We start from the raw sequence: 72,089 nt of genomic DNA, 5'->3' as shown, positions 1-72,089 counted from the left end.
AGAGAACATTATATATGGCAAACAATATATATTTTGTTATTTGAAGAATGTCCAGAGAAAGTACTGATAAATAGAAATAAGCAGGACATAGTTTTATGTATACATGTCTTTTTGTCAAATGATGCCTTCTTTAATAGAGGGAGGAGAGGGAAAGATGTATGTGCATATTTTAATGTAACAAACAAGTAAATACATTTTAAATTAAATAAGTAAATAAACTGTTGTATCCAAGAGAGTATACAATTCCTTAGGTGTGGTCTGGCCAGAACAGAGTAGAGCAAGACACTTCTTTCCTAATTCTCCATCATTATTCCTCTTCTTCATCAGCCCAAGATAACATTAATTGGTTTTTTTTAAGCTACCATATCACCCAGATGACTCATATTGAGCTTTCAGTCTTTCCCCCCAAACCACAGATGTTTTTCAGATTTTTAGTACTGTGATACACAGTATCTGTTTTTGGCTATACTTATATGATTATATGTTTTCTCTTCTGATAAAACAGGAGTTTCCTGAGGCAAGGATTATGTCCTTTTTGTCTTTGTATCCCTAATCTAACAATTACCAGCAATTTAAACACCTAGAATATAGTCAACATTTAATAAATGCTTGTTGGTTGATTACCTAAAAGGGTAGAAAGAGCTGCATTTTATATAATAACCATAAGGTGGATAAAAATCATCAGCCATTTTATTAATATGATACCTATGGGTTGAATAGGAGCAATATTTTTTTATTTTTTAATATTTATTAATATTCATTTTTTAGAAAAGTTAACATGGTTACATGATTCATGCTCCTACTTTCCCCTTCACCCCTTGCCCTCCCTCCACCCCTGGCCGATACGCATTTCCACTGGTTTTAACATGAATCATTGATCAAGACCTATTTCCAAATTATTGATAGTTGCATTGGTGTGGCAGTTTCGAGTCTACGTCCCCAATCATCTCTGCCTCAACTCATTTGTTCAAGCAGCTGCTTTTCTTCTGTGTTTCCCTCCTGCAGTTCTTCCTCTGAATGTGGGTAGCGTTCTTTTCCATAAATCCCTCAGAATTGTGTCCTCAGTCATTGCATTGCTGCTAGTACAGAAGTCCATTACATTCTATTTTACCACAGTGTATTGGTCTCTGTGTACAATGTTCTTCTGGCTCTGCTCCTTTCACTCTGCATCAGTTCCTGGAGGTCTCTCCAGTTCACATGGAATTCCTCCAGTTTATTATTCCTTTGAGCACAATAGTATTCCATCACCAGCATATACCACAATTTGTTCAGCTATTCCCCAATTGAAGGACATACACTCCTTTTCCAGTTTTTTGCCACCACAAAAAGCGCAGCTATAAATATTTTTGTACAAGTCTGTTTATCTATGATCTCTTTGGGGGTACAAACCCAACAATGGTATGGCTGGATCAAAGGGCAGGTAGTCTTTTATAGCCCTTTGAGCATAGTTCCAAATTGCCAGCCAGAATGGTTGGATCAGTTCACAACTCCACCAGCAATGCATTAATGTCTCAGTTTTGCCACATCCCCTCCAGCATTCATTACTCTCCCCTTATTTCATTTTAGCCAATCTGCTAGGTGTGAGGTGATACCTCAGAGTTGTTTTGATTTGCATTTCTCTAATTATTAGAGATTTAGAACACTTTCTCATGTGCTTATTGATAGTTTTGATTTCTTTATCTGAAAATTGCCTATTCATGTCTCTTGCCCATTTATCAATTGGGGAATGGCTTGATTTTCTATACAATTGATTTAACTCCTTGTATATTTGAGGAGCAATATTTTTGATGTAGATGTAGGACTGCCAGAGGCCAGGTTCTACCCAGAGTCTCTGAGCTCTTCAGGAATGATTTCCTATCAAGTATCTGTCTGTCTGTCTGTCTATCTATCTATCTATCTATCTATCTATCTATCTATCTATCTATCTATCTGTATGGCTATGTGCCTCAGAACCAGAGAAGGGACATGAACTTCCCCATATTCCTAACTGAAACCATGGGTGTTTATGCAACCATATATACTGAAAGGGAGGATGGGCCCTTCTCGTGTACACTGGTGGTCATGTCACATATGATGCCTCCTGGATAATTAAGGATATAAACTGCTAATGAATGCCTTGTGGCACACCGCTAACCTATCAAGGTGAGTTTATGAGTGTCCATATCATTTACTTAAGTCATTCTTCTACCAGGTATTACGCAGGATCCCTGCCCGATGAGTATATAAAGTTATCTGTCTAGAGATTACTCAGGGCTGTGTTACCCTGTCATGTTTGCGTGTAGATGAGTCTGTCATTTTCTTTGTCTGGTTTTTAGTGGCTAGGGAGCAGACAGGCTGGGTGAGGAGAGCTGACTTTCAAATGTGGCCTATTCTAGGGAGGACATATAGCCACATACTGCCTGGTATTTAAAACCCTTTAGTAGTTCTTTCTCTGGTTAATGACATGCTCAATTGGCTCTGCTGCTTGAAATATCAGTAAGGTCTCGAGTTCCCTGGCTCCTCTGGTCTAAAGTCTTCCATATATCTGATAATGGCCTTAGGATTCTGAGCTAATAGTATAATATTGAGCATTTATATAGCTCTTAGAGGTCTTGCAATGCATTTTACATAGGTTATCCCATTTGATCCTCCATTTGAACTAGATACCTACATTTTTGCCTCTGCATAGTATCTCGGACCTTGCCTGAGTTTCTGAGCTTGAATTATATAAGTAACCCCATTACAGCTATCTGAAGGAAAGTTACAAAGCTTCTCTCTGACAGTGTCTCCTGTCCTCAAATTACCTTGTATTTTCTTACCTGATTCCCTATGAGACCTTAATCTTAGACCTCATATTTTTGTCTTTGCTCCCCTGTATTCAGCACAGTGCCTCCTTGTATGTAATAGGTGGTTAAAATACATCTGATGAATTGGATTAAATATTATGTGGTGGATACCAGCTGTACCAAATAGTGTCTGGAATTACATATATTTTTCACACATGATGTCCCTTGGATAGTTAAGTATGTAAACAGCTAAATCCTATCCAGCCAGCCTATCCAGGTGTGTTTATGAGTGTTCATATCATTCACTTAAGTCATTCTTCTAACAGGTATTAATTGAATACCTAAAATGTGCAAAGCCTTGTACTGGGTTATATGGGGGCCATATGGGTGAATAATAGACATCACCCTTAAGGACTCTTCAGTCTTATGAAGGAGCTGAAGAGCCTCATCAAAGACACAGGTACACAGATCCACAATGACAAGGTAAATAATAATAAATGCTACAAGAAAGAGATGACTAACATACTCCAGGGATTCACAGGAATGACAAATTACTTGTGTCTGGGAAATTTTTAAGGAAAAGGGTATTTGAGCTGTCTTGAATGGTGGATAGAATTTTGACAGGCATTTGGGGGTAAAAATTCTAACTGGGTGAAATGGATATTGTGAACAGTGATACTGGGGCAAAAGATTTTAAAGACTGCCTAGACAGCATAACCAATTTAAGTGAAGCATTAGAGTGACATGAAAGGGAGTAGTGGGCTGGAAAGATGAATTGAGATCAGATCATTAAAGACCTTACGTATAGGATAATCAGTTTAGATATTAGGCAATGAGAGATCATTGAAGATTCTTAAGTAATAACATAATTGGAGAGGTGCTTTGGATAAATACTGTTGCACCAGTGTCTAGAATGGATTAGAGAAAGAGAGATTGGAGAAAGGAAGACCACTTAGGACATTATTATAATAATCTAAACAAGAAGTAAGAGGAATCTGAACTAGAGGAATAAGGGAAAAGAGAGGGAACAGGATCTGTCATGGAAAATGGGTAGGAGGTAATTAATATAATAGTTGTAAATACATATATTGTGGGTTGGATGATGAAGACATACATTGCTGGATACTTTTAGTCTTGAAAAGTGACCATTCAAGGAACATAGAACAAATGTCTCCTTTCTTTCTTCATTATGGTCCCAATGAAAGGCAGTATTTCATAGACTTGTTTCAGGATAAGGATAATTTGGATTCAAGTGCCACCTCTGATACCCACTGACTCTGTTAGCAACTGCCTAAGCAAGTCAATTAACATCCCATTGCCATAGGTGATTCTCTTTAAGATTGTAAATTACAGAAGAGTAGCCTATCTTCAATGATAGAGGGAGTTTCCTCTTCTGAATTTCTCTATACAAGTGTAATAACCCCAGATCCAAACCAAAATTCAGATATTTAAAAGCAGCATAGACCTCCTCAGCTTTGCCTCTTTTTTCTTTTGGGAAATATTGACCTTTTTTTCTTCTTAGGAATCAGCCCTGATGGAGGCTGAAGAGCCTCCTCATAGAGCATCCACTCCAACTACTACTCTGGAGAATCTCCATGTCTTTCCAACATCCCTTATGAAGAATAGCTGTAAGCCTGGTTTGAATCCTGAAGCAAAAGAAAAAGATAATCCTGCCTGGGAGTGGACTGAGGATGATGATGATGTCTTTGGGGCTCAACAGAGAGATCTGAGTAGTCTGAACACAACTGAAGAGGCACCACCCATTCTTTCCCAGGAAGATTCTCTAGCTTTGGATCCTGACAGTGGAGATGTGACTGCAGAGTCAAGAGTTTGGAGACCTTCAGAGCTAGCATCCCAGGGCCTAAAAGAAGTACACACACCTTTCCTTCCCACAGAGAGCTCTGTCTGCCCCACCCTGGTTGATAGCCTGGGCATTGGCTACATTCCTGATGAAATAAGTAGCAATTTTGGAGTGGAATATTGGTCAGAATTCCTGAACTCTCTGATGGAAACAGAGAGGTCAGAAGCCAGTAACACACTGGAGAAAGGAATCTTCCTTCCCTCCTCTACTCAGGCTAGGTCTTATTCTCCCCCTGAAGAACCCAGTAGCCTGCTCTGTCATGATGGAAGTAGAACTGCCCAGCAAGAAGGGAATGCCCAGGATCAAGAAAGGAAGGGAAATGGAGGGCATCAGAGACAAGAGAAGGCCACAGATACAGGGAAATGGTGGAAGCATAAAGAGTGGGAAATAGTACCAAAAAAATGGAATGATGCACTCTCAGAAAAGCAAGAACTGGATGTGGTAACATATATTCATGGACAAGTGGGAGAACAAGGACAAAAAGATAAAGGACAGTTTGATTTGGTTTTGGGAAAGCAAAGAGAAGGAGAGGCATTTAATAGGGATGGGAAAGATCAGAATCACAGGGAAGGGTACCAAGGAGAAAATAATGTAGAAAAGCAGGGTCGTGGGAAAGTAGAAGAGGAGCAAAATCAAGAAAATGAGTTTTTAGAGGAGCAGGGAAAAGTGGATCATTATGATAAGGATCAATTATTAGATGAGAAACAGAAGATAGTGAATGTGAGCAAGGAAAACCAGGGAGCTATCGAGGAACAGTCAAAGCTAGAGGAGGAAGCTAAGAAAGAACAGGGGAATGTGACCGAAGAAACATTAGAGACAGAAGAAATAATGACTAGTGAGAATGACAAGGTTCAGAAACATTATGGTTCCTTCCCATTGATCCCAGTTGTGCCAGGTGCCGATGTTTCATGGAATTCTTCCCCAGAAGACCCTGTTTCCACTGTCACAAGATCTAACACACAGGAAGGGATAAAAACTGAGTCATCTAGAGTTGAACTCTCCTGCCCAGACTCTGCTTCAAGACCTAGACAGGGGGCATCAAGATCTTACCAGCCCATCCCTCCTCACAGTCTGTCTGGGAAATATTCGGAAAAAGAAGGAGAGGAAAATGGCTGGGAGGAAGAGTGTGGCCTGGGAGATGGAGCAATGCTTAACTTGGGGAAGAAACCAATCCCTCCTAAGCCAATTGCTATAATTCCTAGGAAAGATACCTCAGCTCCTTTCAGTTCTACCAAGGAGGATCCCAACACAACCACTTCTTCATCTTCCTGCCCCCCAACCTTTCCTATAGGAGATTCTTCACTCCCGTCTTATCTATCAGAGTTCCCTAGATGCTTTTCCTTTGATAAAGAATTCCCTTTTGACCACTGGGGCCCTGATGCTCCCTCGAACATTCTCCCTGTACCCTCTTCTGGAGAGACTCCCTTAGCACCACATGGCAGCTCTGACTGGACCAGTGCCCTAAACATCCAAGACTTCTCTGAGGAAACTGTCCAGTACTATGGGAATAACTCTGCTCCAAGTTCTTATGGGGAAGGGCAATCTTACTATCTGGCCCAGAATCCAGCCTCCTTTCAACACTCAGAATTGGCTCAGAGGGTCCCTGAGCCTGCCATTCACAGTGTTGATATACCAGGAAGAGAGGGGCAGGCTAGACTAGAGCCATCTTCTGACCCTTCCTCCTTGAACCAACCTCAGGAATTCAGCTCAAATTTAGAGAGGCCTGGTGCCACCCATAGCAAAACTTGGTGTCCACCAAAAAAGGAGGCCTCCATCTCAGAAGAACTTATCCATGGTTCTCCTCCCTCCTCATCCATGGTAGAAATGGGACTACATGAACAACTCCCCCCTCTGCCACTAAGGGAGCGTCACAGTCATCCTTCTCTAGTGGTACGACCTAGCATTCATCTTGCCAAGCCTCCTACCCCTAAACGGTATAGCCACCCTCCCATCTTGGCCCGAGTTTCACCAATGCCTGGCTCCCCTGAAGGACCTTCTATCCCTGTTAAGGCAAGACATAACCGACCTCTGCCTTCTACTCCAGTCACAGACATTCCCCACCATATTCAGACTCCTAGGCTGAGGTACAATAAGCCCCTACCTCCCACCCCAATCATGGTCCAGCCCTACTATCCTCCCACATCTACCACCCTAAGTAAAAAAAACAAACCACTTCCCCCTGTTCCCATTTTGGAACCTGACCCCAAGCCACCTCCACTGCCCCCAAAGGCTAAATGGAGAAACAACAGTATTAAAGGGACAACTGGGAGTATAGGAGATCAATTGAGGTCAAAACCTGGAGGAAACCGGGAAGTCCCTTCTCCTCTCTCTGCTGGACGTACCTCCTGGCCTCCAGCTGTGGACAGACCAACGGATTCCTTGACTTCTCCTGGCAGGAATACAAGAGAGACATCTTCTCTAGCTTTCAGCAATATGACCAACTTCCTTCTGCTGAGTCCTTCTTCCCCTGCCTCTTCCATGGCCCAGGACCCACAGCATCCCATCCTAGGAGGAGTCCAGGATGAACACGGACAATCAGAAGAGAGTAAAACTCTCCCTAAGAAGACTTTGAGCAAAGGAATTCTACAAGGGGAAGGCAGTGGCTCCCGGAGGTCAGATCGAGGCCTGGCACGGCAGTCAGAGAAACCCAGCCATCCACCTTTGGAAAAAGCATCCAGCTGGCCACACAGGAAAGATCCAGGGAAATTCTTGGAAGGGAGTGGTGGGCACTCAGAGAGTCCTGCTGAGGGGCAGAACAAGACCAAAGGATGGAACCGACAAGGTCTACGCAGACCATCTATCTTTCCTGGGGAAGTCCTAGGTGAGTGGTGTAAAGGCTATCATTCTACATATTAGACGAGTCATAGAAAGCTAGATTGAAAGAAGAATGGGAGACTATTTAAAGAAAATACTTCAGGTCCTATTGAGACTACCTCCACCATAACAACTCGCTATCCTCAGTTGTTCCTCTTACACCTATTCGCTCATATCCCATGTATTCCCTGACATGGTTTCTTGTTCCCATCCTACACAGCTTTATGTCTCCTCTCCTCTTTCAATAGCCTTCACTGTCTCTTTTCCTTACTCTCACATGATCATCTGCTTCTTCCTTTACCAACTTCCTACCCACAAATTCATGCCATTAATGTGAAGCCTGGTGATAATATTAATAGCTAACATTTGTATAGCACTTATTATGTGTCGGGCACTATGCTAAATACTTCACATTATCTCATTTGATCCTCACAACAATCCTGGGAGGTAGATGCTATTACTATCTCATTTTTTAGATGAAGAAGCTGAGGGAAATGAGGTTAAGTGACTTACCCCCAGTTATATAACTAGGAAGAATCCAAGGCTGGATTTTTAATTCCATACTTCCTGATCATAGGACAAGGACTTTTATCCCCTGTGCCACTTAGCTTGTCCTCTGTCATACTCCCAGTCCTCTCCCAGAGAAATCCCCAGGCTCTAGTCCTAGTCTTGAATCACTCCAATTTTTAGACCTTCAATCTTCCTAGAATATTCTACCAGTTGTCACCCTCTTTGATTTAACTGAACCAGAATTCCCTTTTCATTCTTCTCTTCCCCAATTCTTCTACTCTTCTAGTTAATCAAGCTCCCATATTACCAGAACCTCAACCCTCCCCTCAACTCCCAGCATTTTTTCTATAATTCCCAGAAAATAAAGAAACTAACTCATCTCCTTAACTACCCCAGAGGTGCTTTGGTGACTAGTTTAACCTCAGGGACCTCATGTGGACCAGCTCTACACCACATTCCATTTTTAGGATTTAGTCTTATCAGCAAAAACTTCACGAAAGTGCCATTCCCTCTATAACAACAATGGTACTCATATTACATGCCCAATGTACAAAATGCTTCAGTATTTCCTTAATGCAACTGTAATGGTTTTCTTCTTCATTCCTTCAGACATAAATATGTGGCTGCTGTCTACCTCCCAAGATAATCCTCAGGATCCTATGTTGTCCCTTGAAAAGGAAATTTTTTAAAAGTGGATTTCCCATCACTATCTTCAAACAGATCTAGATGACTGTTTGTTGGGAATCAAAGTATCTCAGAATTGGAAAAGATCTTAGAAGTCATCTAATTCAACCTCTAACTAAATAGGAATCCTAAAGGATATTTAGGATTCTGTTCATCTGAGGTGTCCCTATTTTTGACAAGTCAGTCATCTTATACTCACACACAGAGAGACATATACACATTGGCATCCACACAGAGAGAAAATCTACCCATAGATTTATATATGATACATAAAGAGAATGTGTGTATATATATATATATATATATATATATATAGAGAGAGAGAGAGAGAGAGAGAGAGAGAGAGAAAGAGAGAGAGAGAGAGAGAGAGAGAGAGAGAGAGAGAGAGAGAGAGAGAGAATTAGTTAGGGAGAACCCAGTCGTTTTCTAACTCAGTTCAGGCCTGAGCAAGAACACCTTTTCAAATATCCCCAACTAGTGGTCATTCAGCCATTACTTCAAGACTTCCAAGAACAGTAGAACAGTGAGCTCACTACTTTAAAATGCTATAGTTCCATTTTTATATCATTCTAATTGTTAGATTGTTCTAGAGTTAAAGTGAAATCTGCCTCTCTGGAACTTCTAACCACTGGTCCCACTACTGCTCACTGAGGCCAAAAGAAACAAGTTTAATGCCATTTCATGTGAAAACTCTTTGAACACAGCTGTGACATCCCTTTCTTCTCCCTTTCTCTCAGCTTGATAGTCCAAGTTCCTTCCACTAATCCTTTATAGCAGAGTTCTTATTCTTCTCATCTTCCTGGTCACCTTCATCTGGATATGTGCCATCTTGTCAATTTTCTTCCTAATACAGTTTGCCCAGAAATAAATGCAATACTTCGGATGAGGTCTGCTCAGGACAAAGCTGTGGGACTATCTGAGCTTCCTCCATTTTGTGAATGCTGTGGCCTTAATAATGCAGCCTTTGATTTCTTGAGCTTTTTTGGTGGCTAGAAAGTCAGGGTCCTACCATTCTTCTGCAACACCAGTGTTTCCCTGACTGAGACCTTAAGTTCCATACCGCACTATTGTGAAATTGCCCCCTGGAATCTCTGTAACCTAAATAATTTTCTCCATTTTTATTTCCAGATGGCGAAGCCTCCCCCATGGACAGACCTCCCTGTCCTTCGGACACAATTGTTCTTCAGTAAGTTTTTTGCAAGTAACCCTTCCCTCTCCTAAATATAAACATCCTCTTCCCTCAGGGTACTGAAGCTTCTTTCAAATTCTCAGTTTATGGATGATTAATGTCCAGATCCTGAAAAAAATTCTTCCTTCTGAGCCCTCAAAATTTCCATTGTCCCTATCTACCCATTGTTGTGGGAAAGGTGTAAATTATTAACAGCAGGATTCTAGAGGAATCATTTAAGCAGAAGAAAGTCCTTGGACTTATAAGTTGATCTACCTGACTCTTTCCTCCAAGTGTAGTTCCTTTACACTATCTCCCAAAAAACAATCCATTGTATTCATAGGGGTTCCAGAAATATCCTAAAGAGCCCCACATCCCCTTCCAACATTTCTTTAGAGCATATGTATGGTACCTAAAGAGTGGATAAAATATCCCATCTACCCAGTGAATGTCACTTCCCAATAATCTCAACCACCCATTGACCATCTCTACTCCACAGAGAGAAGAAGTCAAGGGAAGGGATGGGTAGTGTTGCCAGGCGCTGCTCCAAGTTCATCAATTCCTGTAAGTACTTTGGTGCAAAGCCATAAACCCAAGCAGAGATGAGTATCAATGGCAATCACAATTGAGAGTTCATTTAGGACCAGTTTAATGGATTCATTCTGAATTTGTTTATTTTTTTCCTTTTTTAACCGTATCCCATTTTCTCCTCTTGTTCCTTGCTTTCCTCCCTTTATCCAGCCCACCTACTTTACCAGGAATATAGTGATGTGGCCCTAAATAAGGAGATCCAAAGCCAGCAGAGGCTGGATAGCCTAATCGAAGTGTCCAGTCCTGCTTCCCCCCAACAGCCTCGAAAGTCTCCAGTCATCACAGACTCTTATCTGCAGCGCCTCTCTATTGCCTCAAGTGCCTCTTTATGGCAGGATATCCCTCGAGTACGCAATAGCACCATGCTACTCTCTATGACTCATGAGAACCAAAAACTGCAAGAGGTAATGGAAGGATGGGATAGGGGACAGGTGGCTTTGGAGATAAAGATCAGTATCAACCCCAACCCCTGCTCTCTTCCCACTTAAATAGGATCCCCATCCACCAGCTCGCCGAGACATCCTTTCTGAAGAGTTTTAGATCATATCCAAGCGATTACCATCATACCTTTTCTTCTCCTCTTTTGTATGGTGATTCATGATTAATCAATCAGTCACAAAAGAAATATTTATTAAGCACTTATGTGCCAGGGATTGTGATAAGTAATGAGGATACCAAGAAACACAAGGAGACCCTGCCCTCTAGAAGCTCACATTTGAGTGAGGGAGATGCCATGTAAATAAATGTATATATAAAAGATAAAGACAGAATTGTTTCAAAGTAACTATATAGGGGAAGGCTCTAAGTAGCTGACAGGATTTGGGAAAGATCTGCAGAAGGTGGCATTTATGCTGCAGAAGACAGAGATTTTAAGAGGCTGTCTGATCTTGGTTTCTGAATTTGGATTAAAGTGGTCTAGGAACTGAATCCTTTTGCCTGTCTCATCCCACACTGCTACTTCTACCTGGACTAAAGACCCTGTGAATTCAATTTACTAAGTGTTTATTAAGTGTACTTAATAGTGCCCTGGGCTTAGCACTGGCCAATTAAGTGACATTATGATCAGTGTACCATTGCGTGAGGCAGAAAAGTGTTTAGAACGCTGGACTTGGAGTTAGGAAGACCTGAGTTTCGAGTCTAATCTCAGACATTTAATAGCTGTGTGTTCCTGAGCAAGTTATTTGCCCTCTCTCTTCCTCAGTTTCCTCAACTTCAACCCGGAGGTGACAAGAGCAACTGCAATGAGAGCAATAATAATATCTCAGGGTAGTTATGAAGATTAAATGATATAATCTGTGTAAAGCACATAGGAATGCCATAAGTATTTAATAAATCATTGTTTCCTTTCTTCCTTCCTTGTGTCAATTAGAGTGGCCTCTACCTCTTGATTTTGTAAATGTAATATAATAAAGGTCTTTAGAAAAGACTGGCCTTTCTGTGGAGAAGATTTTGCTTTGGGTTCTCACCTTGACTATGTGGAGGCCTTTTAACTGTTTTCAAATTATCTTTGCATCTCTGGTAGTAGGCTTATATGGAAGGCTGTTGAGGTTCTGTAGATTGTATGTGTTTGAAACCATACTTAGAGGAAGAAAATAGACTGAGTAAGATCAGGAGCAAAAGAACTTTCATAGAATTTGAATGGTAGAGGCCACTTTCTTATCCAGCCCCCATTTCTTCCCCCTTTCAGTTGATGGTTTTCTTCAGCTTTCTTCCTTTCTACTTAGTCCTCTCCCATGTTTCCTCAGGCCAAATTTGAACTTATCATGTCAGAAGCTTCCTACCTGAGAAGTCTTCATGTGGCTGTAGACCATTTCCAGCTTTCACCACAGCTCCGGGCTACACTGTCCAACCAGGAACACCAGTGGCTATTCTCTCGTTTACAAGATGTGCGGGATGTCAGCACCACGTGAGACTTCTCTCTTCCAGAATCACTTTCCTTTGTTTCCTTTACACAAATGATTAGCAAAATTAACATCCTTTCCTGTTAGCAGTTTTTTTCCCCCTATCCTGGCCTTAGTAAGAATTTGAGGCTTCAATAAGAGATCACATTTATATAACACTTTAAGGTTTACAAAGACAGGGACAGTTAGGTAGCACAGTAGAAGAATGTCAGGCCTGGAGCTGGGAGGACCTAGGTTCAAATAGGACCTCAGATACTTCTGAGCTGTGTGACCCTAGGCAAGTCACTTACCCCTAGTTGCCTAGCCCTTACTGTTCTTTTGCCTTAGAATCTATACTTAATACAAAATAAGGGTTGTTTTTTTAAAAGATTTACAAATAAATATAATAATACAGTATCTATAATTCCTACAGATGAGGGAAACTGAATTAAGTGATTTGCTCAGGCTTATACTGCTGGTGTCAGAGGCGTCATTTGAACACAGATGTCTTTTCCTAGTATACCATGTTGCCTCTCAAAAGATCATGTTTCCTCCAGAGATAGGGAGAGAGAAGAGAAGAGGCAGTTTAAATACTGGAGTGATCCCCCAGATATCTGAGAGACTCTAAGAGATGGAATTAAGTACTTGGTAGAGGAGAAGTCAGTAGCTTATGGACAGCAGGGTTGGGGGAAATACTCTGATTATTTTGTTCAGACTCAAATTTCTCACAACATCTGATGGGGGAATCATAGGTTTCTCTCGGACCTAGAAGAGAACTTCGAGCACGACATCTTTACCTTCCATGTTTGTGATGTGGTCCTGACCCATGCACCTGCCTTCCGACGTGTCTACCTACCTTACGTTACCAACCAGACTTACCAGGAGCGCACTTTCCAAAGTCTGCTGTGAGACCACTTTCTCTGCCTCATTTTAGCATAGGTCCTTCTTACAACCTTATTGAACCTCCCAATCCCCTAATTAATTATACCTCCTTTTGAGTAGTGCATCTTATGCTTACTTTGAGACCTTGAACTTCCACAAGTTTTTAGGACCTCCAAAATATGCATGTTTGTGCCCCTGCTTCCCCACCTTCTAGTTCTCCATGCCCCCCCCGCCATTTTTTCCACATCATACCTCAGTTGCTTTAAACAGAGTCCATACCTTCCCCATGGCTCTCATTTCTCTGACTATACCCTTTCTCTTTCTTCTACCTAAATTTCTGTGTTAATCATAGGAACAGCAACAACAATTTCCGGGAGGTCCTGGAAAAGCTTGAGAGTGACCCTATCTGCCAGCGCCTTTCCTTAAAGTCCTTTCTGATACTGCCCTTCCAGCGTATCACCCGTCTCAAACTGTTGCTCCAGGTAATTTGGGTTCCCTCTTCCCTCCCAACCCCATCTCAGTATCCTCCAGTTCTGAAGATCCAACTTCATGTACTTTGTCTCCATAATGAGACTCTCTCAGTATACCCATCACTTACCTCAAACCACTCCTCCAGACTCTTGAGTGATGTAAATCATCTCACTTTTGCCTGTATCTTAACCCATGCCCTGCCTTTTGTCCTCTCCCTACTATAATCTCCCTTCCTATTTCCCTTGCCTTTTTCATTGTTCTTCCTCCACATTTCTGAATTCCTTTGCCACAGAATATTCTTAAGAGGACACAACCTGACTCCCCAGAAGAAGCAGAGGCCACAGAAGCACATCATGTCTTAGAAGAGGTAAGTAGTTCCTAAATTTATATTCTACCCTTTCCCACTAACCTTATAGTCTTGATGACTGAAGAGTGGAAAGCTAATAGCCCTTAAATCTAGTCTGTCCCAACTTACAGAGGAAACTGGCTACTCAACATGTCTACTTGAATCTCTTCCTTGCCCATAGAGAACTCTTCTCTAGTACAATCCTATGAATCCAAAGCAATAAGGATGAATGCCCTCTTAAAGGACAGCCTAGTTCTCTCTGCCCTACATTCACTGTACTCTTATTCCATGAAGCCTCCTCTCCTCACATAACTGAGTAATACTATTTCTCTTTCTGTCTCTGTCTCATTCTATGTCTTTGTCTCTCTGTTGTTGTCTCTGTCTGTGTCTCTGTCATACAAACACATACGCGCGCACATGCACATTTTACCCTCCCCCAATTCTCCCTAGTCAACAGATCTTTCCTCTATCACAGATATCCTGTACCAAGGGAATGTGCTCTCATCTCTTTCTTCCAGGCATCTTTTCCTTCTGTCTTAAAGAATATAGGAGCCTGGAGGCTCAATTTCAACTCTTTAATGAAGAGTAAGGATGTTGTATTTCTCCAGATTCTGAAACAAAGGATTTTCTTAGCCATGTGATCAAAGGTCCAAACCTCTAATATCTGTATTCTTCCTGTTTCCCTGTCTTCCCTATATTTCAGCTTATCCGAGACTGCAATAATAATGTCCAACGAATGCGACGGACAGAAGAACTGATCTACCTAAGTCAGAAGATTGAGTTTGAATGCAGAGTGAGTCCCCTCCCATCTTCCACTGCCACCTCTAATTTCCAACCTCTTATCCCCAACCCTGAATCTTTCTGGCCCTGTAGTTCCCAAATGAACTTCTAACTACCATTATACTGTCCTTTGACCTTAGGTTTTAGTGTTTTGTTAAGTTGGCCTAACCCTTTAACCCTGAGAATCTATTAACATTTTGTCCTTCCACAATTCTGTATTTAGTGTTCTCATTCTTAGAATCCTATCTAATCACCAGTGCATGCTGGAATCATAAAGTAACGTCTATTTATAAAACCTGACCCAAGGCACATATCTCACATTCAAACTCAATTCAGGGCATGCCTTACTCCCTTCATCTCCCATTTTTCTTATTTCAGTATCATATATTCAATATCAAGTGGAGACTTATAGTCAGGAATACCTGAGTTTTTTACTAGCTGTGTGACTCTGGACAAGTCATTTAATTTCTATTAATGTTAGTTTGCTCATCTGTAAAACAGAATAATAATAGGACCTATCATGCAAGATTAGGAAAACCAAATGAAAATATAATATATAGAAGTCTTTGCAAATCTTAAAATGCCATGTAAATGTTAGCTATTATTATTATCATTATCAGTATTATTATCAGGAATCCCCTAACCCAAACATCATTATGTTTCAGATGTCCTCTCCATCTAGACCAGGGATCGGCAACCTTTTTGGCCGTGAGAGCCATAAATGCCACATTTTTTAAAATGTAATTTCGTGAGAGCCATACAGTGCTCACAGTGCACGCTCCTGTAATAGCGCCTGAAAAAAAAATTGACTTTATGGCTCCTGCAGAAAGAGCCATATCTGGCCCTCAAAAAAGCCAGATATGGCTCAAGAGCCATACATTGCCGACCCCTGATCTAGACCCTCCCCAGAACAGATATTTTTTTTTGTTCCCAAATCCTAATTCTTGGATGCAACCTTCACCTCTGTATTTCTTACCTCCAGTTTCTAAATATGATTTGTGTTCTTCTCCAGAACTTTCTCCTTCAACCCTTAGTTATAACACAAGATAAGCTGGTTCCTAGAATAGTTTCCAATGAATATCGTTTTGGTAATGAAATTCCTTAATTTCTAATCCTTCAATTCCTAGTAATACACAAGTTCCCATTTTTGCTAATCAGATCCCTAACTTCTTAGACAAGAGTTACCAGACTGGAACATTTAGTTAAATCCTTTCAATCTTTCCCCAATTCCAAACATGGAAGAATCTGTCTTCAACACCCAAAAAGTGCTATCTCTAGTTAGAGAAGATAAAAAGAAGGTATAGAGAAAGAACCTAGTTGTGTGTGAGTGAAGAATGAAGGATGGAAATAGCTTAGTAAAAAAGGATGAGTGGAGAAAAGAAAAGAGAATGGAAGAATAGAGCTGTGGTCCTTTCTGTGACATTTCTCTCCCTCTTTTCTCCTTCTCCATAGTTTTTTCCACTGATCTCACAGTCACGATGGTTGGTGAAGAGTGGAGAGCTAACAGCCCTTGAGTCCAGTGTGTTACCTGGACTTCGAAGGAAACTGGCTACTCGACCTGTCCACTTGCATCTCTTCAATGACTTCCTGCTGTTGTCCCGGCCTCGAGAGTCAGTGACTGGGTTCGGGAGGCAGGGAGGAAAACTAGGTGGGGGAGCAGAATTGACAGTTTTAGTTGGGCTAGTGGGAGGAGGGGAGAGGTGGAAGGATGGGATATATTCCAGGAGGGTTCCTTTTCATAGACCTCTTGACAACTCATAGTGTCATGTCAGGAAAGAGGGAGGAGATCCAGGGATTGATTAAACTTCTCGGATGGAGTCAGAATTTAGAGCTTGAAATTCAGTAATTGACCTGGAGCTCAGAATGGTGATTCAATTAATTGCATCCCCTGGTGGCTCTAAGTATAGCTCAGTGATTTAATGCCCAAGATTGGAGTGGGTGTTCACTCCAATTAGCGGCATTTTGGGTCAATCTTGGTCCCAAAGGTTTTTAAACTGCATTACTTTTAGCCCCTTGAGGCTCTAGGATTCTATTTGTTGGAGTGAGTGTAACCCAAAGGACTGACTCAGCACATTAAAAGTTAATGTTACTTTATCTAGCTAAGTGGCACAATGAATAGAGTGGTAGACCTAGAATCAGGAAGACTTATCTTCTTAAGTTCAAATCTGGTCTCACATACTTACTTGCTGTGTGACCCTGGGAAAATCACTTAACCCTGTTTGCCTCAGTTTCCTTATATATAAAATGAGGTGGAGAAAAAAATGGCAAACCAATATTTGCCAAGACAACCCTAAATGAGGTAACCAAGAATTAGACATGAAGGAAACTATTGAACAGCAACAACCTCAACTTAGCCCCCACTGTGGCCAGTCAATCCTACAATTGCCTGATCATTTCACTCTCCCACTCAACAGAAAGGCTTTTCAAAACCTTTTCATCACTCTTCAACTTTCCATAACTCCTGCTTCCCACATCCTATGCTCTCAGCTTAGAATGTTGCCTTATATTTCACAAAAAAAAAAATAATAGGCCATTCATTTGGTTCCCTCTTCTCCATTTCCTCATCTTACAATTTAGATACCTTATTCCAATAATCCTCCTTCACTTCTATTTCACATGAAGTGGGCTCTTCTTGCAAACTCCCTCCGCATTCACAAGTGACACCATTCTATCCTATCCTCTCTAGGAGATGGGCTCCTTTCATTATCACTGCTCACTCACTAATCTTCAATTGCTCCATGTCTATTGCTGTCAAACATGACCATGGCTTCTCTGGCTTCAGAAAAGCCTCACTTGATCTGCCCATCCTCTTTAATTATCATCCTCTTTCTCTCCTCCCTTTTATGCTAATCTCCTTAAGAAAGACATATACAGTAGATGTCTTCTGCATCCTTTATTCTCAGTCTCTTCTTATTTCTTTGCAACTTTCACTATTTGATACAAGTACAACTTAACTCTGCTCTGATTAAAATTCCTACAATGTGTACCCATCCTAACTGTCCAACTGCTATTTCTCAGTCTTCTTTGCTGGATCCTCATCCAATTCATGCCCTCTTTCCACAGGTGTCCCTTAGCGTTCTGTCCCAGGCCCTCTTCTCACTGTATAATATTTCACTTGGCAATCTCATCACCTCCTATGCATTTAATTATCATCTTTCTGAAGATGACTCTTACATCTTTTTATCTAAGTTTAATCTCTCTCCAAGCCCCCAGTCTCATATCTCAAGCGGCCTGTTTAACTTCTAGAACTGTGTCCCAGAGACATCTTAAGCTCAGTCCCAAAAGTGAACTCATTACCTTTCTCCTTAAACCCTCACCTCTTCCTAACTTGTTTATTACTATCAAGAGTACCACCAACTTCAGTCACCCTGGCTCAAAACCTAGGTATCATCTTCAACTTCCTCTTTTCTCTCCCCTTCCATATCCAATCAGTGGTCAAGTGCCATTATTTCTACCTTCAAAACACCTCATTTTTACCCTTCCCATTTTCTCTGATACTGCCATTACCTTGGTGTAGGTCCTTTATCACCTCACATTTGGTCTATTAAAATGGCTTCCTCTAACCCCAATCCTTTCTACTAGGCATCCCCCATACATGGAATGCTGTCCTTCCTCATCTTCACCTTCTATTTTCCTGGCTTCCTTCAAGTCTCAGCTAAAGAAGATCTTCTGCAAAAATACTTACATGATCTCCCTTAATGCTAGTGTCTTCCCTCTGAGACTACCTTGATGTATCCTGTTTATAATGTGTGCATGATTGTCTGCATATTGTCTACTTCATTTGACTATGAACAACTTGAAAGTAGAGATTCCTTCCAGTTTTTTATTTTTTGTTTGTTTTGCCTTTCTTTATATTCCCAGTTCTTAGCTGAGGATATAAAGCAGTTGGCACATATTAGATGCCTAGTAAATAGTAAATGGTAACTGACTGACTGACTTACTGACTTGGGTTTTTCATACTTTGGCCTAAATCTTGGTTAAAATCTGAACCATCTTCTTGGGATCAAGATTGATTCAGAGCTAATACAGATACCACAGATTTAACTTCTCAGGTCATTTGGCCTATAGAATACGATTCCCTACGAAAACCCCAAGCCAATCTAATCCTGACTCACATTCCTAGGCAGTAATTTGTTAAGTCAAATGACTGCCTTTCTGTGACTCATCTAAGAATCTTTGGGTTGGGGAAACTTTGTAGGAGAGGGATTGAGAATTGTAAGTGAGAAAAAATGAAGTCTGTGGAATAGAGATGACATCCTTTATTTCTCTCTAGGGGCAACCGCTTCTTGGTATTTGACCATTCCCCTTTTTCATCTATACGGGGTGAGAAGTGTGAAATGAAGCTGCATGGGCCACACAAGAACCTCTTCCGCCTCTTTTTCCTGAACAAGGCAACTGACATCAGGGCTGAATACCTCTTTCGCACAGAGACTCAGTAAGATGAGCATCAGTTACTGGAGGGAATAAAAGAGGGCATTAGTAGGAAGTGAGATGAAGCAGGAGGTGACCTAAGGAACACTCACATAGCTGCTTAGCTCATTCTGGGTTCTATGACTAGAGTCTATAGAGAGACCCGACCTCAATCTTTAAGAGTTAATGATAGGGGGCAGCTGGGTAGCCCAGTGGATTGAGAACCAGGCCTAGAGACGGGACGTCCTATGTTCAAATCTGGCCTCAGACACTTCCCAGCTGTGTGACCCTGGGCAAGTCACTTGACCCCCATTGCCTACCCTTACCACTCTTCTGCCTTGGAACCAATACACAGTATTGACTCCAAGACGGAAGGTAAGGGTAAATTTAAAAAAAAAAAAGTTAATGACCAGAAAGGGACAAGAAAATCATATGTGTGTTGATTAATTGTAATTCCTAAGAAGGATTAGATCATTCCTTGCTCTTTGAGCATTCGTGGAAGGGAGGTCTAGGAAGCAGTAGCTGAAAGATGGAGTTGACTATAGGGAATAAAAATGTAATCATAATAACTTAGAGACATATGCTTTGAGGTCTACACAGTGCTGCTCATACTTTATTTGATCTCATTTAGGAAAAAAATAGAAGTTAATTTTCCCGAGATTGGAGACTGGAAAAAGAAGCCAAGAAAATGCTCATTGCTTTTTGGGCCAGTAAATCTGTGTGTATATGCTTTCCTAGAGCAGTGATGGGCAAAGTTTTTAAAGAGGAGGCCAAAGAAAAGGAAATGCTCATCTGTCAGTCTGTTTCTAAGGCAGCTCTTTGGAAGTTTCATTGTATTTGTCAGATTAGGAATAATGTCCTGCAGCAGGATAGCCTGCAGGCCGTAGTTTGCCCCATCACTATCCTAGAGTATAAAATACAAAATCTACCAACTTTACCTCCTCTCTCCCCTTCCCTGCTCCCAGATCTCTAATTTGGAAGGAGTTATTTATAATTTGGAGAAAAACAGAACATTTCACTTTTTTTTTTAATTTGTATGACTGTCTTTTGTTTTTATGTCACTTTCATTTCTCACTGTAACCCTTCCCATAAAGCCTTTCCTTATGACAAAGAACAAAAAAATGGGAAAGAAACTCAGTTAAACATACCAACATATTAAAAAATTATAACGGCATCTGCAATATTCCACAATGACAGTCCCCCTCATCTGCAAAGAAGAAAAGGGAGTGCCTTCTTATCTCTTGGGGAGGGACAGGGAACTTGGTCCTTATAATTTTCCTTAATTGCTTTTCTATTGTTTTGTCCATTTAAGGTATTAGGTTGTGTACATTGCTTTTTGAATTCTGCTTATGCTTTATTTTGTATCAGTTCATATAAATGTTTCCATACTCCTCTGTTTTTATCATAGTCATTGTCTTTTTATAGCACAGTTACAGTCATGTATCACAACTTGTTTCAGTATTCTTCAGTGAGAGAACATGTTCACTGTTTCCATTTTTTCTGTGCTACAAGAAGTGCTATGAATATTTCAGTGTAGATGAGACCTTACTTTTCAGCACAACAAAATCTCTGGATCAAAGGTTATAACATTTCTCGTACTTTCTTTCTATAATTTCAACAAAGTTGATTTCCATCATGGCTGAATGAATTCAGCCTCCACCAATAGTGTGGTAATGTGCCTTGTTTTTTCTGCAACCCCTCCAACTTTGACTACTACTTTTTTTGTCAATTTTCAGAATCTGAAGTGAAAGATGAAGGCCATTTTGATTTGTATTTTATTAGTAATTGGGAGCATTCTTTTAATGGTTGCTCAAAATTTGCAATTTTTCTTGCAAAATTTCTGTTTAGATAATAATAACATTAGTTTTCATCCCCAAGTATTTACTAATTCATCTATAGAAAGAGACTTCCCATAAGTATGTAGAGGAGTATGACAAACATTTTATTCATTCAACAGTCATTGAATAGTTGTTATGTGTTGAGCATTTCAAGATCTACAACAATAAATAAGGCATCATCATCTAAGACAAGATGGGCATAAAAATAATTCTAATATGTACTCTACGGGAATAAGGGAGAGTCCATCAAAGGAGATTTTTAAAATGAAAATGTATCTAAAGAAGGTCTTGATAGGTTGCATTTTGGCAGCAGATGTGGAAGGAGTCAGACATTCCAAGTGGGCAAAAGAGTTTGAATAAAATCAAAGAAATATAAAAGTAGAAATGTATCCAAAGATCAGAAAATATTTGAAGTAAGCAGGAGGGCCAGATATATTTATGGGATTAGCTAGAAAAATATGTAATCAACAAAGTTCATAGCCCATGTGTATAATTGAAAGTTGACTGAATTCCCACATTTTGAAATAGATTTACTCCAACTGAAGGGAGCAATAATAAAGAAAGATTGGCAGGAAAGTAGATGGAGCAATCAGGAGCTGACATATTGCATTATAAACCAAGTACTTCACTGACTTCTAACTCCTCAGGGCATTTTTTATAGAAGTTATTCTAAACCTTGTATCTAGATAGTCTTTACTTCCTCTCAGTGCCCCTTTACCCATTCTTTTCCCCTACTATTCTCCTTCCTCATCTTAATCCTGTCATGTTCCAAATGGAGTTGTGACCCAGCTTTCTTTTTCCAGGAGTGAAAAGCTTCGATGGATCTCAGCTTTGACTCTACCAAGAGAGGAATTAGACCTCTTAGAGTGTCAGGGTAAGGTGAAAGGGGCAAGTAAAACCTCAGGAAAACTAGAGGGAGGAAGGGAGAAAGAAGTAGGGACAGAGCCAAAACTGTGTCTCATCTCTAAGATGAACTGTGGTTGTGGAGTGAGGGAAGAGGGAGATTAAAAAACACATCTAGGTCAAGAGGATTTGGACAGTAGAGAGATTCAAGATTCTTGGAGACCAGGCAAGGCCTGGTGACAGCAGGTAAGAGAGAAAAAGGTCTACCATTACAACTGCTCCCAGATACAGCTCATTCAAGAGATTAAAGAGAAACCACAGTCAGAATTGAGTCTGAGACATGACTGAGTACTGTTCTTCCTGTTTGGCATCCTTTCTTTATTGGGAGGAAGGAAGGGGGCATGCTACTGGTGGTTGGTCAGTGACTCAGAGAAGGAGCCTCAGGGGAAAGGCTAACCCATCTTTGGTCATCTCTGTCACAATCACCTTTATTTTTTTTACCTCATATACACTTTCCCTGTTCTCTAGACTCCCCACAAGTTCAGTGTCTCCGTTCCTATAAACCTCGAGAGAATGATGAGTTGGCACTGGAGAAAGCAGATGTGGTGATGGTGACTCAGCAAAGCAGTGATGGTAAGAAGAATGGGTATGAAGGAGGCAGATAAGGGACAGAGGGAGAGGGTTGTTCATAGAGAAGGCTCACTAAAAGCTAAAGGGATTATAATAAACATCATGCCAATAGAGAGAAGTTTTTTTTTTCTTATGCTTGAGAACTCAGTATCATTAAACAATATTGTACTCAGGCTGGGAGAGTGGGTAGGGAAGGGCAGGAATGATTTGCCTTGCTGGGTGGCCTCCATTTCAGAAAACCCTGTGTTTGAGAAAAAATTCTATGTCTGAGACTAAGGGAGAGGCCATCAAGGTTTTGGTCCAGGTGATTCCTCTCCCTAGTTACCCACATGATCATCCTCCCTTTCTCCCTTTCTCCCACCAGGTTGGCTGGAAGGTGTAAGGTTGTCAGATGGGGAGAGGGGCTGGTTCCCTTTGTCACACGTGGAGTTTATCAACAACTCTGATGTTCGAAAGCGGAACCTATCAGAAGCACTTAGAGTCAAGACTGCCAAATTACAGCTGGCTGGACGCCAAAGATAACTGCTACTCAGGGGCATTCCTTTGGGCACATGGACGTGATACTTCTGCAGAAGGGAGCTGTCATCTGGAGCTCTGTAACAGAACCTCTCTCATAGTCTGAAAACAAAAAACATCAAGAATGGATATAAGCTTCAGATCTTCCACTCATTGCCCACTGGTGTGTGTGGCACACGCGCACACACACACACACACACACACACACGTGTGCAGTATGCAGAAGATAAGGGTATTGGGTAAAGGAATTTGGGGTGGGGCCTGGACTCTGGGAGCCATTTCTCTAAATGAAATCTAACCTATTTGAGAGAACTACACTGGAAGCCTGAGTCAAGCAGCAAATCTTCTCTGAAACTTACTATTTTGCTTACTCCCAGGTTCATAATTTGGAGCTGGAAATTCAAATACCTTGTTCCAAACTCCATCACTTCTTCAACAGCTTTTTCTTTGAGAACAAGAATTATTGAGAAGGAGATTAAGGTGCCTCTAGGGAAGGTGCATGTGGCTATGAAAATGTGAGGGGGATCACTCTCACTCTAATAAACTTGGCACTTCTTTGAAATGTTTCTTTCCAGATTCCTTAGCATTTAGCATTCTTCATAACATGGCTGAGTTTTAGGAAAGAATCCAGGCTCAGCTGAGTTGGGTGCCATGAAGGGCTGTAAGTAAGCAGTGGGCGTAGATTGTTGTGGCAGCTGTTGGTTCTTGCCTTGCTGCCACTCCTCCAGGGATTTGGGGAGATTCTCTTTTAGCTACGGCCTCAGGAATGTAGCTGTTTCTTGATTTCTGCCTCTTCCTGTAATGAGTTATGCCAGCAACATACTCATGCAGGCCCATCTTCTTGAGTGCCCCAGTAACTATATTATGGACAGTGAGGGTTATGTCATTGTATAACAGAATTTCTGAGTGGGATGGGAATTCAATGGTCCTATGGTTCACTCTTCCCTGAAAGATGAATTACCTTTATAGCATGAATAGATCAAAAGTACTTATTCAATGCTTACATGCCAAGCACTGTGCTGAGAACTAAGGATACAAATACCAAAATGGGAGTCCCTGCTCTTATACAGCTCACATTCTGAGGGAGGTGGGGGTGGGGGAGGCAGAATAACATATATAAAGGAAGAGTGACCAAGAAAGGAAGTAATAGTAAATGGAACAATAGGGCAATCCAGTGACACTTCTAGAAGCAATGGTAGTGTAGATTTGATTATGGTTCTGGAGCAAGAAGTGGTGAAGAGGGAGTGGGTAATGGAGATGGTACCATACAGCCGCTAAGTGGAAGATGGCCCCGGTGAAGATGGAGACATGATCCTAAGGTGCTGAGCTGAGTTACTTAGATCCTCTCAGATTTCTAGAGTTCAGGTTTGGAGGATACGGCAGTTATGGTAGCAGGAAATAAAATGTCCTGACAAGTACCCATTCTGGCTCTTCTTGAAGACTGAATGACAATAAATTTAATTGTTTTGATTATCATTTAGTCATTTTTCAGTTGTGTCTAACTCTTTGTGACCCTTTTTAGGATTTTCTGGGCAAAGATACTGGAGTGGTTTGCCATTTCCTTCCCCAGCTCATTTTATAGATGAGGAAACTTAGGCAAACAGTTAAGTGGCTTGTCCAGGGTCACACAGTTGATAAGTGTCAGAGGCCAGACTTGAACTCAGGAAGATGAGTCATCCTGAGACCAAGACTGGCTCTATTCACTGTTCCACCCTGCTTAATATTATTTTGTTAATCCCTTACCCTTCTGTCTTAGAATCAATTCTTTTGTATCGGTTCCAAGGCAGAAGGGCTCGGCAATGAGAGTTAAGTGATTTGCCCAAAGTCACACAGGCAGGAAATGTCTAGAGGTCAGATTTGAATCCAGGACCTCTCATCTTCTGGGTTTGGTTCTCAATCCATTGAGCCAACTAAATACTGTCCCCTAAATACTATCCATCAAAATAGGTCATTTTATAGCATATGGATTTATGTTTGAGGTTTTAGCAAATATATTCCGTATTCACCTACTCTATAATACTCATTGCTTTATATACATTCTAAATATATTTCTCTAATATTTCCACCAGGACACAGCATAGTATAAAGAGAACAGTGGATCAAAAGGAAATCTGGGTTCTAGTCTTAGCTCTAGTTCTATGAGCACAGAGTATTTTTTAAATTATCTTTGTGCCTCAATTTGCTCAAATGTAAATGAAAAGTGTCCAGTAGGAAGAATGATGGAGACAGAAAAGGTAGTAGGGAGCAAACATCACATGCCATGTGAGGAGATTCACTGGAAACACTTATATTAGAAACTGGAGGACTAAATGAGGAGTAAAGAGGTTGATTGTACTGGCATTTCTACAGGGCAAAGAAGTGGGAAGGGTGGGAGCTACAGCTTACTCTGGTATTTAGAAGTCAATGGGGACAGAGCTGATGTGTCATTATTCTTTCAACCCTTGCCTTTTGTCTTAAAATCAATACTAAGTATGGGTGCCAAGACAGGAGAGGGGTAGGGTCTAGACAACTGGATTTAAGTGACTTGCCCAGGCTCACACAGCTGGGAAGGGTCTAAGGCCAAATCTGAACACTAGACATCCCATCTCTCAACCTGGTACTCTATCCATTGAGACAGCTAGCTGCCTCTCTGATGTATTCTTCATCATGGTTTAAGAGAATTGAAAAGAAACTCGGAGGTCATCTGTAGTCCAAATTCCTAATTTTTCCAATAACAAAATAGAGGCCAAAGAAATTAAATTGCTTGCCCACACAGATCACACAAGCAATAAGCAAAAAAGTCAGGAGATATGCCCAGCTCCTCTGACTCCAGAGTCTGTGCTCTATTTCCACTGTACCAGGTTGCCTCTTTCTCAGACCAGCCATTCCTAGTAATAGTTAAGTGTGGAGAGAATTTGTGATTGCAAGCAGAACTGTCATTTTCCTCAAGGAGGAGATGCAGTAGCAATCTAGTACTGCAGCCTAGAACTTTCTCCCTTTCTATCTTTATTGTGTTATTTGTATATGGCCATGTTCTTGGTTGACTGAGTCATGTTTTAGATCGCCCGAGAATGTACACACAATGTGTCCCAGGATGGGAGGAATAAAAATAAATGAAGCCCATTTCCAAGATGCCTCTCTTAACTGTCTACCTGAATTATATCAGCTGAACATATTTTTAATTCTCTGTTTTTAAAGAAGAAATTCTCTGTTTCCCCAGCAGCCAGTATGGGGACACAATCGTAATAGAATGCATGTATGTATTGATGTTTATTCTTAAATATATGTTTAAACCCTTACTTTCTGTCTTAATGACAACTCTAAGTCAGAAGGTCAAGGGCTGGACAAATGGGGTGAAGTGACTTGCTCAGAGTTACACAACTAGGAAGTGTATGAGGCCAGATTTGAATTTATGTCCTCACAACTCCAGGCCTAGTGCTCTACCTCCTGAACCACCTTGCTGCCCCAGTAATGGAATATAGACTTAACAACATATAAGGTCACTGCTCGCTCTACACCTCTAGGATTCTATGGGGCCTTTGTAGTTTGCATTTGCCAAATGAAGATTCAGACTTATTAAACAAGCAGTATTTTTGCCCTTCTCTTGTTATCAATACCGTGAGGCATGGTTTCCGGGACAAATGACATTGTACAAGGATATGGATGGAGCTAGATTTGTAATTTTGTTGGCATAAGGAACACCTGGGGAGGGAATTCCCCATATAGACTCAATTGGCACCTTTTCTACAATTTAACGTCTCAGCGATGCCTAGGAGGAATGCAAGATTAAGTAACTTGCTGAAGTCACGCAGCCAATAAATATAACAAAGAATTTAAACCCAAGTCTTCCTGGTTTCAAGACTAGTTCTCTATCCATTATGACACTATCTCTGTTTCATTTTTCCCTAGTATTATTTATCACTAACATTATTTTCTAATATTATTTTCAACATGGTGCTACAGGGCAACGCAGTATTGTGAAAAGAGTTCTTAATTCAGTCAGAGGGCTTGAATTTGAATTTTAGCTATATGCTGCCTGAATGACTTTGGTCAGGTCAATTCACCTCTATGGGCTCTAGTTCCTCAACTGTAAAATAAAAGGTTAAAGAAGCTGGTCTGCAATATCCCCTCCAGCTCTAAATATATGACAATGATCTTATTACAAAGACTTTAAATATCATATTCTATCTACAAACCATGTTTCACCTTTAAGCTCAAATCTGAAGTATAGGACCATCTCTGTTTTGAAGTGTTTAGTTTGTCTGATCAATTGATTTCCCTCTATCCAAGTGGAAATAGCTGGACCGAGAGCCTGGGTCTTTTTTCAGAAGTGAGGAAATCTATTAGGGAGTTCAAAGGAATCCTACCTTTTTCTTAAATCAAGCTTTATTAATAACGGCAATAACAATGAGAATTATGAATTTTCTTTCAAAAGAAACTAGCTTAGAGATCAAAAAGGAGATTTATCTTAATATTTATGAACCAAACTTCCTAGTATACTCTAAAGGAGAATAGGGACTTAAAATATCAGTTCCTGCTAAGCAGACTGGCAAAGAATCTCACTTGGATGTTTGTGTCTCTTTGGCTAGTCCTAAATATTTTCTTATAACAAATTTGTTGAGAAACCTCATTACAGCTATGGATTAGATTGGCATTCATTTCAGAATCTCAGTATTAGAAGGAACCTCAGAGTTCACCTCATTCAACCCATTTCTGAATAAGAATTGCCCTGACAAATGATCTATCAGCCTTTGCTTAGTGATGTTGAGTTAGGGAAAACTGTTCTGTGCCAAGGCAATCCATTCCACTTTGGAACAGAAATTAGAAAGTTTCTCCTGATATCAAGGTTAAATCTCTCTCCCTGAAGCTTTCATCTATTGTTCCTCATTCTGCCATCTGGAAACAAACAGAATAAGTCAAATAATCCATTTGAGAATCCCGAACTGCTTTGACATGACAGCGTTCTAAAAAGGGACATAGATTCTTGTCCTAGCTTTGGTGCTAACTCATTGTGTGACCCTTAGTCATAACATTGTGGCATAATAGATCTAAAACCAGTAAACCCAGTATTTAATTTACCCCATTTTCACTAAAATGGTTATCAAGTGTTCAAGTTATTTAATCTCTTGGCCTCAATTTCCTCATAGGCAAAATGAAGGATTGGACCAGATCAGGAAGCTCTTAACCTTTTTTTGGTGTCATGGATCCCTTTGGCCTCTATGAACTCCTCAGAATAATATCTTTAAATAAAAGGAAATGCCAAATTTCAGTGAAAGGTTAGATGTAATTTTTTTTTCTATCCAGATCATAGCCTCTCTTGAGTTCTATCTCTAGGCCTCTCGGTGGTTCATGGACTCCAGATTTAGAAAGCTACTTTAAGTAATCCTCAAATAACATGATCTTGAGGTATTTTACCATTTTTGCTGTCCTACTCTAGACGCTTTCCAGATTTTCAATGTCTTTCCTCAAGAGTGGTACCCAGAACTGAACACAATCCTCCATATATGGCCAGAGGGCAGACTGCCTACTATATAGCTCACACTTCTATTTTTTTTCCCCTAAGAACAAAATGAAAAACTTTGTCAAATGTCTTGCTATAAACAAGTAAACTGGGGACAGCTAGGTAGCATAGGAGAACCTGAGTTCAAATCTGGTCTCAGACATTTCCTAACTGTGTGACTCTAGGCAAGTCACTTAAGCCTGATTGACTGGTCCTTGCCCCTCTTCTATATTAGGACTAATACTAAGACAGAAAGTAAGAGTTTGAAAAAATAAAATAAAAGTAAGCTATATACAGCATTCTCCTGATTGACCAGTCTAGTAAACTGTCAAAAAGAAATGAGATTAGTTCAACATGCCTTGTTTTTGAAGCCAAGTTGTTTATTTATGATCACCATTTTCATTTTAAAATGTTAACTAAATATCCTTTGAAATTTCATATTTCAGAAATTTTTCAAGACAACAAATCAAGCTAATTGACCTATTGTTAGTAGTCCTAGTTTTTTACTCTTTCGAAAACATTAGGACATCTCTACTTCTCCCACCAACTAGTACCTCTCATGTTCACGACAGTATTTCAAAGATCAATTGAGAGTGGCTTAGCAATCACATCTACTAATCTTTTTAGAACTGAACCTGACAACTTAAACTATAGGAAAGCAAGGTAACCTTATCATTTTCCTTTATTAAAAAATAGACCCCCAAATGAGTTGTAAAGCCCAGTAGGACTTTAGCATGTCCTCATTCGATTAGGCTAGTCTCACCATTCTGGAAGATAAAAAATTCTGCTAGTTGAGGCTTTCTGCCAGCTGAATTTTAGACCATGACTGATTTTTTGCTCCCTCACTTCCCATCTGACTTTCTCTTCCAATCAAGTTTTAGTGGATACTATCTCTCTTCCAAAGTTGCTACAGTTTTCTAGTAAGTGAAGAAAAGATCTGAATAAATTCTGTTACATTCTCATTGCTTTCCTCTGTGGGTTAAGAGAATCTAACCCTTTATATACTTGGCTTAGGAATTCACTTCAATAAATATTTATTATGTGCCTACTCTCTGCAAAGCACTTTGTTAGACACTAGGATCACAAAATTTAGAAACACCATGCTTCTTAACCTCAAAGAGTTTAGAAACTGATAAAGCAATAGAAAAAAAAACACCTGTAATATGTTTGAATATGTTCAGTGTGAGCAAAAGATCAAAATACATACCTCAAAGATTTGGAGAGTAGGGATGACTTCTATCCAAGGGGATCAGGGAAGTCTTTTTTATTTATTTTCTCAATTATGTGTAATAACAATTTTAACATACATTTTCCAAAATAATAAGATCCAAATTGTTTCCCACCCCTGTCCCAGAGATGGTAAGTAATTTGATCTGGATATACATGTATTATCATGCAAAATATACTTCCATATTGGTCATCATTGTAATAATATTCATATAAAACCAAAACCTGAAATAGGAAACTGCCTTCACAGTATAACACAAGTTAACACCCACAACCAGGACACACCCCAACACCCACAAGTGACAGGATATACAGGATAACTGAGAACCTACACAAGGGATGTGTGAGTTGAGTAAAATCACACTGGTTGGTGAATGACAGTTGGCAGTTTACTGGTCAGCCTAGGCAGGGAAACTCAGGTTTTGAAAGATATCTAACAATGGGCTCTTTTCTTGGGGTAGAGGAAGATACAGGAAGTAAAGTAAAACTATTTATTAAGATCTTCCGAGTTAGGCATAGTGGGAATGGACTAACTAAAACTACTTATCTAATGGGTAAGTTCAAGGACTAGGAGGTGGGAAAAAACACTAGCTCTAAGGTCAGGCTGACAGGTTCAACTTATAAGGTTAGGAGAGAATGTGAGTCTCACTGCAGGGGTCCATTTCTGTTCCAGAGATGTTCACAGCCACAAGAGTCACAACAAGTAAATCCACAAAAGGAGTTAAGTCAAGGAGCTGAACTGGTTTGATATGTCCACCTGCGGGAAGCCATCAAAGTTCATGATGTTTGCACAGTCCCATATGAACTATGTAACCCGCATAGCAGATGACAGAAGGATGGTGATTCCACTCAGATTTCCCCTATGTCACTCTTTTCTCACTAACATTCCCTTTTATTGGAATTTTTGTACTCAATATCTCTATTCAGCTCCAGAAACATATAGAGGAACATTATAAACTATTATTAGATCCCTTATAGGCCCCCTAAAATTCCTAGGAAATTCCCACCTTTACATGCAGTAATACGGAAATTCCCCTAGAAGTCACTTCACAACAAACCAGCAAATAGTGAGTTAATGTTAAAGATTTTAAAACCCTAACTTAATTTCTCATACATAGGTGCCTGCAAAAACAGGCCTGAATAGTCTCCAAGTTTCCCCCCACTCTAGACCCCAATTTGGTACAGTACTTTAACATAAAAGAAAAATGAAATGATGAATGGAAAAAGTGTCTCCTGTACTTTCCCACCACCTTAGCCCAAGAGATATGTCAAACACTCCTTGAAAAATGTCAAAAGTTACTGAAAAAATGAAAAGTATGACAATTCATTATCTTTAAGAAAAAATGCATGGGAAATTCATGCCAAACTCTGTATGAGATCATAATAAAAAAAAAGTATAAAAATAAAAATCAGCAGATGGTCCCAGAGAACAGCCTGTGCAAACCTCATTGGCTCCCTGGCTGTTTTCACTTGTGTCACCTACGTTGTTCCATCCCCAAAAGACTGGCCCAGCGAGAACTTGTCTTTCGAATCCACCAATCAAACCAGATTCACTGTTCAACTTGATCTTACCCAGGGTAGATGGTTTTACAGGAGACAGTTATTTTTCTGGGCTCTTCACCTCCAGAAGCTAAGAAAAACCTCTAACTGCCATCAGTTAGTCTCTCAGAAAAAAATCTCTTTCCCTTCACCATTCCATGTTTAGAACACTCCAGCACTTGCCTATCAGCCATCCAGTTAACTAATGTCTATTGCTAAACTTTCTCTAATTCTCTTGTAACAAACCCCAAAATAAAACTATAAACTAATGTGGAAAGTAGTATACTTTGATCTGCATCTGACTCCAAAAGCTCTTTCTCTGATGAATAGCATTCTTTTTCATAAGTCCTTCAGAATTGTCCCAGATCATAGTATTTCTGATAGTAGCTAAGTTTTTCACAGTTGATCATTCTACAATATTGCTGTTACTATGTACAATGTTCTCCTGGTTCTGCTTATTTCACTCTGCATCAGTTCATGTAAGTCTTCACAGCTTTTTCTAAAATCATCCTGCTTATCATTTCTTATAGCTCAATAGCATTCCCTCAGCAATATACCACATTTTTTCAGCCATTCCCCAAATGATGGGCATCCCTTAATTTTCCAATTCTTTGCCACCACAAAAAGAGTTGCTATAAATATTTTTGCATAAGTAGTTATTTTCTCCCTTTTTATGATCTCTTTGGTATTCAGACCCAGTAATGGTATTATAGCCATCATAGGGAAGTCTTTCTAAAGGAGTTGTCACTGGAGTTGGGACTTGAAGGAAGGGAATAATTTCAACATGCAGAAACATAGAGGAATCTGTTGCAGGAATGGGAGGTGGTATACCCTAAAAAGGGGCAGGAGAAAATAAGATGTGACCAAAGAATGACTAGTAGAAAATATGAAGAGAAGCAGAATAGAATATATATGGAAAGTCAGAGTGCAGCTAGATTCCAGAAGGTCATGAATGCCAGATTCAGTTGTTATTAATGATGATGATGAAACAGGGAGTCAATGAAAGTTTTTGAGGAGAGGAGAGATGTAATAAGACCTGTGGCTCATGAATTTTACTTTGTAAGTAATGTAAAAGGTAGTATAGACAAGGGAGAAGCTGGAGTCAGTGAGACCACTTAGACCAGCATTGGTGAAGGTTTTCAAGTTCTCAAGCCTGGACTACAATTTCAAGCTGCCTATGAGTCCCCGCTCCTCACCCCCACTACGGCAAGGGAGGATGTGCTCACTTTGGGTGGCTGGCAAGAGGGGTGGAGCATGCAAAAAATGTCCTCAGGTGCTGGGAAGAGAGGGAACAGAGCAGTTCCCTCAATGCTGGTTCTGCATACATCCTAATACTTCCCCAGTGCTGACTTAGATTACTACAGTATTACAAGAAGCTATGGGAAAGCAAACTAGGGTGGTAGACATAAATAAAAGATTGGGACAGATTTGATTGAAATTTTAGAGGAAGAATTGACAGAACATGGCAACTAAGCAAATGTGTTAAGGATAGGGAAGAGGTGAAAAGGACTCTATGGTTTCATCCTGAGTCACTTGGAAAATATTTATACTATTAAAAGAAACATTTAGAATGGAAATAAATTCGACTTCATTTCTATTTCATGGAATGGCTAAAAGAAAGGAATGAAAGAAGCCAAGTCATAGTAAGTTCCAAATTACATCTGTCATTTTTGACACTGAAAATGATACCCATCATCTTCTCTTTCTTTCCCTTTAGTATACCACCATAATGTAGCAGTTTATGTCAGAAAAAAAAAACAAAAACTAAGGAAGAATTCCTCTGTAACAGAAACAGATGAGAGCAATTTGAAAAGGAACAACAAAAGCAGGAAATGATTCTGCTGCTAAAAGTTGCTTTTGTGAAAGAAGATATATAGTAATTGCCAAGTGTTGGCCTTGCAAACTTCTCTTTCAGATATTTCCCTTATCTGATTTAAATGGACATTATATTTTATGAATTCGAAAACTCACAAATGAGCAATATTAAGCATTTTTATTAGTGTCCCCATAATTATACCACACATTTGTAACCTTCCATCTGGCCTACTTTCAGTTATCTTCATTATAAAAAGATTAAAAGTAGAAACAAAAAATGCAAAGAAGAGAAACAGGGAAGGTAGGGAGGAAGAGGAAATGATGAGCTCAATTCAGAATATGTTGAGTTTGATATGGCAGAATATCAAGTGCTGATATCTAGTAAGGAATTAGAAATATAAGATTTTATTTCACCATGACATTAGAGTTTACAGGGATGTGTAATTAATACTGAACAATAAATGGGACCATGACAGTCAATGAGATCATCAAGGAAAAGAGGAGAAAGAGAGAAAGAGAGAGAGACAGAGAGAGAGAGAGAGAGAGAGAGAGAGGTCTCATTCTTCATCAATAGACTTTTATGGATTCGAAATAGATTTTTTAGGAGTATATATTTTTAAATCTTTAAATTTTTTTTCCCATGCCTACATGATTCATATTGTCTCCCTCCTCTCTTCCCTCCACCTTCCTGGCATTGAAAAGCAATTCCATTGGGTTATAAATGTATTATCACTCAAAATCTATTTTATTAGAAATTTATTCTGACAAAAAAAATCATCTCCCAGTATTTTTCACAATATGTTTGACTTTTTAATTGGGTTGTAACAAATTGTTCAAAACCTAAAATCCAATCAGGTAAATTTAGAGCATTTTTCTTTAAGTCTCTTTATATGGACTTAAAATCTATGAATTTAAGTTATATGCTGAAATTAATTTGCCCCTTTGACCAATGACTCAAAAGGCATATATATGTTAATATAGTATGTATGTATATGCATAGCCATTGACTTGGCTATTTGCTTCGTTTGGGTTACAAATTAAGAGATGTCATTCTTAACTTCCTTTTCTGTAACATTCCTAATGATAATAAATGAGCCTGGTTCCAGTAATCATACTTTGGGCTAAGCACCCACTTATTTAAAACGAGAAATGTTCTTACTTTTCCCTATCATTTATTTCTTATTTCTAAGCCATTTCTGAGTCTGTGATCCATGACAGAATGGTTTCTTTATCCCTATAGTAACTGAAGTGCACTGACTTTGGAAATTTGTCAAAGGTTTCTAAAAATCTGGATTCGGAATAATAGAATCAGAGAGTTTGAAGGAATCAAGCCCAGCCTGTATCTGAAAAGGAATCCTCATGATAACAAACCTGCTTAAATGCAACAATAGGAAGCATCCTAGCTTTGGGGTCTGAGAACCTGAATTTCAATATGATCTCTATTGCTTACTACCTGTGTGACTTTGGGCAAGTCACATAAACATTCTTGGAACTCGCTTTTTCCAGCAGTAAAATGACAGGGGTCAGGTGACCTCTGAAGTATTACTTAGTTCTAGATTTATAATCTTCCTACCAAGACTGCCAATGAGGGGGACCACATTAACTCCCAAAAGCAAAAAAATTCCACTTTTGGATAGTTCTAATTATTAAGAAATGGTTCTAAATCTATTAAATCCACATGTTTCTCTTTGTCTATTTTTGTACTTAATCTTTGAAGGGGATTCATAGTGTTAGTCAAGAATGATTCATGTAACAATAAAATACATTCAGGGAGCAGCTGGGTGGCTCAGTGTATTGAGAGCCAGGCATAGAGACGGGAGGTCCTAGATTCAAATTTGACCTCAGATACTTCCTAGCTGTGTGACCCTGGACAAGTCACTTGACCCCCACTGCCTACCCCTTACCACTCTTCTACCTTGGAGTATTGGCTCCAAGATGGAAGGTAAGGGTTTAAAAAAAAAAAAAGAATGATTCAGCCTTGGAGAAATCACTCATGTTGCCTTTTCTCCAATAGCCTGGTTTCAGCAATCTTATCCATTATTAGAGATTTTGCCAATTTACAGAAAAGTGACTCTCCAATCTTCAGTTCAGAGAGTTCTTTCTAGAAATCTTATAAATGGTCAAATTGACAATACACAGTCCTCTGGCACAGTAGCCATTTGTAATAGCAAATTATAGCTTTTGAACACCTGCCAATTTCCACCACCGTTCAAGCTTCCCAAATGCTAAGGCCAGGGAGGTTCAGTCCCTATGATTATCCTGCAACAATGCTCCCACGGTTATGGGGAGCAGGTGGACAGACGGTTGGTATTAACGGTAAACAGTTACATGACTACAGTGCAATATAGTGTTCCCATTGGACTGCATTATTCTGTTAGAGACACCAAGGGGTTAAAGACCAATGGAATCAATGACCAGTGACCTATTTGACTAGGTATAAGACATTCTGTGTATTTTCAACCCTTAGATCTAGGACCAGTTCCTTTCAAAAGGCATTGTGGGATTGGTGATCTCCATAATACCTTCCTTGATGAAGACTAAAGCAAAGAATTCCTTCAGCATGGGAAACTGCAGGAACTAAGCAGAGAAAGGACTCGGGAAGGGACAGGCAAGTGATTGAGTGTATGTTCTATCTGGAAAGTAAGAGAAGGGGGAGGCAAAGGTTTTCTTGCTCCATGGAAGTATTGCAAATTGTGCTTTTTCCTGGTGGTTGGGGGTGGAGGACTGATCTCTGATCCCTGTTGCTTTAATAAGTGAGTCATAACGCTGGAAGGCAGAACTAAGTGGGGGAAGGGACCAACTCCAGACTTAGCAGAGTTCTCTGGAAGTCTGAATAAGTTCAGAAATGTTTCCTTGGCTTGTTTACTGGAAAGTTGTAAAGAGGCAATTAAGCAAGCAGTAGATCAGGCAGAAGCCCGGAAATGGAGTGAGAGCTCTTCCACTGATTGCATAACATTCCCTGTGTCTGTGTCTGTGTCTGTGTCTGTGTGTGTGTGTGTGTGTGTGTGCATAGCTGGCCCCAGTATGGCTTCCTCTTGTGGGTGTGTATTCCGAGTTGCTCCTGGACTTTAGAAAATGAGTTTACACTGTCAGGCAGGGAGTTTGAACACAGAGACGGGCTTCTAGAACTCGCCTTTTTTTTTCTTTTTCTTTTTTTTGGGGGGAGGGGGATAAAGGACCACCTACTACAGATGAAACTCTTAGACTGCCTAAGAGAAACAAAAGGAAAAAAATCAGGCAGGTGGCTGACACAGAAAAAAGGGTCCTGAACCAGGAGCCCGGAAGACCTGAGTTCAAATCTAGTCTCAAAATCTAATAGCGGTGAGTCTGGGCAAATTATAACCTTATGCATCAGTTTCTTTATCTGTAAAATGGATTAATAAAACCTACCTTCCAATGGTGCTGTCAGCATAAGATGAGATAATTGTAAAAATACTTTGCAAACCTTGTTATATATGTAACATAAACTACTGTGGCCCCTTCTGCCTCCCTCAAAGTTTTCTGATACCATTAGAGAATTTGAGATATCTCCATTCTGGGTATATGGCTCCACCCCTCACTGACGATTTCCCCAAATAAAGGCAGTGTTGCCCTTGAACTCTAGTGTCATTATCCACTAACAGACTAGCTTTTACAAAGGAATATAGAAATCATAAGGCATAATAAATAAATAAATTTACTCTCCCAACATGTAGAATTATAATCTTCCTCCTCTTCCTCCCTTGTATTACCTCAGTTTCTGTGGATAGGAAAGGGATTGATTTCAAAACAGCTTAGAGGGGCAGGTAGGTGACTCACTAGATTGAGAGCCAGGCCTAGATACTGGAAGTCCTGGGTTCTGATCTGACCTCAAGATACTTCCAAGCTGCATGACCCTGGGCTAGTCACTTAACACCCATTGCCTAGCCCTAACTACTCTTCTAAGGGTTAGAAAAAACCAACCCAGCTTAGTTCCTATATATCATACTGTCAGTTCCAAATCTAACTAAACCTCCCTACGACTCAATTTTAGGCATTGTGGTTTCTCAAGATTTCTATGGTGGTTGATTGCAATACCCAGCCTGCAATTCTGGCTCCAAAGTTGTCTTAGCTAGAACTCTTAGAGGACAAACAACATACAAAAGAAACAAACACCTCCATCCAGGCGAGATGGTGAGAGCAGTTATTAAAAGAGAAGGAGCTGGGGAAGGAAATCTTTTCCCTGTTTTAGTTCAAGATATTCTCAATGTGGCTATATTGAGATACTCCCTCTGAACACAAGAGATAAAAGTTGCCTAAAAGAGCTCAGCAAAAAGAATGAGTAGGGAAAGGCAACTAGATGGCACAGTAGATAGAGCATGGCTCTGGAGTCAAGAATGCCTATGCTCAAATTGGACCTCAGCTGCTTACTAGCTGTGTGACCTTAGGCAAGTCATTTGATTCTGTTTGCCTTTGTTTCCTTCTCTGTAAAATGAGCAGGAGAAGGAAATGGCAAAGCCAATATCTTTGCCAAAAACAAACCCATCTGGGGTCACAAATAATCAGACATGACTGAGTAACAATGGAAAGAGCAGGTGATTCAGTCTCACAAGTTTTAAAGATTGCAGCAGTCAATCAAAGGAGGCTACCCCTACCCATTGTGGTAAGGGATGCAGAGGGCTCCATATTAGTCAAACTAGACATGATCCAAATGTCCTTCAAAGATGTCTCCATTTTAGAAATGACCATGCCCAGAGAAGCCTGAGGTACATATAAATGGAACTATCCTAATTATTATTATTATAAAATCCAAGTGGCAAAAATGGAAATGGAAACAGACCAAATTCTTTTCAGTTAAGTGATGGTCTGGGGACAGCTAGATATGGTGGGACTCACTTCCTTAAAATGGGAATGGCTATCTTCCTCTGTCTTCTCTACCACTTTGGCCTTATCCCTATCTCACAGCTGTTATTTTTAAAAATGATGAAGGCTGATATTATGAGGAAAAGTAATGTTTTAATTACCATGGCCATGTTGGTAAATATATATAAGACCATGCGCCTAGCTAAGATCTATTCAAAATGCCCGCCAGTCCATACCTCCTATCAAAGAGCCCGCTCAGGTAGCAAAGAGGTCCTCTCAAGGCCAACCTCCGAATTTAAGCTGCCGTCACCACATCCAAAACCAGAAACCCATTGGATCAAGGAAAATGTAGTTTCAAAGTCCCCCACATGTCCACAGGAAGTCTGTCAAATACTACATATCTTGAGGCTTAATACCTCTAATGGAACTCCAGTAATTTTAAATAACACACAGCTCAGCTGAATTTCTCCTTAAAAGCTGATTTTTATACTGGCTTTCAAACTGCTTGTCCTAAATACCTTTTGTGAATCATGTTCACACACCGAAACTAGGCAAGATAACATTAATTGATAAGATTCCCTAACATAGAAAAAAATAAGTGGTGGTAACAAGAAATGCAATAGGAGGCAGGAATAGCCAAGTCTGTACTTATCACTTATTTATTTGTTTATATATTAGTCCATTTATTCAACAATAATGTATTGAGCATCTACTACATGCAACAATATGAAAGCCACAGAACTTCTTTACCAAGTGAAAATTTCCATGAAGTTTATCACTTAATACCTATGTAACTTTGGGCAAGTCACTTAATTTCTTGGGACCTCCGTTTTCTCTTTTGTTTTAAAAAAATAGGGGGAAGGGGCTTAATAACCTGGACCCGACCTAATTTCCCAGGCTTATTACACATTTTCCTCCATTACTTACTCTATGTCTCAGGCAAACTTTTTCTCAAAAAAAAAAAAAAAAAAAAAAGGTTGTTTTTTTCCCCATCTCTCATTTTCAGGTTTTTCCATTAGCTGCTCTTCCTCGTACCCAGAATTAACTCTTTTCTGATCTCTGTTTCTTAGAATCTCTAGTTTCCTTGAGAGCTCAGCTCAAACATCACCTCTTACATGAAGCTTTTTCTGATCCTGCTAATGCCACCCCCCATTACCTTGTATTTATTTTACACATGGCTCTATCTATCTATCTTTCTATCTATCTATTTCTATCTCTCTATCTTTCTATAAGTAGAGAAATAGATATAGATGTAGATATAGATCCTGACTATAGTGTACAGCACATTGAGGGCAAGAATGACTTCACTATTGCCTTTCATCCCTGGTGCTCACTACAGTAACTAGAACATAGTAGCAACTTAGTAAATGCTAGCGGATTAATTAATAAAAATAGATGAGATCAAAGATCTCTCTCAAATCTAAACTGATGAGCTTAGGATTCTAGACAAGTTTATTTTTGTGAGAAAAGAGCAAAATGTTGTGAAAGGTAGAGGGAACTTCAGATGAAACTTGTCTTGTTAGATAGGATATATTCATGATATCAAGGCAGCTAGGTGGCCCAGTGGATAAAGTACTTGGAACTGGAGTCAGAAAGACCTGAGTTCAAATTCTGTCTTAATAGATAGTTATTGTATGACCCTGGAGAAGTCACTTAACCTGTCTACCTCCCTTTTTCTCACCTGAAATAGAGATAACAATAGCACCTACTTCCCAGGGTTGTTAAAAAGAAAAAATAAGATTTCATTTAAGTGCTTTTGCAGATCAAACCTTAATGTGCTATTTAAATGTTAGCTATAATGATGATGATGTTATTCTCAGAAATAATAATCATATTTGATGCATATTAACCCATTTGAGTTTTATAAGACCATGATGCAACAGCAACTATAGGTGGTATCTCCATTATATGGGGGAAATGGAGCTTTAAAAAGTTTTGCAGCAATTAAGTCCAAGGTAGGTTTCAAATTCATGTTTTCCTGACTTTGTCTAGTATTCCTTTTACTAAATTGCGCTGTTTACCTCATAAGGTACCCATTCATGATTAATGAATGGCTCCTTCAGATGACCTGGACGGCCCCTGTGTTGCTAAGGAGTGGTACTAGGGAGGAGGTTTTAGGTGTATTAAGCAATGGAGGAACTCTGGGAATAGCTAGAACACAGCTCTACAGAAAGCAGAGACCTCTCGGAAATATGCTGCTCTGACTAATTACCAGGTAGTAATAAAGGATTTTTTGTTTGTTTTTTTAACTAGACATTACTGGAAAACCTGAAGTGCAAAGAAAATACAAGGCAGATATCCACAAATGCTTTGTTAAAAGGCCATGAAAGCAGTGCCGAGAGTATTTAGCTTGTCAAATGTAAGATCAAAGAGGGGAAAGAAGGACTGTAAACTCTAGTCAGAATATGTAAATGCTTTAATACCTCTGCAAGAAGCATACCATGCATAATATACTGGGTGGACTAGAATGCTTGGCAGAAAGCAAGGACCTTATTATAGAATTTGTGTCTCAACGATTAGGTGGACAGAGATAACTAAAAGATTCTGGTGCTTCTTAATTATAAAGACTATTGCAGGGAGCAGCTGGGTAGCTCAGTGGATTGAGAGCCAGGCCTAGAGATGGGAGGTCCTAAGTTCAAATCTGGCCTCAGACACATCCCAGCTGTGTGACCTTGGGCAAGTCACTTAACACCCATTGTCTAGCCCTTACCACTCTTCTGCCTTGAAACCAAAAATACAGTATTGATTCTAAGATGGAAGGTAAGGGTTGAAAAAGAAAAAGACTATTGGAAAAATTAACAGAGGCGAGAGGAGAGGAAAACATTGTGAGCATTATAAGCACCGAATGACATAAACAGTCATCATAGGTCAGAAACAGATGAAAAATCAGACCACAAAGTGCTCTGGAATTTACATGAGTGGAAATTCCATAGTTAGATAATAAAATGATAACAGGTATGGCAACCTGACCAGGATAATGAGGCTGCTCTCAACATGCTAAATGAGATTGGGGAGGCTAGAAAATTAGATTAGGTACCAGCTCCCTCTCTGGACCTGTTTATGTGAATAACACCCACTCTGAGCAAAGCATTCTATGAGCCACTGAGGATATAAAAATGAAACAATTTCAGAACTGTTGTAAACTGATAAATGCCAACAGTTTATTTCTCCTAAAGGGATATGGTGTACTGTACCCAGATAAGTGAGTACAAATTATAGACAAAGTAACAACAGGATGATTTCTAGAGGAAGAGAGTATTAAAAATAATAAATAAATACATAAAAAACATCAAATGGTGGGATCAGGAAGCCTTTTGGAGGAGATGGAAATTGAACTACACTCTAAGAGAAATTTGAATTCAAGCAATCCCATTTCCACTCCTTAAGCCTCAGTTTTATCATCTGTATAATGAAAGGTTTTGGTTCAAGTTTCTCTAAGTTCCTTTCCAACTGGAAGCTTCCATAAGCCCATGCTTCTCAAAACTTCAGCTACCGTTGGCCTCTTCTCTCTCATTTCCCATGTCACATCACCAAATTCTGCATATTCTTATCTTGTATTGTCACTTGTCCTTGTCCCTTCCTTACAGTTTTTATTCCTGCCAAACCCAGTCCAATCCAGCCCATTTTTACCTCATACCTCTTCTCTCTTCTTTTCAAACAATCCCACATATTTGGAAGAGAAATGTTGCTTTATATTATCACTGAACAGGGACTCCAAAACCTTCAATTGCTTCCTGTTGTCTACAGAATAAAGACTAAATGGCATACCAAGAATCCATGCCCTCTATTAGCTAGTCAGGACTCCCTTTCTGTTTCATCCATGGTTCTCTCCAACAAGAAAAAGAACTCTCATCTCCAGCCAGAGTACTATGTTCATGGTGTACATGCTTGTCTCCTGCCTGTGACATTTTCCCACCTCCTCTCTGCTTGTAGTGTGGTTTGTCATTTCCTTCGCCAATTCATTTTACAGTAACATGGGGAAATTGAGACAAGTGGGGTTAAGTGACTTGTTCAGGGTCACACAGATAGTTAACGTCCCTCTACTTTATGCCTTGCATGTATAATAGGTACCTGATAAATAAATAAATGCTTGTCTAATTGTATCATATGTATGAAAGTTGGAGAGTGACAGGTTTCAGATTAAGCTGAAGAAAGCTTTTTAATTATTAGAGCTTTCCCAGAATGCAATGAAATGTCTTAGGATGTAGCAAATTCCCTATCTCTATAGGTCTTTAAGCCAGAGCTAGGTGATCCTTATTTGAGGATAACGTGGAACAGATTCCCATTTAAGTATGGGTTGAACCAGATGATATCTGAGGTTCCTGTCAGCTCTTAGAATCTGTGACTGAAGCGCCTCAAGCTTTTGGGGGTACTACCTTGGACTGTTCCTGGAGAGAAGACAAAGAGATATGGATTAGACAACAACACATTCGAGTTCATAACTGGTTGGAGGGTCAGAATCAAAAAGCAGTTTTTAATGATTCAATATCAATCATTCAATAACAATTACTTACCTACTATGTGCTAAGTGCCGGGGTATACACAAAGAGACAAAATACAGTCCCTGCCCTCAAGGAGCTTACAATGTAATGGGAGAGATAATATGTAAACAAATATGAAAGAACGATATCCACATCCAGAGAAAGAACTGTGGGAGCAGAAACGCAGAAGAAAAACATATGATCGATCACATGGTTTGATGGGGATGCGATTGGGGTTTTGATGTTAAAGGATCACTCTAATGCAAATATGAATAACATGGAAATAGGTTTTGAACAATGATACACGTATAACCCAGTGAAACTGCTTGTCAGGTCCAGGAGGGGGTAGAGCAGAGGGGAGGAAGAGAACATGAATCATGTAACCATGGAAAAATATTCTAAATCAATTAAAAATATATAATACAAAGCAAGTTATATAGAGCTTGCTGGAAGGTAATGCTAACAAAATGAATGACAGAGTCCAAAAGGATCTTAAAAGGCTGGGGCATTGTGTTCAGCTGTGGGCTACATTTGACACCTAGTTTTTCAAGGACTAGATGGCCCTCCCTCTCTCAGATTCTATGATTATTTGAGTCTGTAATCCTTTGATTTCCCAGCTGGAGCCCTCTCCCAATCTGGACTTGCCACTTGTGGCTTCTCTACAGAGAGCTTAGATGTCATTGGCTGATTTCTCCACTTCACTGCCATTGTCCTGTTTCTGTTAAGTTTGCTTAGGACCCCTATGGTCTGTGGCATCTCCACTGCCAAAAAATCATTTGCTTTTCATCAGTTGAATTGTAGCTGCTCAGTGGCTTCTTCTTGGCATAAAAGAAGTTGTAACTCTTTAGGTAGATAACTTGTAGCCCACATAATAGATTGGTTCTTTTTTGAATCATAGCCAGGGCCACCCCAGGCAGCCCAGCAAGAGTCCATCAGTTCAAATCTGGATTGTTTGCTTCTCTCAGTGGCAAATCCTTCCATCCTATTTAGGTTGGGGTGAATAGGCAGTGTCATAATAGGAAGAGAATTGGCTTTCGCATCAAAAGACCCGAGTTCAAAGCCAAAATCCAATGCTTAACAACTTGTATAATTTAGATAAGAGCTCTCTGAGCTTCAGTTTCCTCATATATAAAATGAAGAGGTTGGACTAGATGACCTTGAACAATTCCTTCTATCTCTGAGGCTATTATCCTACATCCTTGGTAGCTAGCAGGAGAGCCAAGCATGTTACATTCATACTTTACCTAACAAGACTGGAAGGGGCAGGATGGAATTGGTTGTCTTTGTCTTGCATTTTCTGAAGCTATACTGTTACCCAACAAAACGTGTCCCCATCCCCAACTTCTTTGCATCACTACCTCTTTATTCAGTGCCACCATAGGCACACCCTTTTGGGGATGTTCTCTGAGTATGGCTTCAAGAATAATTCTCCATTATTCTTCTAGTTATAGTAAATTGTCTTGTTAGCAATACTTGGGCTGGTCTTTGTGAGTGCATCAATAAATACTTTATGACAGAGAGCAAAGATTATGTCCAGGCAGACTATTTGCAAGTTACATAATACAAGTCATCTCTTTAATATTCATATGATAAAGTCCTTCCTTTAACACTATTTTTAACATGGAAATTTTTAGGTTTACCTTTTTTCAAACGATGCTTCTTCTTTTCACCTTAATTTCACAAGGCCCCCCCACACCCCAATAATCTTCAATTTCTTGGTTTGGGGAGCAAGTAAGAAATAGAATTTTTTTCTTCCTTCACATACATGGGAAGAAATTATTCTGTTTTTTTTTAATCAGATCACATTTTATGTTTTTACCTAAATCTTGCCCGGTTCAAAAGGCTGTTATATGAAGGAGGGACTTGCTTGGCATGATGTCTAGCTAGAAGGCAGTCTGTATCATTTATGCTACGTCACATCTCATCTTAATTGCACAAACTAGCAAGAATCTCATACTTCATTTTACCAATGTTTAAAGTCCCCTCACATTTATCCCAAACATTAATTCAAGGGCAAGAGGTACATGGAGTCCTTATTTACTACCTTAAAAGCAAATGGGCAAATTTATCAACCCTATCACTAGAATGAAGAATCCTTCATTCCAGGGATGATATAATTTTTCCACATTGGATTCTGACTTCTTGGCATTTTATACATGTCAGGCCCTTAATAAATGTTTTTTTAATTGAATCTGGCTTCATGATGACCTTTAGGATTGTATTAAAGTATTCTTATTTATTTCTAAGTGATGGATTGGTTTAGGGACTGACTCCTTAACACTTGATTCTCGTGATGTAATAGAAATGGGGTATGCCTTATACTCCAGTCTTTTCAAGTATACCCTGGCCAAGTTCAAGGTTATAGTTTTATTACTTTTAGTCAAAGATAAAGGCCAAAAGTTTAAAAGACCAAAGATGTATAAAGCTTATTGGAAACTGGGCAAAATGAATAACAGAGTGGTTTATAAAGTTCACACTGTCTGATTCTTTTAAAAAGGGGCATAAAATATTTGTTATATGGATTCTGGTTTTCTTTTTCAAGGGGGGCATGCAGGAGGGATAAGAGGTTTTTGTTGTTGTTATTGTTTGAAAGAATTCAAAAATAAATAAGATGGAGCAGAAAAGTTCCATTGAAGAGAAAATATTCCCCCCCCCCCCACCCCGGCATGGAACTCTAAAAGGAATTCATCACGTGGATCTTAATATGAGGGACATTAGTTTACAGCAGACAGTATCTTCAAATGTGGCTTTGCAAAAACAACAACAAAAAACACAATCCAGGAATGTTAGTCAAATATATGTTTCTTAAATCAGTCTTCAAAGTTGAGGGCATAGCTTACATGTTAACTTGGGGAAGGCATTTCTGTGGGGAGCTAAGATGATATAGCAGAGGCACATAGCTGACTTAATACAGGGATAGAGCTTAGAGCTTAGAAATGCGGAGGAATGTAGAGTTAATAGGTGTTTTACTCTGCCTCTTTCAAGTAGCTACAGACTTTTGGCATGTACTGGGCCATAGTCAGTTCACAGCTGAATTCTCTGAGTGCCTGAAATGCCATATTCTGTTATGTTGATTCAACTGGCTCCGATTCTAGATGTAGAAGGAGGTAGCAGAGAATAGTGTTATGGAAAGAGCACCATGTCTGATGATCAAAATACCTGGGTTTAAAATGCTGGTTCTGCTTCTTACAACTTCTATGACCATGGGCAAACCACTTACTATCTGGGGGCCTCAGTTTCCTTGTGTGTAAAATAAAAGAGTTTAGCTAAATACTCTCTAAGGTTTTTCTTCTAGTTCTAAATTTAAGGTAGTATCCTGTCCTCATGAAGCTTCATCTGGTATATACCTTATATATGACCTCCTGTGATGTTAATGTTCTCTCCCTTTTCAAGTCTCTTTGCATTTATTTGTATGTGGACATGTGTGGCAGAAAAGAAAGATGTGAATTTGTAGGACCAGGGTTCAAATCCCATCTCTATTATGACCTACTTCTGTGACCTTGGGCAAATTACTTAAACTCAGGGTTTGGTTTCAATGAGAGGATTGGATTAGGTGGCTTCTAAATTTCTTTCAACTTGAAATCTATGATATTTGATTATATTTTTCTGCCCTTCCCTTCCTCCCCAGTAGACTGTGAGCTCCTTAACATCAGGAACTGTTTTTTTGCTAACTTTGTGTGTGTGTGTGTGTGTGTGTGTGTGTGTGTGTGTGTGTGCGCGCACGTGCATGAGCATGCACTTCCAATGTTTAGCACAGTGCCTGGCACATAGTAGGCACTTAATAAATACTATTGACAGGGAAGCTAAATGGTTCAGTGGATTGAGAACCAGGACTAGGGATTTGAGGACCTGGGTTCAAATTTGACCTCAGACACTTCCTAGCAATGTGACCCTGGGCAACTCAACCCCAATCACCCAGCCTTTACTGCTCTTCTTCTGCCTTCTAAGGAACATTTAGTATTGATTCTAAGATAGAAAGTAAGGCTTTTTGTTTGTTTGTTTCTTTAATGCTATTGACTGATTAAAATGTAAGCTTTTTGTGAGGGAAGGTTCTTAGAAAATTTTAACCTTTGTAACCTGGGGCTTAGCCTAGTGCCTTGTGAAAAATAGGTCATGTGAATTCCCTCCTAATTTCCTTCCTATCTGCTTCAGCAAAGAAATGCACTAACTGCCTCTCTCTGATTACATTCCTATCCTCTAACCCTCCTATCTGATCTCTGGCTTAACCCTCACATTCTCCATACTTTCTCCAACATCCCAATCATAGATCAGTTGACAGCCACTGTAATTGGATTCAGATGAAGCCCCTTGCTGCCCTCTGCTGTTTATGGTAAAGCCCACAAGCTCTTGCCCTTTCCCAGTGAAGAAGACTCAGAAAGGAGAAATTAAAAGACATTGAATGCAATGGAATTGGCCATCCAATCTTTCACTGTAGAAAGTCGTGACTTGTCTGAATGTACCTGAAAGACATAACATAGGAAGTTTTTGTTTGCTTGTTTGTTTGAATGAATTTGGGCTTTCAAGACCAGATGAGATTTCTGGGAAACAATACATGTAGACAAGTAATGAATAATTGTGATTATGGCCTAATGATGATTAGAATTGTGAAATAAAATTGGTTGCTTATTCATCGACATAGAATACAACTTCAGAAATTTGCTAGTCATGGGAACCTAGGTTGCATTTTATAGGGGAAAGTTTGCAATATTTGGAATCAGACAACCTAGTTTCAAATCTTGACTCTATCATTATCTATCTGACATGGAAAAAGTTATTCGGCCTCCCTTGGCTCCAGTTTCCTCAGCTGGAAAATAAAAATATTGGGCTTGATGAAGTTTGAACTCTCCTCCAGCTCTAAATATGTGACCCAGTGAGCCTAAGGTACTTCCCTATGTAAAATCAGAGTGCTAAATGTAAGCGCTCCTGAATGCTTCTAGACAAGAGGTTCTTAATGTGGGTATATATAAACTTTTTTTTTAGCATTTGAAAAGTATTTTATTTTTATTTTTTTAATTTATTTTAAAGTATTTTTTTCCATGATTACATGATTCATGTTTTTTCCCTCCCCTTTTCCCTTCCCTCTCCCAGAGCCAAGAAGCAGTTCCACTAGGTTTTATATATATAACTCAATACCTATTTCCATATTATTATGAATTTGTTTTTAAAAATATTTTCACAACTATTTCCATATACTTGGTTTCCTTTGTTGTCATTGTTCAACCCATCCAACTTTTCATGAGCTGGAATTGTCTGGCAAAGATACTTGACTGAGCTGTTGGTCATTTCCTTCTCCAGCTCATTTTAAAGATGAGGAAACTGAGGAAAACAGGATAAATGACTTGCCCACGGTTATATGGCTAATCAGGATTCAAGATCACATTTGAACTAAGATGAGTCTTCCTGATTCCAGGCCTGACATTCCATCCACTGACCTTACAAAGGTTTACTTTGTGATTTTGTATGTTTTGTTTTATGTACTTAAAACCATTTTTTTCCGAGAAAGTGTCAGTAGTATTCACCAGATTGCCATAGTGGTCCAAGACAAGACAAAAAGGTTAAGAACTCTTATTATAAATATATGATCCTACTGATGTACCTCAGACCCTTCCCTAGGAATTATCTGCTAAGTGTTTGAGATATTCAATATTATTTACAGTTCCAGACTCATGAGCTTTATACAGGCAGTTTCTGACATGAAAGTATTTTTGTTTTTTGAGAATTTTTCCTGGCCTGTTAGATGCATTCCATCCCTTGTCAAGAGTCTATCATTTCTGTAGTTTAAACTGTGGTGCAAAAATCCTATTGTCAGAATTGCCTTCACTTAACCTCTGCAGCAGTTTCCCACCTTTAAAAATAGTCATATTAGAGGGCAGCTGGGAGGCTCAGTGGGTTGAGAGTCAGGTCTAGAGATGGGAGGTCCTAGGTTCAAAGCCTAGTTGTTGTGACCCTGGGCAAGTCACCTGACCCCCATTGCCTAGCCCTTACTACTCTTCTGTCTTGGAGTCAGTATTCCAAGAATTGATTCCAAGAGGGAAGGGAAGGGTTTTAATAAAATAAAATGGTCATATTAATAGTACCAACCTCCTAGGATTGTTGTGAAGAACAAATAAAGTAAAATCTCTAAAAAGCTTTGCAAATTGTAAAGCATTATATAAATGCTAACTATTGTTATATAGCACTTAAAGGTTTACAAATTTCTTTATAGTTGTTAACTCATTAGATCCTCACAACAATCTTAGGAGAATGATGCTATCATTACCCTCATTTTTCAGATGAAGAAACTGAGACAGACAGAGGTCAAGCAACTTATCAGGATCACACAGCTAGAAAATATCTGAGGCTGGATTTGAACTTAGGTCTATCCTGATTCTAGATCTAATGTTCGTTCTCTATACTTCCCTAGATTCTACTCCTCTGCCCTCACTTCAGAACTGAGGTATAATTTATTTAGGAGATAGAAGCATATAAAACATAAGGACCTAAGATGAAATCTACTTAGCTAATATTTACCTACCTTATTTCTCCTTGGAGGGCAGCTAGATAGCACAGGAGATAGAACACTGGGCTTGGAGTCAGGAAGAACCTGCTTTCAAATGTAGCCTCAGACATTTACTAGCTGTGTGATAGTGGATAAGTTACTTAACCCTGTTTGCCTCAGTTTCCTCATCTGTAAAATGAACTGGAGAAGGAAATGACAAACTATACCAATATCTTAGTCAAGAAAACCCCACAAGGGATCATGAAGAGTCAGTAGCAACTGAAACAATTGAACAACCATAATCTCTCTGTGGCACTTCTCTCTAGATATCACCTGCTATACTGTACAATTTTCCACGCCCTTCCTATGATGTGGTCAGCAGAACTGAACACTGTCGTACAGCTGTGATCTCAGTAAATAAAGTACAGTGGGTCTAGCACATCTCCGGAGGCTAAATACTTCCATCTTATCAGTAAAATATTCCTTATGCATCCCTGGAAACTAGAGCCTCTTGACTCCACATCTGGTCGAGGCAATGTAGGGGGAAACATTGGATTTCTTCAGCAGGTAGACATGACTAAATTCAATCATATTGACATCTACATATCTCGTTGCAATATGCCGTTGATTTCCAGCCCCTTACCTCTATTTCCCTGGATGCTAAGTTCTGTGACTGCCTTCCACTTGAATATTTCTGGTGATGGGCAGTTCACCACCTCAGGAAGCAGTCTCTTCCATTGTTGAGTAGTTCTAGTTTTTGGAAACATTTTATTATACCATGCTGCAACTGACTTCTCTGTAACTTCCCTCTATTTGTTATGGTACATTGGATACAGAATTGAATATAAATTTAACTTTCTATCGCCTTCTAGTGGCAGCTCTTTTATCCTGAGCAAGCCTCACTTATTTCACAGCATAGCTGTGTGGTCACAATGTCTTTTGTAGTGAAACGGATTTCTCTTCAATTGAGGATGCGTTCTTACAAAAAAAGGAACTTGTCAAAAAAATAATATTATCCTTTAAAAAAATAGTCAATCCCATCATATAATTCACTTTGTTTTTTGGAGAAAATGCCTACCAGCAAAAATGGAGGAGATACTATTCTATGAGAAAGGACATTTTGTCAGTACAAACAAGATGACTGCCCTGGGGCAATTGCTGTCCTTTTCCTAGCAAAAATCTAACTTGGGACCTGGATGCTGAAAGTAATTTACTAAATATAATGGCTTCTTTGTGGTTATCTACATAAGTGCTGAAAACATGGTAGAAGAGGAAGAAGTGATAGCTTTGATCATTTAAAACCCATTTTTAACAACATCAATTATCATAGGAGGCCATACAGTGTAGTGGAAAGAATACTACCACTAGAGTTAAAGGACCTGAGTTCAAATTCTACTTCTGAGGTAATTGCTTATGTGACCTTTGGATTGCAATTATCTTCTCTTGTAAAATAAGATTAGACTAGTTGACTTGTGAAGTTAGCTCTAAATTATGATAACTTCAAAATAATTAATATTTATTTATCCTCTACTATATTGGGGAAAGGGAAGAAAAGGAGGTAGTTATGTTTATTATTAGGTAGGACATAAGCAAACATTCCTATTCTCTGAGCAAACAGTCCAGAAAGGAAATTCTTTTGTCTTCAGTGGAATAGAGAAAGAAGGCTTCAGATTGAAATTGTATCATGAATACATGACACTTGATTAATTGAGCATTGATTTCCTGTGATTTACCATTGATGGCAATCATAAGCTATTTGTGTATCTCAACTCTTCTGTCACTTTGTGTCTGTCTTTACCATTATGTTCTATATTGTTTTATGGCTATTTGCATTTTTCACATCTTTTCTATTAGCCCATTTTCGGGCAGTACACAACACATAGTAGGCTTTTGCTTACCATGTACATACTATTATGTGAGGAACTAAAGATACAAAGACAAAAAAACCCCTCTCTTCCCTTTAGAGCTTCACAATACTCCTGTGGGATATTAAAGAGAAGATAATTTGGAAAAAGGAGAGAACACTAATTAGGGAGATAAAAGGAAACTTGATGTCAGAGTAGTTTCTTGGTCTGAGTCCTAAGGATTTTAATTTCAGTCCTAAACAACAACTTGACCAAATGCGTGAAGATAAGAGGTGGAATGGCAGGAGCTAGTTTTATAATGAAGTGGCCAGTTTGCAGAAATATCTTTGTGTCTATGTGTGCATGTATTCATATACGCATATACTTATTTGTATATAAAATATGTGGACCTATATGAAATAAGGATGGAAATGTAGGTTGGAGATAGGCCATGGAGGATCTGAACTATCAGCCTGAGTAATTTGTATTTGATCTTAGAGGCAAAATAGAATTACTGAAAAATTTTTATGAGGGGAGTAATATGGGCAGACTTTTGATACAGGATGATAATTTATTAGCTACATTGTGAATCAATTAGAAAAGGGAGAGTTTGGAAGAAGAAAAATAGGGGGTAACTAGGTGGCTCACTGGATTGAGAGCCAGGCCTAGAGATGGGACATCCTGGGTTCAAATCTGGTCTCAGACCCTTTGTAGCTGTGTGACCCTGGACAAGTCACTTAATCCCCTTTGCCTAGCCCTAATCACTCTTCTGCCTAGAAAAAATAACCATATACAGTATTGATTCTAAGACTGAAGGTAAGGGTTTTAAAAAGTGAAGGAGAAAGAGTAGGATGAGGAGGACGAGGAGGACTAGGTGGAGGAGGAAGAGAAGAAGAAGGAAGAGAAGCAGAAGAGGGAGAAGGAGAAGGAAAAGGAGGAGGAGAAGGAGGAGGAGGAGAAGGAGAAGAAGGAAGAAGAGGGGGAGGAGAAGGAGAAGAAGGAGGAGAAGGAAGAGAAGAAGAAGGAGAAGAAGAAGGAAAAGAAGACGGAGAAGAAGTATCACACATGTCAGTAGTGCATAAATCATAGGCGTTTATCACAGTACTCAAAGCAGGGAAAGCCCACAGCCTTAAATTTAATGAGGGCATGGTGAGGGGATAAGTGTGGGGAAAGACAAAGGAAGGATATAGCCAAAGAGGTCTGATGTAATGATCTTCTGGCCAAGGCAGGAAGAACAGGAAAGAAGAGAAAGATATCATTAATGATCCTTTATTTTTTTAGAAAAATTTGCTATGGTTACATGATTCATGTTCTTACTTTACCCTTCCCCTCCCTAGCTCCCCCCCCCCCATAACCAACATGCATTTCCACTGGTTTTAAAATGTGTCATCTATCAAGACCTATTTCCATATTATTGATAGTTGCATTGGTGTGGTCGTTTCGGGTCTACATCCACAATCATGTCTGCATTAATCCATGTGTTCAAGCAGTTATTTTTTTTCTGTGTTTCCTCTCCTGTAGTTCTTCCTCCAAATGTAGGTAGCGTTCTTTTCCATAAATCCCTCAGAATTGTCCTGGGTCTTTGCATTGCTGTTAGTACAGAAGTCATTTACATTCGATTCTCCAATCGATAAATGGGCAAGGGATATGAATAGGCAATTTTCAGATAAAGAAATCAAAATTATCAATAAGCACATGAGAAAATGTTCTAAATCTCTAATAATTAGAGAAATGCAAATCAAAACAACTCTGAGGTATCAACTCACACCTAGCAGATTGGCTAAAATGACAGCAGGGGAGAATAATGAATGTTGGAGAGGATGTGACAAAATTGGGACATTAATGCATTTCTGGTGGAGTTGTGAATTGTTCCAACCATTCTGGAGGGCAATTTGGAACTATGCCCAAAGAGCGTGAAAAGAATGCCTTCCCTTTGATCCAGCCATACCATTGCTGGGTTTGTATCCCAAAGAGGTCATAGATAAAAAGACTTGTACAAAAATGTTTATAGCCATGCTTTTTGTGGTGGCAAAAAACTGGAAAATGAGGGGATGCCCTTCAATTGGGGAATGGGTGAACAAATTGTGGTATATGCTGGTGATGGAATACTATTGTGCTCAAAGGAATAATAAACTGGAGGAATTCCATGTGAACTGGAAAGACCTTCAGGAAATGATGCAGAGTGAAAGGAGCAGAGCCAAAAGAACATTATACATAGAGACTGATACACTGTGGTAAAATCGAATATAATGGACTTTATTTCTTTTGACAAACTATATATTATAATTTTATTTTTGAGAAAAAAATTTTTCCATGGTTACATGATTCATGTTCTTACTCTCTCCTCCCACCACCCCTCCCCATAGCTGACATGCATTTCCACTGGTTTCTTCATGTGTCATTGATCAAGACCTATTTCCATATTATTGATAGTTGCATTGGTGCGGTCATTTCAAGTCTACATCCCCAATCACATCCGCATCAACCCATGTATTCAAGCAATTGTTTTTCTTCTGTGTTTCTACTCCTGTACGTCTTCCTCTGAATGTGGGTAGCATTCTTTTCCATAAATCCCTCAGAATTGTCCTGGGTCATTGCATTGCTGTTAGTACAGAAGTCCATTACATTCATTTTACCACAGTGTATTGGTCTCTGTGTATAATGTTCTCCTGGTTCTGCTCCTTTCACTCTGCATCAATTCCTGGAGGTCTTTTCAGTTCACATGGAATTTCTCCAGTTTATTATTCCTTTGAGATCAATAGTATTGCATCACCAACAGATACCACAATTTGTTCAGCCATTCCCCAATTGAAGGACATTCTCTCATTTTCCAGTTTTTTGCCACCACAAAAAGCACAGCTATAAATATTTTTGTACACGTCTTTTTCCTTATGATCTCTTTGGGGTAAAATCCAAGCAGTGCTATGCCTGGATCAAAGGGCAGGCAATCTTTTAGCACTCTTTGGGCATAGTTCCAAATTGCCATTCACAATGGTTGGATCAATTCACAACTCCACTAACAGTGCATTATTGTCCCAATTTTGCCACATCCCTTCCAACATTCATTACTCTCCCCTGCTGTCATTTTAGCCAATCTGCTAGATGTGAGGTGATACCTCAGAGTTGTTTTGATTTGCATTTCTCTAATTATTAGAGATTTAGAACACTTTCTCATGTGCTTATTGATAGTTTTGATTTCTTTATCTGAAAATTGCCTATTCATGTCCCTTGCCCATTTATCAATTGGGGAATGGCTTGATTTTTTTGTACAATTGATTTAGCTCCTTGTATATTCGAGTAATTAGACCTTTGTCAGAGTTTTTTTGTATAAAGATTTTTTCCCAGTTTGTTGTTTCCCTTCTGATTTTGGTTGCATTGTTTTTTTTTGTACAAAACCTTTTTAATTTAATGTAATCAATATTATTTATTTTACATTTTGTAATTTTTTCCAATTCTTGCTTGGTTTAAAATCTTTCCTTTCCCAGAGATATGATAAGCATATTATTCTGTGTTCACCAAATTTTCTTATAGTTTCCTTCTTTATATTCAAGGCATTCACCCATTCTGAATTTATCTTGGAGTAGGGTGTGAGATGTTGATCTAAACCTAATCTCTCCAATATTGTTTTCCAATTTTCCCAGCAGTTTTTGTCAAATAGTGGACTTTTGTCCCAAAAGTTGGGCTCTTTGGGTTTATTATACACTGTCTTACTGACGTGACTTATCCCAAGTCTATTCCACTGATCATCCCTTCTGTCTCTTAGCCCGTACCATATTGTTTTGATGACCACTGCTTTATATTATAGTTTAATATCTGGCACTGCTAGGCCACCTTCCTTCACGTTTTTTTTTCATTATTTCCCTTGATATTCTTAATCTTTTGTTCTTCTAAATGAACTTTGTTATAGTTTTTTCTAATTCAGTAAAAAAAGTTTCTTGGTAGTTTGATAGCTATGGCACTAAATAAGTAAATTAATTTGGGTAGAATGGTCATTTTTATTATCTTACCTTGTCCTACCCAGGAGTAATCAATGTTTTTCCAATTGTTTAGATCTAGTTTTAATTGTTTGGAAATTGATGTCCAGGACAGCTACAGGTCTATCACTACACAGTAACTCAATGAGGGAGCAAATGTAATCAGTTTTATTAAGGAGAGATCAGGTTTTGGCACAACCAATTGATTTCCAGAGCAGTAAATAGCAATTCTGGTGCCCAGAACAATTATACTGTATGGTTGTTTTCTAGTTAAAAATATTTTTTCCTGACTAACTAATTTCTACATTTCTGGGAGAATGAAAATTCTGTGAAAATAAAAAATATAACAAGTTGTAAAACTTCATAATTTAAAATTTGAGTGCTATAGGAAAAAGAAATAGTCATCCCACTCTAATTAGGGTTCTGTTGGTTTCAGATCTCAGATATCACAGGCAAGAAGTAGCAAAAAAATGGATGGTAAATCATATGGAGAAATAAAATACAAGTTGTGAAAGTTTCAAGAATTGACAGTAACAGGAAACAACCTGATATAAATGAATCATATAGGTCTCAGCACAAAACAAATTATTTTGGACTATTTCTAAGGGATAAAAATTAAATTAACATGTATGGGAACTGGATTAACAGGAATCTGTGCTGACCATGTTATCATTGTTATCACTGATTTAAATAAAGTATGGATGGCATGCTTACTAAGTCTGCAGATGACAATAATATGAGGGATAGTCAGATGTTGGATTACAGATTAGAGGTCAAAAAATATCTTGGCAAGCTAGAACTTTGGCCTTACTATAAAAAAAAATGATAGAGAAAAATATAAATTCTTTTTTTTAAACCCTTACCTTCCATCTTAGAATTAATACATTGTATTGATTACAAGGCAGAAGAGAGGTAAGGGCTAGGCAATGAGGGTTAAGTGATTTGCCCAGGGTCACACAACTAGGAAACATCTGAGGTCAAATTTGAACCCAGGACCTCCCATCTCTGGGTCTGGATCTCAATTCACTGAGCCACCCAGCTGCCCTCCAAAATATAAATTCTTAAACAAGTTTTAAAAATCAGTTTACAAATACAAGCTATATTTATAATATAAGGCAAAGGCATGACTAAGCAGCAGTTCATTAGCAAAAGACCTATGGTTTTCATGAACTAGATACTCAGTATGAGTAAATAATGTGAAAGGACAGTCAAAAAAAAAAAGGACTCAAACTGTATTAAGAGAACAAAAATGTCTAGAATGAAGAAAGGTGAATGTTCCCCTATTTTCTGCTGTGCTCACCACATTTAGAGATTTATGTTTAGTTCCTAAGTGCCACATTTTAGAAAAGATATAGATAACTGGAGAGCACACAAAGAAGATGCTGAACAACCTTGAGATCATGCCATATAATCCAGGCTGAAAGAAGTTGAGCTATTTAGTGTCAGCTACCTTGTAGAAAGGATTGTAATTCTGGTATAGGGTGGAGTATATGGATTCTCAAGGCCCTCTAGCTCTAACATATTCTGATTCTGTGACCCAATCTAATACCCAGGGGTGCCCCCTATAAGATTTAGAATCAAATATGGGTATACAGAAGGCCTTAGTGTACACATAAGATGACATCTGTGAAGAGGAAATCTTTGTCTACCTTCCCCATCAACAAAGGTGAAGGGATCTCTGCAGGGCACATAAAATTTATTCCTATCCCCTACCCTTTGTCAGCATTTGATGTTCAGGTGCTGCCATAGCAACCCCCCAAGACCTTGACTTTTCCTCCTTCTGAAATGAAAGAGAACATATGAAAGGCAGTAACCACCATCGGGTACCAAATAGGTAAAACTCTTCTTTGTGGTGGCAAAAAATTGGAAAATTAGGGTGTGTCCATTGATTGGGGAATGGCTGAACAAATTGTGGTATCTGATGGTGATGGAATACTATTGAGCTCAAAGGAATAATAAACTGGAGAAATTCCATGTGAACTGGAAAGACCTCCAGGAATTGATGCAGAGCGAAAGGAGCAGAACTTTCAGAAGACCATTGTACCCAGAGACAGAAACACTGGCACAGTCGAATGTAATGGACTCCTCTACTAGCAACAATGCAATGACCCAGGACAATTCTGAGGGACTCATGAGAAAAGAGCTATCCACATCCAGAGAAAGAACTGTGGGAGTAGAAACACAGAAGAAAAACAATTGCTTGATCTCATGGCTTGATGGGGATATGATCATGGATATAGATTCTAAATGATCACTCTAATGCAAATATTAATAACATGGAAATAGGTTTTGAACAATGATACATGTAAAACCCATTTGAATTGCATGTTGGCTATGGGAGGGGGGAGGGAGAAGGGGACAAAAAGAACATGAAACATATAACCATGGAAAAATATTCTTAATTAATTAATTAATTGATTAATTGATTAAAAATAAAAATAGAGCTCTATAGTGAAAAAGTAGAGTACACTTGCATTATTTCTTATCTTTTCTTTCCTGTGACTGAAGGGCAGGGTGGAGTAGAGGAAAACAATGGGCAGATATTGGAATTTTCATGTTTCTTCAGAGAATCTTCCCAGGGCTCTTCTCAGAGCACCCATTACTTCCTTGTTCCTCAGGCTATAGATCATAGGATTGAGCATAGGGGCCACTGTCGTATAGAATAAGGCAAGCATTTTTTCATTTTCTGCTGAGGAGTTGGACTGGGGCTTCATGTAGGTGAAGATACTAGCCCCAAAGCAAAGGGAGACCACAGTGAGATGGGAGGCACAGGTCCCAAAGGCTTTGCGACGTCCCTGAGCAGAACGGATACGCAGAATGGCTCTAACAATCTGGGCATAGGAAAACAGGACCAGGGAACAGGGTAACATGAGTACCACAAAGCCTGAGAAGGCCACCATGATCTTGTTGAAGGAAATGTCCACACAGGCCAAGCGCACCACTGCTAGGGTCTCACAGGCAAAGTGATTGATAGCATCCTTACAGAGTGGAAGTCTAAAGGTAATGATTGTCTCCATGAGTGAGTTCAGGAATCCAGCAGCACAACAGGCAGCAGCCAGAGCAATGCAGAGTCCACCATGCATGATGACTGTGTAATGTAGGGGATAGCACACTGCCACGTAACGGTCATATGCCATTGCTCCTAGTAGGAAGAACTCAGTCCCACCCAATGCCAGTGTGATATAGAGCTGAACCACACAGCTGTAGAATGGGATGGACTTCCTTGAAGATAGAAAGTGAATAAGCATTTGTGGAACAGTGCTATTCATATAGCAGATATCCACAAAGGACAGGATGCTAAGGAAGAAGTACATGGGGGTGTGAAGTCGGATGTCTATCCTGATCAGGTGGATGATAAGGAAGTTTCCCAGCATAGTCACCATGTACATGGCCAGGAAGAGGGCAAAGAGGTAGATCTGAATCTTCCAGTCATTAGAGAGCCCTAAGAGGATGAACTCATTTATCCATGTCTGGTTATAATGGGCCATGTGTTAGTTCTATCAGAGTGGAAGCAATATAATGAAGTGCTGATGCTTTGATTCTAGAAGAAAAGATATTTTCTTGTAAATTATCAACAGACTGTACTCACATCCCTCCAGAAAAAAAAAAAGGACTCACATTTACATGTTTTAGCTTAAAAACCCAATCTGAGTAATATGAAATGATTACCCTTATAATACCACCCTGAGAAAGAAGATAAAGCAGAAAACTGGGGCTCTGAGATTTTAATGACTTTCCAAGTTCTCAATACTAACTAGCATTCATTCAAGCAGAAGAAGGGAAACTGGTTTTGTTTTCACCATTGACATTTTAAAATGTATATTTCTGAAATCTTACCCAAGTCCTTTTTGCCCCAGGGTGCCATTTTCATATCCTCTCCCTTTTCCCCCTTGTAATCCTATCTTCTCTACCACATTCTCCTCAAGCTAAACATCTAGAAATCCCAGTAGAACATCTCTTTGCCACCCAAATCACTTCATACTATTCTCCTTATGTTAAGTAAGAATCTGAAAGTCTGCTTCTCCATCCTGCCTCCAAGAAATTTTTAAAAATCCATTGCATCAAGAAAACACAAAATATACACAAAGAAGACTCACAGAAAAGGTAGACAATATGCAGATTACTAAGAAAAATCAAGGAAGAATGGAAAATGAGTGGAATAGAATGGGTAAGAAAGGAGAGGGGGGCATAGAAAAGGGTAACAGAATATATGAATAATAAAGTAAGATAAGTAAAGTATGAATGTAGCCAGAAGAGGAGTAAGCAGGAGAAAAGACAGGAAAGATCAGAAAGTGAGACTTTTGGGGGAAAGGAAGAAAAATGAGAAATCAAAGAAATGTTTCCATTAAAAAGGCAAAAGCAAAAAGAGGAGATGAAGGAGTCAAAAGAGACTGGTAGGAGAAAAATTAGAAAAGTCAAGCCCCTGACCACAATCCCTAAGTAATTTTATATTTTGCTAATATATCTGGTAGTAAGAACTAATATTTATTTAGTGTTTTATATTCCTCCAAAGCTTTCTTCATGACTATCCTATGAGGGTTATAGCGCAGATGTTATTACCCCAATTTTGTAATGTGATATAGTAGAAAAGGCCATGGCCTTAGCCAGAAGACTTGGGTTTAAATGTATTAGTTTGTGATCTTGGAAAATTCACTGTCTTCTCTTTAAAATAGTTATAGGAGAGTAATAATACATGCTCTTGGTGGCTTAATGGGTAAAGGACCAGCCTAGGGGACTGCAATACCTGATTGAACTCCTACAGAGAACACATTTTAGCTGTGTGACCACAGGGATACCCAACATCACTTAACCTTCTAGTGCCTAAGGCAATGCTCTAATGCTGGGCTTCTTAATCTGTGTGTGTGTGTGTGTGTGTGTGTGTGTGTGATGGACCCCCTTCCAAAATGGTGTTTTAAAGGTATGAAATAAAATCCATGCAACTAAAAAAGAAACCAAATATTGAAAGACTCAAGAATTTTTTTTAACCCTTACCTTTCATCTTGGAACCAATACTATGTATTGGTTCTAAGACAGAAAAGTGGTAAGGGCTAGGCAATGGGGGTTAAGTAACTTACCCAGGGTCACTCGGTTAGGAAGTATCTGAGGTCAGATTTGAACCCAGGACGTCCTGTCGTTGGTCCTGACTCTCAATCCATTGAACCACCCAGCTGCTCCTGACACTTACGAATTTTTTTAAAAGTCATGCACTGTGGATGCATCTATCTGGAACTAGGCTAGTTAAGGGTCTTTTATTATCGCAAGATCTCTTCCCAGTGGCAGGTTTAATGTCTGTCTGCATGGAAAGGGGAATGATCTTCCCTCACATAGAGTAGCTGAACTCTTGACTTTATGGTTGTCTCACCAAAACTCACACAAATGCCTTTAACTGAATTTGTTAACAAATCATCAAAAACAATGTGAAAGGGGCAGCTGGGTGGCTCAGTGGACTGAGAGCCAGGCCTAGAGATGGGAGGTCCTGGGTTCAAATCTGGGACCTCAAATACTTCATAACTGTGTGATCCTGGGCATATCACTTAACCCCCATTGCCCAGCCCTTACCATTCTTCTGCCTTGGAACCAATACACTCTGTTGATTTGAAGGTAAGGATTTTTATTTTTTATTATTTTTTTTATTTTTATTTTAAACCCTTAACTTCTGTGTACTGGCTTCTAGGCAGAAAAGTGGTAAGGGTGGGCAATGGGGGTCAAATGACCTGCCCAGGATCACACAGCTGGGAAGTGTCTGAGGCCAGATTTGAACCTAGAACCTCCCATCTCTAAGCCTGAAGGTAAGGATTTTTTTAAAAAAAGCAATATGAAGATGAATGTAGGTAGGAACTAGGGAACTGAGAGAAGGAGATAAGAGCAAAGGATGGAGGGAGTAAGAAGATACAACAAACAACTAATCCATCACAGGCTTTGAACCTGAAAAGAAGCTATGAATGCTTGGCTGGTCAGTTTCTTTGGATACAACCATCTCCTTATCACAGTCTTTCCTTCTGTTCCTCTTTCTGCTTGGCTACTTTTGATTTCAGTCTCTTCTGAATTTGCTTCTCTTTCTTTTCTTAGCATGGCAATGTGTGTGCGTGTCTCTGTGTGTATGGCATCACGGTACTAGCCATAGATAAGTCATTTAACAAAAAGTTATTAGTGAATTTATGCACAAATGAAATAAACTAAAGTGAAAGATATGAGAGCTCTCGAAAAAAATGTAGATGGTATATAAGAATAAGATATAATCAGTATTATAATGAACATTATAATAAAGCACATTCCAGGATCTGATTATAAAATATTTCTTTTGTGTATGGATCTATGCCTTGCATAGTGACAGACCTAAGGATAGATGACAGGATCACAAACAGAGCTAGAATTAACCTTCGGGGCCACTTAGTTTAATACTCTCATTTTGTGGATGAGTAAACTAAGGACCAGAGAGTATATGTGATTGGCCCAACGCCAGGCAGGGAACACACAGCAGAGGCTGAATTTGACCCCAGATTCTCTGACTCTAAACCCAGTGCTCTTCCCACTACATCATAGGTTTGTGAAGGTTGGTTTGGGGGTTGCATGGCCATATTTACTTTTTGAAACAATTTTGTATCAGCCTTACAGTTTATCCCACGATCTTTCTTTTGGGTTATGTGGTTCCCATCGCCACTAATTGGGTCTGAAGAGCCTGATTAGTGCTAGGAGAACAGGAGATGAGAGGGAACGAGGAAGACGTATTTATTCTGATTTTGCAATTTATCAACCCCCATAAGAAGGTTATGATTTGAAATGAGGTTTAAAATATTCTTTCCATTTTCACTCTGACCACGCTTTTTCTAAGACGTCACAGTTCCTTCTGTATCTTGTCTCTCTTCACGACCCTGGAGGACATAAAACTAATAGCAGAGAGGCAAATATCTATTTGGAAAAAGGACAGATTTCACAATAATTAGAATTATCCAAAAGTGAAGTGGGCTGACTTGGAAAAGAGTGCACTTTCCCTTACTAAAGGTCGATAAGCAAAGGGTGGATGCCCACTTCTGGGGTTTGTTACAAGGAAGACTCCGTGCATTGAACTAGAGGTCTTCTAACAAGAGATCTCTTCTAAATAAGATTTTGAAATAAAAAATCAACATTACTCACAAGCTTCTATATTACTGAAGCATGACTAGGTGAAGGAATGCCAAGGAAACAAGCACCCTGCCAACATCTTCTTCCTTAAAAGGGAACACTTTCACTTCGTCATTTAGGGGGTCACTGCTGAAGTGCGATATTACAGTCCAGAGCTGTTCCCTTTATTCACTCGATGCACAGCAAAGGCAGGTTTTGCCCAGAGTTAGAAAAAGGCAAGTAAATTCTTTGTGGAAGCCAGCCTTCCAATTGCATCATTTAGGAAGGAGCCAGGCTGACAGTTATCCCGGATACCCACTGCAGGAGTGAGGAGGTCCTGTTTTGTCCCCTGCTGAGAGTCTTCCAAGTTGGTGGAGCCCCCACATTGGCTACTTTTCTCCTGCTCTTCCCAGAATCTGCCTTGGGCAGCACCGCAGCACTCTCATTCTTTTAGAACTAGCTATCCAATGTGTCACTTGTCTCTCTGGTTACCAAACTCAGAAGTTTTAAAGCCAGAAGGAGCCAATGGATTCAGAAAGCCTGCTTCCACAATAAACACTCCTTAGTCATGAAGGCTCACAGCCATGTGAAGAATGCAGGAAAACAAATGACTCACCTCCAGTGCAGGAAGCCATCTTTTGCATGGGAAGGAAGGGCAGGACTGAACAAAGTATGGGGCTTGAAACAAGAACAGACAACTTTTTTTGACCTCAGGGATGAAATCTCAGGTGGCCAATTATTATTATTATTAATATTTTGCTTGTTAAGTTCCTGTTATTTCTTCTCCCAGTATATTCAGTCACTTTCCCTCACCCAAAGATCTCACTTGAATTTCAGACTTTCCAAATTTAGTATTTGCTTTCTCTGTCTCAGAAGCAGCTGCCTAACCTCAGCTCATTAGTGGGCATTCCCCAAAGTTCCAGTGGCACCGCCCTCAGATATTTGTATCATTTTTGCAATGGGATAAGCATACTTTTGTGAAGGAATGTATGTGACCCCAATTCAATTGAAGTCAACATTTATGAATCAACTAATCACCAAACAAGAAACTTGTGAAAATATATTTGGATGAAAAACAGTTCCTGCCTCCTTTATGGAATGCAGAAAAAATGATACAAACAAACATTTACTATCAAAGAAGTATTATAGTGAATAATAAAATACAAGGGTCATGGCTGGGAGGGTAGGTGGTTTCCAACTTGGAAGGATCTGGTTAATCAAGAAAACTCTTTCTAAAGAGATTACATTTCCACTTTAGCATTAAAAAAAAAAAAGATTGTACAGTAGAAGAGAGGGGAACATTTTCAGGAACAAGGAATGGTACGACACTTATGTTATCTGCATCATAGGGTTGTTACCCAAAAAATGTTTTAAAATTCTTAAAGTGCTATGTTATCATCAGCTCTTATTTTCATTAAGATCCTATCAGGATTAATACAATCATTCTGGAGAGCAAACTGGAACCATATCCAAAGGGTCATAAAACTATACATACTCTATGACCCAGCAATACCACTTCTATGTCTGTATCCCAAAGAGAACAAAGATAGGGGGAAAGAACTCATCTGTACAAAAGTATTTATATTAGTTCTTTTTGTGGTGGCAAAGAATGTCCATCAATTGGGGAATGACTGAACAAGTTGTCGTATGTGCTTGTAATGGAATACTATTTTGCCATAAGAAATGACAAACAAGATGATCACCAAAAACAAAACAAAACAAACAAACAAAAAAAACAACCTGAAAAGATTTATATGAACAGATGCAAAGTGATGTGAGATGATTCAGGAGAACATTGTACACAGCAACAATAGTGAATGATGGCAAACTGTGAATGACTTTATTATCAACAAGACAAGGATATAGAACAACTCCAAGAGACTAATGACCAGAAAGGATATCTACCACCATAGAAGGAACAGATGGGGTCTGAATGCAGATTGAAACACACCATTCTTCACTTTATTTCCTCCATGAATTTTTCTCTAGTGCAAACAATATGTGTCTTCTTTCACAACATGATAAACAAAGAAATATGCATTAAATGATAATATATGTACAACCTATATCATATTACCTGCTTTCTTAGGGGGGGGGGAAGGAGTAGGAGGAACGAAAAGAACATGGATGGCAAAATATCAGAAAATGAATATTAAGAAATTGTGTTGACATGTGATATGGGGGGGGGAATTTTACATATATATATATATATGTATGTATATATGTATGTATGTATATATGCTCTTACCTTGAATCTTAGAATCAATACTGTGTGTTGGTTCTAAGGCAGAAGAGCAGTAAGGGCTAGGCAATGGGGGTTAAGTGACTTGCCCAGGATCACACAGCTAGGAAATATTTGGCACCAAATTTGAACCCAGGACCTCCTGTCTCTAGCCACTGCGTTACCCAGCTGCCCCTGGAAATAATATTTTTAAAAAGATCCTAGCCAGGATTCTATAACTTCCAAAGGAAAATGCTACTTTTCTTTTTTCCTTTTCTCATTAGGAACCAATGATATTGATAGTTGACAAGGACAGTGTTTAAACTAATGGCTTTCATGTTCTATTAATCTTTACAAAACACTGTGAAGTAGGAAGAACTATTCTAGTGGAAATAGTGCTATTATGAGGTCAGGAAGTCTGGATTCAAATTCTGGCTCTACCTCTTTTGACTTTTATGATTTTGAGAGAAAAACTTAGTGATGTGGTTTTGTTTTGTCAGATAATAAACTTTATAAAAATAATACTTGAAGTATTGGACATTAATTTAAATCTTACAATGCACTGTACCACCTGGCTGCCTCTCTGGCATCAATACATAGTAATGTGTATATATAATTTAAGGTTAGAAAGGTGCCTTTCGGGCATTTTTTATAACTTGTTAGACTGAACTGACTCTGGAAATTACATTCTCTGGTACATCTTTGAATCTTCTTATGAAGGAATACCTTCATTTCATATTGAATGAAAATTCAAGAGACTATCAAATCAAGGAGTACAGATGTTGGCAATATATTCATGGTACACATCTTGACAGGTGATGTATTTATGCTGGAGGTACTATAGATGAGACCTGGGCATTCTAAGATACTCCCATGCCAGTGATAGGGCAGATTCCAAGCAGTGTGCCCAGAGAAAGAACTAAGACCAGGATCTGGCTGAGCAGAAGGGGTCAGCCAAAGACCAGAAAGATAGTAGTTCACATTTCTAAGAATGAGGTCCAGGGCTAAGAAGTGAATATTGTGAGTCTAGAGCAGTGGTTCCCAAACTTTTTTGGCCTACCGCCCCCTTTCCAGAAAAAATATTACTTAGCACCCCCTGGAAATTATGAAACTATTTATTGAACTCAGAATAGAATGTAACACCAAAAAAAATGTGGCCATCACTGCTTCCCTGGATCACTGCAGCACCCACCAGGGGGCGGTGGCCCCCACTTTGGGAATCACTGCTCTAGAGAAACAAGACCAAGTTTAGAGAAGTCATTTAGGGCAATAAAAATCAAGTGAGTATCATAAATGTAAGTAAAGAGTTCAGATACCAGGAGATTAGCAAATTAGCAAGACTTGCATTGGTAAACAGGAAAAATAGCCAACTGTTATCCAAAGGTAGAGCCTGTTGATCTCTTCTCTCTTTTCTACTTCCTAATAGGTTGCTGCCACCTCCTCCCTCCCCCAAAATGGACCAGGGGACACAGGTGTATATATTTTAAGTCACAGAGCGCTAGGGTCCCCAGGTGTAGCTGACTAGCAATTAAAACAGGGAAAGGCAGGAAAGGAATGGGGGGGGGGGTGAGAATTTGAAAAGGAGCATGGCTAAATAAGAAAGACAAGTACAGTTCCTGCCAAAATGATTTCCTAAGGAGAAAGAACTCAGAAAGCAAACAAAAGAGAAAAGTTTCAAAGAAAAGTAAACTTAGGTGAGAGTAAAGATTTCTCTCTCTCTCTCTCTCTCTCTCTCTCTCTCTCTCTCTCTCTCTCTCTCTCTCTCATACACACACACAAATATATACACTAGTTTTAAGTGGGATGAAATGGTAAAGCAAAGAACAATTTCAAAATAAGTTTAATGTATCAGGAAATTGACTTTTTGTTTTATTAGATTGCTTTATAATATCTTATTTAAAATATTAAAGAAAGTTTGGCCAGTTATATGCCTGTATATCTGTTTATAAATAACTGTAATATATGTCACTGTGGCTTACTGTACCAAAAAGGAAGATACACAGACCAAAAACCATTCTTATATATTTTATAGTGATGAAAGATAGACATATGAATTGGAAATTGCTGCTTTCTGTTTTCTTTTTTTCCTTTTAGTCTGAGAGAGGGGAGTGGGAAGTACTGACTCCATTTCTATTCCTTTGGTGTGTGCACAAAATGAGGTATTGATGAAAGAATCAGAAAAGATCAGCTAGACTTTCTTGGATAATGTGTAGCAGAACATATATTTAGAGGTATATAATTAAGAGCATGTGATTTGACTGTGTCTACTATTTATGTAATATTTTTTATTAAAGCAAAATATAACCTTTAAGATGTTTCTCAAAAAACATGTCTTCCACATGTTATTTTGAAATTAGAAAAAATTCAATGACATGCATAGAAGTAAGAGGAATTTGGTATCAGGGGATTTCAATCCAATTCTCTGCTAAGTATCTCTTTCCTTTTAGACAGAAATACAATCTAGAATCATAGAATAGTACTAGTTACTCCCTATATTAAAAAAAAACCAACTTAGTTCATAGTTAATCTCTTCAAGTTAAAATTCATAAGCTCACAATTCCTCTGCATTTCTTCCTCAAAAGAACAAGCTATTGGGGGCAGCTGGGTAGCGCAGTGGATTGAGAGCCAGGCCTAGAGATGGGAGGTTGTAGGTTCAAATCTGACCTCAGACACTTCCCAGTTGTGTGACCCTGGGCAAGTCACTTGACCCCCATTGCCTACCCTTACCACTCTTCCACCTATAAGTCAATATACAGAAGTTAAGGGTTTAAAATGAAAAAAAAAATTAAAAAAAAAGTTAATGATGTTCTATGTTATATATTCATTTACAAGAATTTTATAACATGTTCAAATAGCTATATAATATGATTTTTTCTAATAAACAAATACTGTGTATTAAAAATTATAAAGGGTGCATTCTAGGAAGTGGCAGAATAGGTCAGAAGATTCCCCCATTCTCCAAATTTTCCCATAAATGTTTTAAATTATTGCTTCTGAGTATTCTTTAAAATGGCAAGAGTGGTTAAGGATTGGGGAGAAATAACTGTCTAATGGGAGACAACTTGAGAAGAAGGTGGGAGATCTATAGATGGCTAAGAACTAAATAATAGCCAGCAGGGCATGAAGGCAACTATGTAGCCCCAAGTCTCAGCTTCAATCAACTGGCTGTGTGAGCAGCTGCCTGAGAGAAGACAGTGGAGTCTAGGTAATGTGAAAAGGAATTCTTTATTCTCTTTGTCTATTTTGAGTGAATCCATCAAGAAACCCCTACTTCTTGCTTGGTTTTAAAATATTTCCTTTCCCAGAGATCTGACAAATATACTATTCTGTGTTCACCTAATTTTCTTATAGTTTCCTTCTTTATATTCAAGTCATTCACCCATTCTGAATTTATCTTGGTGTAGTGTATAAGATGTTGCTCTAAACTTAATCTCTCCCATTTTGTTTTCCAATTTTCCTAGCAGTTTTTGTCAAATAGTGGATTTTTGTCCCCAAAGTTAGGCTCTTTGGGTTTATCATAGACTGTCTTGCTGATGTCACTTACTCCCAGTCTATTCCACTGATCCTCCCTTCTGTCTCTTAGCCAGTACCATATTGTTTTGATGACCATTGCTTTATAGTATAGTTTAATATCTGGTACTGCTAGGCCACCTTCCTTCACAGTTTTTTTTTTTCATTATTTCCCTTGATATTCTTGATTTTTGTTCTTCTAAATGAACTTTGTTATAGTTTTTTCTAATTCTATAAAAAAGCTTCTCGGTAGTTTGATAGGTGTGGCACTAAATAAGTAAATTAATTTTGGTAGAATGATCATTTTTATGATGTTGGAAAAAAAATACAAAATATAAAATAAATAATTTTGATTACATAAAATTAAAAAGGGTTTGTACAAACAAAAACAATGCAACCAAAATCAGAAGGGAAACAACAAACTGGGAAAAAATCTTTATAACAAAAAACTCTGACAAAGGTCTAATTACTCAAATATACAAGGAGCTAAATCAATTGTACAAAAAATCAAGCCATTCCCCAATTGATAAATGGACAAGGGACATGAATAGGCAATTTTCAGATAAAGAAATCAAAAGTATCAATAACAATAAGCACATGAGAAAGTGTTCTAAATCTCTAATAATTAGAGAACTACAAATCAAAACAACTCTGAGGTACCACCTCACACCTAGCAGATTGACTAAAATGACAGCAGGGGAGAGTAATGAATATTCGAAGGGATCTGGCAAAATTAATGCATTGCTGGTGGAGTTGTGAATTCATCCAACCATTCTGGATGGCAATTTGGAACTATGCCCAAAGAGTACTAAAAGATTACCTGCCCTTTGATCCAGCCATACCATTGCTGAATCTGTACCCCAAAGAGATCATAGGGGAAAAGTCATGTACAAAAATATTTATAGCTGTGCTTTTTGTGGTGGCAAAAAACTGGAAAATGAGGGTATGCCTGTCAATTGGGGAATGGATGAACAAATTGTGGCATATGCTGGTGATGGAATACTATTGTGCTCAAAGGAATAATAAACTAGAGGAATTCCATGTGAACTGGAATGACCTCTAGGAATTGATATAGAGTGAAAGGAGCAGAACCAGGAGAACATTGTACACAGAGACAGATACACTGTGGTAAAATCAAATGTAATGGACTTCTGTACTAGCAGAAATTCAGTGACCTAGGACAATTCTGAGGGATTTATGGAAAAGAACACTACCCACATTTAGAGGAAGAATTATAGGAGTGGAAACACAGAAGAAAAACCACTGCTTGGACACATGGGTTGATGGGGACATGATTTGGGATGTAGATTCTAAAGGACCACCCTAGTACAATTATCAATAATATGGAAATAGGTCTTGATTGATGACACCTGAAGAAACCAGTGGAAAAATCAAGTTGGCTATGGGGGTGGGAGTGGGGTGGGAAGAGAGAGTAAGAACTTGAATCGTGTAACCATGGAAAAAATTATTTTCTAAATAAAAATTAAATTAAATTTAAAAAAAAAGAAACCCCTACTTAACACTTTGTTAGCCATCAAGTAAGAGAATTCACAAGTTTCTGACCAATTGAGTTAAAAGGGTGGAGTTCATTAAGTAAGTAACTCTTACTTAATGGTTTCTTGATTGAAAGAGAATTATTTAGAACAATTGATGAAGAAGGAATTCTACCAAACTCCTTTTATGAAACAAATATAATGCTGATACCTAAACAAAGAAAAGCAAAAAGAGAAAAAGAAAATTATAGGCCAATCTCATTGATGCACATAGATGAAAAAATTATAAATAAAATATTAGCCAAGAAACTACAATAATACATCATAAAATGTATACATTATGACCAAATAGGATTTATACCAGATAAGCAAGGATGGGTTAATATAAGGAAAATCATTAACACAATTGATTATATCAACAAAAAAGTAACAAAAATCATATAATTATATCAATAGATGCAGAAAAAGCTTATGACAAAATAAAAAGCTCATTCCTATTAAAAACACTTGAAAACATAGATGTAAATGGATTTTTTCTTAGATTAATAAGAAGTATATATTTCAAATCATCAGCTAACATTATAATGGGGAGAAGTTAGAAGCTTTCACTATAAAATCAGGAATAAAACAAGGATGCCCAATATTGCCAATATTATATTGTATCAGAAACATTAGCCACAGCAATAAGAAAAAGAAAGTGTAGGTATCAGAATGGGGAGAGAGATAAATATCTCTTTTCACAGATGATATGGTGATATATATGTATAGATAGATAATCCTAGAGATTCAACTAAAAATTTATTAAAACTATTATTTTAGCAAAGTAGCAAGATATGAAATAAATGCACGTAAATTATCAACATTTCTGTATATTGCTAACAATGTCCTGCAAGAAGATATAGTAAGGGATAACCCATTAAAATTAACCATAAATAGAATAAAATACCTAGGCATATATCTTTTAAAATAAATCCAGAAACAATATAAACAGAATTATAAAAGAATTTTAATATAAAGTCACACTTAAATAATTCAAGAATATTAATTGTTCATGGATGGGCAGAGTCAATATGATTACTGTAATGCAAGGTGGCAAACAAAAACTTTTTGCTTCTGTAATTTCTAATGATCACAAAAAGTCAGTCAAAGATCTTAGAATCTTCAGAAAGTCAGTTAGAACTTGAAGCTATAAATAGAGATGAATTTCCAACTGAAGGGGCTTTTGCCTTCTGGCTTTCGCTGTGACTGGAGGCTTTTGCTTTTTGAGCTTTGGCTTAGCCTATTAGCTGCGGCCTTTTGGCTTGGCTTTGGCCTAATTGCTTCAGCCTTGGCCTGTACTTATTTTGTCTTGGGGAAATTTAGACCTATCTCATTTCTCTGGACCTCTCCCTGATCTCTCCATCCACATCCCTCCCCTTCCCCTGAATTTCCTTTGGGCCCTGCGTGGAAGGGAGGGCTTGGTGATTGGACATTGTGGGTTTAGTTTCTATAGACAAGTAGAGTATCCTCAAATAAGTTACCCTAGTTTTAGTGATTTGATAAAGACTTTACTTAAAAGGCAGTCAAATCTTCCTGACTAGGAGAGCAGGCTCTCTTAGTCTAAACCTCTCCACGACCCATGCCCCACCATCACCCCTCTCCCTAGCAGCAGTTAGAAAACTCTGAACCTCTTTCCCTCTGATTAACTTGAGATTAATAAATCCCCTTGTTATCCACTCAAAGTCTCTGGTGAATCATTATATGGAAGATTAAGGCAAGGGCTAAAGAGAGAAGGAATCATTTTCTTTTATTTCTTGAGAGGAACTGAGGTCATCCATCTTGGGAGGAAGTACCTACCGGAGACTTCCTCCTGCTGCCATCAGTTTCACTGACAGGGAGGAGCCTTTTGACTCCTCCCTGAGGGACTTTAGAAACTGATAAGAGAAAATCCTCCACCCAAATCTAAACATTTCTGACCAGCCCGAACTCCTTTACATCATAGGGATACCCTCTCTGCTTGAAGGGTCCAGCCTATTTCCCCAATATCCTCTGTCTCTAGCTTCTGTGAATAAACCTGTTTGAGCTGCCCTCTCCTACATACCCCATTTCCCTTATCTCCTATATACTTGCCCTTACCTTCATTCCTCCCCCAATCACCTTATATCCAATTTATCTTTCCTCATACCCAAATTGCCTTTGAGACCCACTCAGATTATTTACTTTTTTATAACATTACAACAATCTGACACAAATTAATCTACTTATTCAATGCCAAAGCAATGAAATTATTTTTAAAATATTTTGTTGAACTAGAAAAAATAAGAAAATTCATTTAGAAAAACAGAAAGTCAAGAATATCAAGGAAAATAATGAAAAAAGAATATTAAGGAAGGAGGTCTAGAAGTACCAGATTTCAAATTATATTATAAAGCAATAATTATGAAAACTATTTGGTATTGGGGCAGCTAATTGTTCAGTGGATAAAGAGCCAGACCTAGTGACAATCCTGGGTTCAAATTTGGCCTCAAACACTTCCTAGCTATGTGACTCTGGGCAAGTCTCTCATAACTAATTGCCTAGCTCTTACTGCTTTTCTGCCTTGGAACCAATACCTAGTAATAATAATAATAATAATAAGGTGTTTTTTAAACTAAGAAATAGAAGAGTAGATCAATGGGACAGAATAGATATATAACAGTCATAAAAGAGTATGGTAAGCTTGTGTTTGACAAAGATAAAGTCTGGGGATAAGAGTTCACTATTTGGTAAAAATTGTTGAGAAAACTATTAGGCAGTGTGGTAGTAACTAGATATAGAATAATGTCCTATACCATTTACCAAGGTAGGATCCCAGTAAAGTGAGCAGAACCAGGAGAACGTTGTACACAGAATGATGATTAATTGTGAATCACCTAACTATTATCAACAAAATCATTGATTTCTGTTTTAAGGTCTCAGAATATGGAGAAAGCATGGGGACTCTGCCATAATGTCTATTGCCTGAAAAACAAGTTGTAGGGGACTTGTTTTATATCTTAGCTGTGACCTCAGTTCAGAAAAACTCAGATAATTATAAGCCATCCTATGATTTTGGAGTTCACTATCAGAAACTTCATCAAGGAGACAGTGTCTTGCTAA

General features: G+C 38.8%; 2 protein-coding genes across 2 annotated transcripts in view; one reads left to right on the top strand and one right to left on the bottom strand.

The window, feature by feature from the left end:
- ARHGEF5 (Rho guanine nucleotide exchange factor 5) overlaps nucleotides 1-23,184 on the top strand; it is a 29,303-nt gene extending 6,119 nt beyond the window's left edge. Inside the window, exons 2-15 of the mRNA XM_044678031.1 lie at nucleotides 4,288-7,447; nucleotides 9,763-9,820; nucleotides 10,302-10,366; nucleotides 10,544-10,797; nucleotides 12,139-12,299; nucleotides 13,026-13,178; nucleotides 13,508-13,637; nucleotides 13,919-13,993; nucleotides 14,676-14,765; nucleotides 16,205-16,362; nucleotides 19,026-19,187; nucleotides 21,804-21,874; nucleotides 22,372-22,476; nucleotides 22,838-23,184. Of these exons, the coding sequence (XP_044533966.1) occupies nucleotides 4,288-7,447; nucleotides 9,763-9,820; nucleotides 10,302-10,366; nucleotides 10,544-10,797; nucleotides 12,139-12,299; nucleotides 13,026-13,178; nucleotides 13,508-13,637; nucleotides 13,919-13,993; nucleotides 14,676-14,765; nucleotides 16,205-16,362; nucleotides 19,026-19,187; nucleotides 21,804-21,874; nucleotides 22,372-22,476; nucleotides 22,838-22,995 (4,800 nt within the window). The 3' untranslated portion in view covers nucleotides 22,996-23,184. The remainder of the gene's footprint in view (nucleotides 1-4,287; nucleotides 7,448-9,762; nucleotides 9,821-10,301; nucleotides 10,367-10,543; nucleotides 10,798-12,138; nucleotides 12,300-13,025; nucleotides 13,179-13,507; nucleotides 13,638-13,918; nucleotides 13,994-14,675; nucleotides 14,766-16,204; nucleotides 16,363-19,025; nucleotides 19,188-21,803; nucleotides 21,875-22,371; nucleotides 22,477-22,837) is intronic.
- Nucleotides 23,185-57,199: 34,015 nt separating this feature from the next.
- On the bottom strand, nucleotides 57,200-58,135 carry LOC123249890 (olfactory receptor-like protein OLF3). The gene has a single exon (XM_044678987.1). The coding sequence runs from the start codon at nucleotides 58,133-58,135 to the stop codon at nucleotides 57,200-57,202; it is 936 nt and encodes a 311-aa protein (XP_044534922.1).
- Nucleotides 58,136-72,089: the final 13,954 nt, after the last annotated feature.

Source organism: Gracilinanus agilis, chromosome 5 (assembly GCF_016433145.1).
Source record: "Gracilinanus agilis isolate LMUSP501 chromosome 5, AgileGrace, whole genome shotgun sequence".
NCBI lineage: Eukaryota > Metazoa > Chordata > Mammalia > Didelphimorphia > Didelphidae > Gracilinanus > Gracilinanus agilis.
This window is presented reverse-complemented; position numbering and strand designations above follow the sequence as displayed.

Bases quoted from the DNA above. Each gene is read 5' to 3' on its own strand.
- LOC123249890 (XM_044678987.1), bottom strand. From the start codon at position 58,135: ATGGCCCATTATAACCAGACATGGATAAATGAGTTCATCCTCTTAGGG.